Source organism: Wyeomyia smithii, chromosome 2 (genome assembly GCF_029784165.1).
Source record: "Wyeomyia smithii strain HCP4-BCI-WySm-NY-G18 chromosome 2, ASM2978416v1, whole genome shotgun sequence".
Lineage (NCBI taxonomy): Eukaryota > Metazoa > Arthropoda > Insecta > Diptera > Culicidae > Wyeomyia > Wyeomyia smithii.
This window is the reverse complement of record NC_073695.1, coordinates 157,224,550-157,296,638: the sequence shown is the minus strand read 5'-3', so window position 1 is coordinate 157,296,638 and position 72,089 is coordinate 157,224,550. Positions and strand designations below refer to the sequence as shown.

Here is a 72,089-nt window from a genome sequence, read left to right as displayed (position 1 = left end):
ATAATAATAATAATAATAATAATAATAATAATAATAATAATAATAATAATAATAATAATAATAATAATAATAATAATAATAATAATAATAATAATAATAATAATAATAATAATAATAATAATAATAATAATAATAATAATAATAATAATAATAATAATAATAATAATAATAATAATAATAATAATAATAATAATAATAATAATAATAATAATAATAATAATAATAATAATAATAATAATAATAATAATAATAATAATAATAATAATAATAATAATAATAATAATAATAATAATAATAATAATAATAATAATAATAATAATAATAATAATAATAATAATAATAATAATAATAATAATAATAATAATAATAATAATAATAATAATAATAATAATAATAATAATAATAATAATAATAATAATAATAATAATAATAATAATAATAATAATAATAATAATAATAATAATAATAATAATAATAATAATAATAATAATAATAATAATAATAATAATAATAATAATAATAATAATAATAATAATAATAATAATAATAATAATAATAATAATAATAATAATAATAATAATAATAATAATAATAATAATAATAATAATAATAATAATAATAATAATAATAATAATAATAATAATAATAATAATAATAATAATAATAATAATAATAATAATAATAATAATAATAATAATAATAATAATAATAATAATAATAATAATAATAATAATAATAATAATAATAATAATAATAATAATAATAATAATAATAATAATAATAATAATAATAATAATAATAATAATAATAATAATAATAATAATAATAATAATAATAATAATAATAATAATAATAATAATAATAATAATAATAATAATAATAATAATAATAATAATAATAATAATAATAATAATAATAATAATAATAATAATAATAATAATAATAATAATAATAATAATAATAATAATAATAATAATAATAATAATAATAATAATAATAATAATAATAATAATAATAATAATAATAATAATAATAATAATAATAATAATAATAATAATAATAATAATAATAATAATAATAATAATAATAATAATAATAATAATAATAATAATAATAATAATAATAATAATAATAATAATAATAATAATAATAATAATAATAATAATAATAATAATAATAATAATAATAATAATAATAATAATAATAATAATAATAATAATAATAATAATAATAATAATAATAATAATAATAATAATAATAATAATAATAATAATAATAATAATAATAATAATAATAATAATAATAATAATAATAATAATAATAATAATAATAATAATAATAATAATAATAATAATAATAATAATAATAATAATAATAATAATAATAATAATAATAATAATAATAATAATAATAATAATAATAATAATAATAATAATAATAATAATAATAATAATAATAATAATAATAATAATAATAATAATAATAATAATAATAATAATAATAATAATAATAATAATAATAATAATAATAATAATAATAATAATAATAATAATAATAATAATAATAATAATAATAATAATAATAATAATAATAATAATAATAATAATAATAATAATAATAATAATAATAATAATAATAATAATAATAATAATAATAATAATAATAATAATAATAATAATAATAATAATAATAATAATAATAATAATAATAATAATAATAATAATAATAATAATAATAATAATAATAATAATAATAATAATAATAATAATAATAATAATAATAATAATAATAATAATAATAATAATAATAATAATAATAATAATAATAATAATAATAATAATAATAATAATAATAATAATAATAATAATAATAATAATAATAATAATAATAATAATAATAATAATAATAATAATAATAATAATAATAATAATAATAATAATAATAATAATAATAATAATAATAATAATAATAATAATAATAATAATAATAATAATAATAATAATAATAATAATAATAATAATAATAATAATAATAATAATAATAATAATAATAATAATAATAATAATAATAATAATAATAATAATAATAATAATAATAATAATAATAATAATAATAATAATAATAATAATAATAATAATAATAATAATAATAATAATAATAATAATAATAATAATAATAATAATAATAATAATAATAATAATAATAATAATAATAATAATAATAATAATAATAATAATAATAATAATAATAATAATAATAATAATAATAATAATAATAATAATAATAATAATAATAATAATAATAATAATAATAATAATAATAATAATAATAATAATAATAATAATAATAATAATAATAATAATAATAATAATAATAATAATAATAATAATAATAATAATAATAATAATAATAATAATAATAATAATAATAATAATAATAATAATAATAATAATAATAATAATAATAATAATAATAATAATAATAATAATAATAATAATAATAATAATAATAATAATAATAATAATAATAATAATAATAATAATAATAATAATAATAATAATAATAATAATAATAATAATAATAATAATAATAATAATAATAATAATAATAATAATAATAATAATAATAATAATAATAATAATAATAATAATAATAATAATAATAATAATAATAATAATAATAATAATAATAATAATAATAATAATAATAATAATAATAATAATAATAATAATAATAATAATAATAATAATAATAATAATAATAATAATAATAATAATAATAATAATAATAATAATAATAATAATAATAATAATAATAATAATAATAATAATAATAATAATAATAATAATAATAATAATAATAATAATAATAATAATAATAATAATAATAATAATAATAATAATAATAATAATAATAATAATAATAATAATAATAATAATAATAATAATAATAATAATAATAATAATAATAATAATAATAATAATAATAATAATAATAATTATAGTAATAATAATAATAATAATAATAACAATAATAATAATACTATTAATAATAATGATAAAAATTCTAAAGTGAATACTTCACCGAACGTCTAAGTCACGACGTCACGGCTTATAGTAGGATTAATCGAGCGTCTCCGCAGAACAAACAATGACGATCCAGCTTCGTGTTGTGACACAGTGGCCGTATCCTACACGCGACCTTGTAGATGCCACTTGTAGTTGACTTCCACTCGCTCGATCGTATGGTGGTCCGTGCTGCTAGCGGGGTAACAGCGGTGCGGGAGAATTATTTTTGCTGATATATCAGCTGCGTATCGGATCACTGGCGGGGTAGCCTGCCCCTACCAGTGTGCAGAAGATGTTTCTGCCGATGAACTACCGGCTATTGTTATCGCGAAGCACAAGAACTAATCGACAAAAAAACACCCGTACGATAACTCGTGTATTGTTATTTTGCAAACTCAAACGGAGATGAACAATTTGCGTCTAATCGAGACGAAAGCAAAACAACGAATGGGGAAGTTATTTGTTTCATTTTCGTTTTGCTTTTCGCTATCGTTGTTATTACAATTTTGTTGTGCTTGGTTATTGCTGTCGGGGTCATATTTCTGTACCGATATGCTATTGGAGGTCCGCTGTTGCGCAACGTTAAAATCGAGTGGTATGGTGAAAGTTTGTTTATCGTGTGTTTATCTTTGCCATGTCAATGATTGCACCAAGTGTGTTTAATATTCTTGAGCCGATAATGCCCTCGAAAAACGTGTGGAACTTGTGCACAATGAATTGGTCGACGTAGTCTTTTATTGGTTGGAAAAAGTTTATGTCTATAGCCATGGAAGCGTTAAAGTTTCCGTTGGCACTTGAGATATTTTTAGCTGCAAATTTATATGATCTAGAATGTTTGAAACTAAAACCGAGTTTTGGACTAATTAGGTTAATGTTGGCACCAGTATCGATCAGAAATGGAAAATCGCCAATGGTAGTCTTCAAATTTATGTACGGCATTCCCACTCTGGGATCCATTCAAAAAAATGTGCGGAATCTTTCACTTCATCATCGTTATTAGTTTGTTCGTTTTTTTGTCTTTCTGGTGGTGTGTCGTGTCCTTCGATATCTTCCAATGTTTGATCATAATAAAATTCATAGCCATAATAATTGTCGTGGGTGTAATAGTCATTGCAATATTCCTGAGGATTGTAATCGTTGATAGCATGCGCTTGCCTTTTGTACTGATGTTGTTGTGAGAATGATGGATGCGGCCGTTTGGCTGTGGCCATCGGTTGTGGATTTATATGTTGATTCTGAGCGAAATTATTGAAGCGAGGAGGAAGATTCGGTCGATTAGCGTAATTGATATGTCGAGACCTAAAACTTGGGTCAACATCCATAGGCTCAGGTCTAGAAGAACCTGGGTTTTGGTGAAAATTTCTTGACCCAAAGTGAGCCGGTTGTTGCCGAAATGGTTCGGGATTTCGGTAAAAATACCTTGGTGCCGCTTGAGGAGGAAGGCTTAACACTCGAGGTGCGACCGGTGGGGGATTCACGTGTCGTCTGGGTGAGTTTTTTAACAGATCAAGTTCTCGTGGTTTCGGTAGATCCGGCAACACAGCCAAATGGTGAAAACGCGTTTTTATCCGCTCCGATTATTTTGCTTCGTATTGTGTCATTTAACCAGATGTGTCCATGAAAGATGGAAAAAATATTCCTTTTCGGTCTACAGCGTGTGCCAGTAGTGAAATATATCCGGAAAAAGATGAAAATGGTGTGAAAATTCACTCAGAAGATTTGTGAGAAAGTAGTGGCGGAATCGAGTGAAAGTGAGACCTTCTATGATGTGTATTAATTTCGTATTCGTGCGAGGGAGATGGAGGAGATTATTGTGGATCAACTTGACCGCCAAAGCATAGCAGTGAAAGATAAGTAGAAGTGTTAACAACAGAATAAATGTATGGTGGCTTGTGTTTATAGTTTAGACACATCTAAAAAATTTATTTCTCATAACATTTCATCCGTCCATTGCATTGAATCACGAGTGTGACAGGAGGGAGCAGTACGACAGTTTTCCAATTGGAAACGGTTACCAACCGCACTGTTATATTCTTTAAAACTAAATTGTTTTCATCTCTCTCACACATTGCATTTGATTTGTTCATATTTGTTCCAGTCAGAGTCTATGTTTATAATATAGAGTCGCGCAGGGATGAGGACGGAGGAACCAAATCAGTGTCAGACGAGGGTACCAATCGAGCAATGTATGTGAGCAAGGTGATAATGTTAGGAGTGGATGAAGGGTGTTGTAGTTGAGCGTGATAAAGAATGTGTGTTTTTCCGAAGTTTTAACTACACATTTTAATCCAACATTAAACCTGTACACTGGTTTAGTTAAATTTAACAAAGCATCACCGGTGTAATCTTTCAAAACTGTGTGCCTTGTGAGGAGTTTCAAAAAGTGATACTGGCTTATGCATGATGAGAAACAAAACTGTATAGTTCTTGGCGGCGAACGGAATAAAAACTGTGTTACCGAAACGATAGATTTTCTCTTTGCGCGACTCTATATACACATAAACTCTGGTTCCAGTATTCGTATAGTGAGTGTTGGAGGCAGTGATGCAACATATACAGATTTGTCGGATTTGTACAGTTTTTGCGTGTTGTTTATACAGATGTCTGTGTGTACAGGTGGCAGATTTTCTGGAAATAATACAGAGATATACAGTTTTTTTTTTGATTTTCATGGGGTCGCGAATTGAACTTCTTGATGTGGTTGAGGGGCGGAAATGGGCTAAAATGCTGTTGAGCGTGCTGGAGATTTTGTTGTATTTGTAGGTTACGCGTAAGCGTGTGCATAAATGAGTCACCGGATACATGTCGGGCAGGCTATATTGCGTTTTTTCTGTAGAGGGATTTTGCGTTTTGCGTTTGTGTTCTTCGGCGATAACGCAAATGTGAGTGGCTGGTGGTCTGTAAATATTTTAAATTTTGATCCGTAAAGATAATTCCTAAATGTTTTTAATGCCCAATATATTCCCAACATTTCCTTTTCAGGAACAGAGTACTTCTCCTCCGCACTTGTCAGTGATCGTGAGGCAAAATGGATTGGTCTATCCTTTCCAATTTCACCCTGCGAGAGAACTGCTCCTATGCCGAAGTCTGAAGCATCAGTTGTTAGTGTGTACGGTTTTGTATGATCTGGATGTATAAGTACATCGGATGACGACAATAATGTTTTCATTTTCTCAAAGCAGCAAGCTTCGATTTCGTTCAGCATGATTTTCTTTGCCGAACTATCACCTCTCTCCCCCCTGAGAAGGTTTGTGAGGGGTTTGGCAATTTTTGCGAAATCTTTCACAAATCTTCTGTAATAACTTGTTATCCCACGAAAAGATCTTAATTCTTTAATCGTTCTAGGCTGAGGGTAATTTTGAATAACCTCGACTTTTTTAAATTTGGTGTTATGCCTTCTGTGCTGATGACATAGCCCAAAAACTCAAGTTCGCTATGCAAAAATTCTGATTTGTCCAGCTGGATCTTCAAATTGGCTTCATTCAACGTTCTGAGTACAGTATCAAGATTTTCCAAAACCATAATCATAAGTTCTGCCAAATACGGTTACATCGTCAACGTAAACGTAACAATTTTTTCCAATGAATTTTCGTAAGACGTCATCGATAGCTCGCTGAAAAATTGCCGGAGCATTTTTCAGACCTAATGACATTCTAGTGAACTCATATTTGCCATTGTTGATCGAAAATGCAGTCTTTTCGATGTCACGTTCTTTCATCTTTATCTGATGAAAACCAGATGCTAGGTCAAGTGTCGTGAAATATTTTTGATTTTCAAGTTGATCTAATATATAATTGATTTCTGGCATAAGGTAACGGTCGGAGATCGTTTTTTCATTGACTTTGCGGTGGTCAATTACCATTCGAAATTTTTTTAGTCCGGAAGCGTCGGTCTTTTTCGGGACCACCCACAATGGCGATGTCCAAGCTGACCGAGATGGTTGATTTATGCCGTCTCTCAAGAGTTTTTCTATCTGCTCGGTTACCAAATCGGTGTACGCAGCAGGATATGGGTAAACTTTTTGATGCACTGGAACATCATCTGTAGTGTCGATAGAACACTGTACCACGGCACTGCATGTCAGCTGTAAATTTGGTTTGTGAAAAACTGTGTCATTTGCCTCAAGTACCCTTTTTAGTTTATTGCTTTCCTGCTGTGAAAGATGTGAGGTCCTGCACAAGCAGTTATTTGTTTCATTTTCGTTTTGCTTTTCGCTATCGTTGTTATTACAATTTTGTTGTGCTTGGTTATTGCTGTCGGGGTCATATTTCTGTACCGATATGCTATTGGAGGTCCGCTGTTGCGCAACGTTAAACTCGAGTGGTATGGTGAAAGTTTGTTTATCGTGTGTTTATCTTTGCCATGTCAATGATTGCGCCAAGTGTGTTTAATATTCTTGAGCCGATAATGCCCTCGAAAAACGTGTGGAACTTGTGCACAATGAATTGGTCGACGTAGTCTTTTTTTGGTTGGGAAAAGTTTATGTCTATAGCCATGGAAGCGTTAAAGTTTCCGTTGGCACTTGAGATATTTTTAGCTGCAAATTTATATGATCTAGAATGTTTGAAACTAAAACCGAGTTTTGGACTAATTAGGTTAATGTTTGCACCAGTATCGATCAGAAATGGAAAATCGCCAATGGTAGTCTTCAAATTTATGTACGGCATTCCCACTATGGGATCCATTCAAAAAAATGTGCGGAATCTTTCACTTCATCATCGTTATTAGTTTGTTCGTTTTTTTGTCTTTCTGGTGGTGTGTCGTGTCCTTCGATATCTTCCAATGTTTGATCATAATAAAATTCATAGCCATAATAATTGTCGTGGGTGTAATAGTCATTGCAATATTCCTGAGGATCGTAATCGTTGATAGCATGCGCTTGCCTTTTGTACTGATGTTGTTGTGAGAATGATGGATGCGGCCGTTTGGCTGTGGCCATCGGTTGTGGATTTATATGTTGATTCTGAGCGAAATTATTGAAGCGAGGAGGAAGATTTGGTCGATTAGCGTAATTGATATGTCGAGACCTAAAACTTGGGTCAACATCCATAGGCTCAGGTCTAGAAGGACCTGGGTTTTGGTAAAAATTTCTTGACCCAAAGTGAGCCGGTTGTTGCCGAAATGGTTCGGGATTTCGGTAAAAATACCTTGGTGCCGCTTGAGGAGGAAGGCTTAACACTCGAGGTGCGACCGGTGGGGGATTCACGTGTCGTCTGGGTGAGTTTTTTAACAGATCAAGTTCTCGTGGTTTCGGTAGATCCGGCAACACAGCCAAATGGTGAAAACGCGTTTTTATCCGCTCCGATTATTTTGCTTCGTATTGTGTCATTTAACCAGATGTGTCCATGAAAGATGGAAAAAATATTCCTTTTCGGTCTACAGCGTGTGCCAGTAGTGAAATATATCCGGAAAAAGATGAAAATGGTGTGAAAATTCACTCAGAAGATTTGTGAGAAAGTAGTGGCGGAATCGAGTGAAAGTGAGACCTTCTATGATGTGTATTAATTTCGTATTCGTGCGAGGGAGATGGAGATTATTGTGGGTCAACTTGACCGCCAAAGCATAGCAGTGAAAGATAAGTAGAAGTGTTAATAACAGAATAAATGTATGGTGGCTTGTGTTTATAGTTTAGACACATCTTAAAAAATTTATTTCTCATAACATTTCATCCGTCCATTGCATTGAATCACGAGTGTGACAGGAGGGAGCAGTACGACAGTTTTCCAATTGGAAACGGTTACCAACCGCACTGTTATATTCTTTAAAACTAAATTGTTTTCATCTCTCTCAAACATTGCATTTGATTTGTTCATATTTGTTCCAGTCAGAGTCTGTGTTTATAATATAGAGTCGCGCAGGGATGAAGACGGAGGAACCAAATCAGTGTCAGACGAGGGTACCAATCGAGCAATGTATGTGAGCAAGGTGATAATGTTAGGAGTGGATGAAGGGTGCTGTAGTTGAGCGTGATAAAGAATGTGTGTTTTTCCGAAGTTTTAACTACACATTTTAATCCAACATTAAACCTGTACACTGGTTCAGTTAAATTTAACAAAGCATCACCAGTGTAATCTTTCAAAACTGTGTGCCTTGTGAGGAGTTTCAAAAAGTGATACTGGCTTATGCACGGTGAGAAACAAAACTGTATAGTTCTTGGCGGCGAACGGAATAAAAACTGTGTTACCGAAACGATAGATTTTCTCTTTGCGCGACTCTATATACACATAAACTCTGGTTCCAGTATTCGTATAGTGAGTGTTGGAGGCAGTGATGCAACATATACAGATTTGTCGGATTTGTACAGTTTTTTGCGTGTTGTTTATACAGATGTCTGTGTGTACAGGTGGCAGATTTTCTGGAAATAATACAGAGATATACAGTTTTTTTTTGATTTTTTGTTTTTCATGGGGTCGCGAATTGAACTTCTTGATGTGGTTGAGGGGCGGAAATGGGCTAAAATGCTGTTGAGCGTGCTGGAGATTTTGTTGTATTTGTAGGTTACGCGTAAGCGTGTGCATAAATGAGTCACCGGATACATGTCGGGCAGGCTATATTGCGTTTTTTCTGTAGAGGGATATGTCCACTGTATTTTCGATGCTTTGCGCGATGTAAGAACTGACGAGCACATTGCGCGGCGCGGCGCGGGACCGGATGGGCAGCGCTTGTTGTTCTTACATTATGGTTTAAGAACAATGAGTGTTGTTTCTCTGGTCTCGCGTCACGTCGCGTAATGGGATATGTCCAGTTGCAGATTTTTTGCAAATATTTTGAAGTTGACAGGATTTTCTGAGCTTCGGAATGCAGATGGAGGTGTGACATCACTGGTTGGAGGGTCGGCGGGGCGCTCGCCGTTGGGGCGGCTGTCACACCAAAACGATTAACGGCAATGCAAAAAAAATATACAGCTCGCCCGTTGTGATGTTGACGGTTGCTTTGATGGTAATTGTTTTGTCGATTCTTTAGCGTACAGGTTCACTGTATTATAGAAAGTGGCTCGATTGCATTGACAGTGGGTTGCCTTCATGCAGTGCGCATCGCTTTGGTAGATGCATATTCAGTAGTTGGTTGTCTAGAGATTTGTATCACCACCGTGTTCTTTAGACTAACTATACTGAATAGACAGAATTGGCAGTTTTACAATATAGTTTAAAAATAATTTCGAAATTTAATGTTCGCGCACGACAAGTATTTGATCGTATCGCCGACCATACCCTAACTGGTCGGTTGCGGACATTTCACCCAGTTCTATGCTTTTATTTATAATTTTTCTAGCTTTTGGACAATTGTAATACACATAAACAATTTTTATTTAATTATATTGTAACCGTTTTGGTCGAACTGACGATAGTCCACGACAACTAAATTTTGATTGGGATTGTTTTGGCATTTTTTTAATAAACTTAGCACTTTGCTTTGTTTGATATGCATACTCGCATTTTTCCTAGTTTTTAGGCTTTGAAGACATGAAACTTTGTCAGTTCTTATCTAGGTATCTTAGATTATTTATTATAACAGAGAACCGGTCCGAAACACCGTGTCCCTGCGCGTCTGCGTCGGTAAAAGGGGCTGCCGTGCATAACGCTCCGGTGTAAACGCGTCTTCGGCTCGGGTTAGTTAAGCACATACTAAGGGTTTTCAGAGTGTAGTGACTTCCCGATGTGTCTCAAGATATTTATTCATGTCTCGCGGTGACCGTTTAGTCGGAGACTGCCCGTTCGTTGGTTTTACTTACCCACGATGCAAACCGGAATAGGTTTCGTCCGGTCGATAAATATCGAGATTAACTTTACAACTATGCGATCCGCGTCTACCGAAGTGCGCTTGCTTTTTTGAAGCTATTCAGCTAGCTATTGATATTAGACACTTGTATAAATACTTAGATGCTTCGGGTGGTATATGATTTTCGCGCGCGTCATTCGCATAGGATAGCTGTGTTTGACAAGAAAGATATTCTCGCAATGAGCGAGATTCGCGCGCAGCGTCGTTCGATTCCGTTAAATGTCATGGAGACATGATAACACAAACCTTTCTTTCCGCCGCGGTAGTGGAGATTTAGAAGTAAACTCGGTCTTGGGCCGGCCGTTTAGCTGGAAATTGTTCACCAATTGCTTTGATATGAGCGTGCCGCAAATCGGAGTAGGTTTCGTTCTGTCTATAAATATCTTGAATAATCCAATGGCTACGCAAAGTATACCTTTGAAAGAACCACGTTTATCGAACTGCTTTGCTGCGTTTCTGGTACTCGGGATTGGTCTTCTTATGATTTATCGGTTTAAATCAGATTCACATCGTGTAGTCTAATATGCGTGGCTCCAATAACATTATATTGTGAAAATCGGTCTTAAATCAGTGATTTTGAACATTTTGGTGCTCTATTGAAATAAACCATGCACACCAGTGCGCGGCCCCAAGGGCATTGGTAATGTCTCTTGGTCTAAACCGGTACCAGATATAAATAAGCTGTGTTTCTCTAGTCAGCCGGGTGACTATAGAATAAACCGAAAATAGCTAAGTAGAGACGGATAGTAGTTATATGTATGATCGCATCACTTTTATATATATATATATATATATATATATATATATATATATATATATATATATATATATATATATATATATATATATATATATATATATATATATATATATATATATATATATATATATATATATATATATATATATATATATATATATATATATATATATATATATATATATATTTTTTTTTTTTTTTTTTTTTTTTTTTTTTTTTTTCAGGTGGAGGGGAAATTTGCATCCAAACCCCTGAGGTGACCAACCTCAGGGAGTGTGGGGTTGGTTTGAATCAGTGACCGGACCCACTAAAACCCCTCCAGTCTCCAGCCCATAATACTCCCCGGGACCACCGCTAGGTATTGCTTCGGGGAGCGGCTTTTGTGCTCTGTGCACCCTCTTGGTTCTATAGATCTCTTTGCTAACTTAGCTAACTAACCTGGAGACTGGCCGTTAGCTAACACTGGCGTGTCGGTGGTCAACCTGTCGCCTGTTTTGCAATTCTAAAACTATTTGAGAGGCGGCTGTACAAACCGCCCTCCAAATGTTTAGCCTTTACACATCCTCCGAACTAGGTTGTCCGGAGTGGTGTCTGGCCCGCTCACTACCATCATGTCGCTCCGCGCATGCACAAAACGAGGGCACACGAAGAAGACATGCTCAGCAGTTTCTTCCGCATCCGCGCACTCGGGACACATGGGGGACCCCGCATGCCCGAATCTGTGTAGATACTGCCTGAAGCAACCATGACCTGACAGAATCTGTGTCAAGTGGAAGTTAACTTCTCCATGGCGCCTCCCGACCCATCCGGATACGTCCGGAATAAGTCGATGCGTCCATCTACCCTTTGCGGAATTGGACCATTCCTGCTGCCATCTGATCATCGAGAATGACCTTCTGGTGCCTCGTATACCCCTTGTGTCACGTTGATCGAAGCATTCTACATCCTCCTTAATGGCTATGCTGATAGGCATCATGCCGGACAGGACGCAGATTGCGTCGTATGACACTGTACGGTACGCGCTCACAACCCTCAGGCACATGAGCCTGTAGGTACTTCCCAGTTTTCGACGATGACTGTTGGTACCTAACGCTTTGGACCACGCTGGCCCACCATACCTAAGTATGGACGAAACCACGCTGGCAAGAAGTTTACGCTTGCTGCCATATACCGCTGAGCTATTGGACATCATTCGAGATAGTCCTGCAGCGGCCGTTGAAGCCCTCTTACAGGCATAGTCGACGTGACTCTTAAATGTGAGCTTATCGTCAACCATAACCCCCAAGAGCTTCAAGGAACGCCTTGAGGTAATGGTGCAGTCACCGACTCTGACCACCGCCTGTTGCTCTAATTTGCGGTTGTTCACAACCGTAACCTCCGTTTTATGGTGCGCTAACTCCAGTTTCCTAGAGTGCATCCAGTCTTCGACCTTGCGTATGCAGTGCGCGGCCGTCAACTCGACCTCTTCGATCGACTCGCCGTAGACTTCTAGCGTGATGTCGTCTGCGAAACCGACGATCACAACCCCTACAGGGAACTTTAGTTTCAACACCCCGTCATACATGACATTCCACAACACCGGGCCCAGGATTGAACCTTGCGGTACCCCTGCGGTGATTGGGACGCACTTCTGACCCTCCTCCGTGTTGTAAACTAGTACCCGATTCTGGAAATAATTTTCCAAAATCTTGTACAACGACACCGGTACGTGGATGCTCCTAAGCGCGAGCGCTATGGAGTCCCAACTGGCGCTATTGAATGCATTCTTCACGTCAAGCGTGACGATTGCGCAATAGCGAATGCCCCAACTCTTACGCTGGAGTGCTACCTCTGCCGTCTTGGTGACAGAGAGAATAGCATCCAGCGTGGATCTACCTTTCCGGAAGCCGAACTGGTTACTTGCCAGACCGTTTACACCCTCTGTGTACTTCACCAGTCTGTTGAGGATAATCCTCTCAAGCACCTTGCCCGTAGTGTCCAGCAGACAGATAGGTCTGTATGCCGATGGGTCCCCTGGCGGTTTCCCAGCCTTCGGCAACAGCACCAATCTCTGTCGCTTCCACCTGTCCGGAAAGAGGCAGTCATCCAGGCACTTCTGCATGACTGCTCGAAATAGATCGGGGGCCACTTTCATGGCCGTCCTGATGGCCAAGTTCGGGATTCCATCCGGTCCCGGTGCCTTGCTCACCTTTAGGGAGTTGGCGATCACGATGAGTTCCTCATTCGTAACCCTTACCTCCTCCACAACCTCTGCACGGCTGCCGTCTCTCACGGATTGGATATATATATATACGTTAAGTTGAAGGCGCTGCAACTCAAATATGCAGAATGTGCTTTTCACACACCGGCGGCAACAACAACCACAACAACAACTACAACAACAACAACTACAACAACAACACCATTAGCAGACGCATCGCATTCCGGAGCACCATAAGTACCTGGAAACACGCGCTTGGACAGACAGCTTAGATCAGCAGTTCATTCAGGAGCTAGGGTCCAGTGTAGGTGAATTACTTTTGAATAAATCAGTCTTAGACTGGAGTCGAAGTTGGATAGTCCATTTTTCTTGATTAATTTTTAAAACCCTAAAATTCAATGCTTAATACTTGACTGGCGCAGTCGGTAGGATTGTGATTCGATTTAGAAACCGCAGTTAGTGCATCCACGAGGGAATATCGTGCGATTCGCGTTTTTAATCACAATCAAAATCCGCGGACCTAAATAAGTTCCCCGCGAACGAACATCGTGGACCAAACATAGAAAACCGTAAGTACTTTAGTCTATATTAACACTAATAGGACGAATAATAGCTTTCTGGAAAAAAATAAAAGCATTATTTCGATCCGACACAAAATAAACCATACTAATTCAGAGGGATAGCCCGGACCATCCGTAAGCGATTCCCTAAAATATCACAAAAAGCAAGCAAACTAACATAAAAAATACAAGCAAATAAATAAAAATGTAGTGAACCAATAATTTTAAATAACCTAGTGAAGTCTAGTAAAGTTTAGTTTATTAAAAGGTGAATTTTTTTTTGTTTCTCTGTATGCCTGAAGGGCACTGGGTACTGAAATGCCACTGCGACATTCTTGCTGATTGTCTTTTGTGGCGGGCCCCGATTGCTGTGCACAGGTTACGGATTGTTCGTACTCATTAATGGAGTAGAACTGTTTTGTTGTAAACCTGTACCCCAATTAGGTACAACATAGTTGATGAAACTAATGACCTGCTTGGGATTGGAGCTCCATGCTTGGTATGGAGTTAAAAGGTAACTTCCAAAGAAGTTGTACCTAGAGGAAGCAAGAGCTTCGCAAGAGCAAAGCAAATGCTCTGAACTCTCTGGTTCAGATTTGCAGAATCGGCAGGTGTCGTTCAACACTACGCCGATTTTCTTTAAATGATAAAAAGGGGGACAGTGTCCGGTGAGGAGTCCCGTGATTATCCGTAGGTCACTACGATTTAGACTAAGTAGCTTTCTGGCGGTTCCAGGGTTCGGATAGATAAACTGTTTGCCTTGTCTACAACCCTGTGCCTGTTGCCATTGGGATACTATTTCCAGCCTTTCCCAAGTTAATAGTTCGCTTTTGATAGCGGAAATGGACGTACCCAGAAACGGCTCGGGACCAATAAACCGCTGAGCTGATCCCTGTCTTGCTAGGTAGTCAGCGTGTTCATTACCCTCGACTCCGCAGTGTCCGGGCACCCAAAACAGAAAAACTGAATTCTGTCGGGAAAGTTCCCGTAGAGTTTCAATGCATTCCCAAACAAGTTTGGAAGCGCATTTGACGGACTTAAGTGCTAGTAGTGCTGCTTGACTGTCCGAGAATATACCGATTTTCGCATGTCTGTAGTTGCGTTGCAGACATATTTTTGCGCAGATATATATGGCATATACCTCTGCTTGAAAAACGGTGGGCCATTTTCCCAGGGAAAACGTTTCCCTGATACCGGGTTCATATATACCAGATCCCGTTAGGGATCCCATTTTCGAGCCGTCCGTATAAAAATTGACGATGCCAGGTGGAAGATTAGGCCCTCCATTGTTCCACATAGAGCGGTTTGTTTCAATCACTCTATATGGAATATCCATGTTGGACCTAACGTCCATCCAGTCGGAGACTGTGGTTAATAGCGGAGTTAGTTTGAACTCCCTAAGTATGCGAAGGTGGCCGATTTGGTCCCCTTCAAGTATGGTTTTCCTCCTTTGCAACCTTAGAGCGCCAAGCTCTGCTTCCTTTTTCACATGAAGATGTAGAGGTAGTAGGCAAAGCATAGCTTCCATGGCTGCAGTTGGAGTTGTTCGCATAGCGCTGGTAACCGAAAGACATGCAAGTCTTTGAACTTTTTTGAGTTTGGCTTGCGCAGTCACTTCGTTCACCTTAGGCCACCACACTAGGGCAGCATAGGTGATTCTTGGTCGGGCAATGGTCTTGTAAGACCAGAGTGCCAAGTCTGGTTTCAGTCCCCAGGTCTTACCGAAGAGAGTTCTGCAGGCCCATCGCTTTCTTAGCGGCATGATCCAGTTGTGCAGACTAGTTCAGTTTCTTGTCCAGAATAATTCCGAGATATTTGACTTCATTGCTGAAGCCCAGTCTAACTCCACTCAGTATTGGAGGAGTGATGGAGATCGTCCTTCGTCTGCCGAATGGAATTAGGACTGTTTTTAAGGGGTTTATGTTTAGACCCTCCTGTAAATACCATGACATGGTGGTATTCAGAGCCGTTTGCATTCGGCTCGACAGAGTTGCGTCATCTTTACCTCTGACGATGAGGACGATGTCATCGGCGTATCCAATGACCTCGTAACCAAGCTGTGAAAGCTTGTTGAGAAGTGCGTCGACAACTAGTGACCATAACAAGGGCGAGAGAACTCCTCCTTGCGGACACCCCTTGATCACTGACATTGTTACAGACGAATCTCCCAAGGTTGCTGTGATCACTCTGCTAGAGAGCATTGCGTATATCCAGTTCCTTGAAGTTTGGTCGATTCCCTTATGAGAAAGAGTCGTATCGATTGATGCAAAGGACGTGTTATCGAAGGCCCCTTCAATATCAAGAAAGGCACATAGCGCCGTCTCCTGATAACTTAGGGACTTTTCAATCAACGTCACTAAGCTGTGAAGAGCAGTTTCTGTTGACTTGCCGCTTTGATAGGCATGTTGGTTCCTGTTCAGCGGGGAGTCTTTAAGAAACTCATCACGGATATATTTATCCATTATTTTCTCCATCAACTTGAGAAGCGATGAAGTCAGACTTATGGGTCTGAAAGTTTTAGGTAGGGTTTTGTCCTTTCTTCCAACTTTGGGGATAAACACTACCTTCACCTTCAGCCAGTTATCCGGAATATGGCCCAGGATAAAGCTGGCTCTGAAGAGGTTGATGAGTTCGGACATGATAACTGCGGCCGATTTTTGTAGAAAGATGGGTAGTATGCCGTCTGGACCAGGAGACTTCATAGGGTCGAATGAGCTTAGAGCCCAACCTATTGAAGCTTCCGTGAACAGTCGACGGGCCAGCAGGATGGACTCCCGAGACGCCATATGTCTCGAATTGTCCTGCCGCGACCCATCACTATTCAGTTCTTCGGTCTCTGTCGATCCAGGAAAGTGGGTGTTTATAAGAACCTCCAGCGTTTCCTTGGTAGTGACAGTGAGGCATCCATCCTCTTTCCTCACCTGTCCTAAACCGTTAGTATGGTCTTTGGACATCGCCTTTTGGAGCCGCGTAGCTTCCGGCAGAGTTTGGATTCTTTCACAGAAACTAACTCTGGATTTCCGTTTAGCCTTGCGTAGCTCGGCGTTGTATTTGGTGAGGGACGCCCTGTAGTCGTCCCAGTTAGACGTGACTTTTGCCCTGTTGGTGAATACTAGTGATTAAGAAATTAATAATTTTACTAAAAGACAAAGTGAATAAAAATTCAATATTAACCAAAATTCTCAATAATTGCAATGGAAACCAGAAGCACAGCGGAGCTTCAGCGTCAATTAGATGCGTTGATTGCCGTCGTAGAGAGGCAAACTCAACAAATTGAGGCCGCTAACAGCGAACTTGCTGCCGTACAAGCAGTAGTCGCTTTGCAAAATTCACCCGCTCTCGATGACGTGGCAGTAGCTGCTAGAGGCGATAGTATTAGAATTCCAGATTTAATTAGACTTATCCCAGAATATGATGGGAATCCAAAAACCTTGCCACGATGGATTACATCTGTCGAGCAAAAATTAGAATCAGCAAAAAGCTGTCTTTCATTAGACGATCGGTTCCGAATGTTACCGGTTTGGTTAGGAATTATTCGTGATAAAATAACGGATAAAGCAGATGATGCACTTAGTGCAAGTCACACTCCTTTCGAATGGGATAAAATGAAAAAAACTTAATCGAATACTTTGGAGATAAACGGGATTTGTCAACCCTATTTTCTACCATCCCGACTTTGAATCAGGGATCACAAAATGTAACAATGTTATATCATCAGTGTCAGTCCCTGTTGGCTGACATAAACGCTAAGATAACTTTAGACGAAGAGACAAAAGATCACGCAAAGCAAATCATGGGAACGTACGAAACCCTTATGACTAACGCATTTGTTGATGGATTAGACGATTCCTTATCAGCACTCACTAGAACTAGCAAAGCCAAAAACTTAATATCCGCCTACCAAAGTGCGCTAGAGCAGGAAGCTGCTATTAACAGACGTAAAGAGCGAACGAAACCCGTAGTAGCAACTACGTCTGCAAAAACTCAAAATTATTCATTCCCAATAGCCCAACCAAGACCATTTCAAAGATATCCACCTGCAAGATTCCCACCATTCAATAGTCAACCGCCTAACAATTTCATGAGATATAATTATCCACGGTCAAATATCCAAAACCCACCACCTGCAATCAAACAAGAGCCGAAATCAAACTCGGGAATTAGGATAACTCCGCAAAATGCGAGCAGATACAGACCCAACGTACACGAACAATCTACATCAGGCAACCTTTTAACACAATTTCCGCAAATGCTACTGTGTAGGTATACCTATATCCTGGGTATAACCTACCAGGACTTTCTCCAGAAAACCCTGTACGTGCCGTCGGCACGGAATTACAACTCGAGACTTGAGCGGTAGATTAAACTTACTTTATTTACACAAAAGCTTAAATAGTACCTTACAGGTAACTCAGAGCGAAAGGCTTTTCCCCTTCGATCCGGTCACCACATACCTAGCTGTTCTATACTGGCCTATGGCATGTCTTGGCCTGTCTCTTTCTCGTGCTTAACTTTAAGTACATACAATTAACTACTTGAGAGCGCTATAACATGTGCTCCAAAACACGTGCGCTAGCGTGAGCGCTAAGAACCCGCGCGTGAGCATGGGCGACGCTGAGCGACGCTACCGTTTGTCGAGTTCTTTATTTTTGTTTATTCAATGCCTCGGTGGCTTAGTGACTATTCATCGCGGAAGGCAAAGTGTTTTCGCCAACGCTTGCATAGCAGGACCGTTGGCGGTCTTTCTTCAAGATTTTTCCTGTTTTCTTCACAAATGGTCTTGTATTTGGTGGACAACGGCAGACGGCCTTGTCCCGCTTTTACACTCTACCTGTTTTCATTTCATTCAACAGAAGGCTTACTGTCTTTCGGACTAAGCTAAAAATGTACCGTATGACAAAACTCTGCGTGACGGAACATAAGGTATTTTCTGCGCGAGTGTTACGTCACATCTGCCACCCCGCCTAGTTGACCATTATCTAGAAGAGATAATGGTCACATGGTCCGTTCTGACGGCCGATAGGTGTATTTTTCATAACAATTATTTTTCGCGTTTTTATGCTACTATATACATATTCGTTTTCATGATATTCCTTCTTTCCTTTGCACGTAAAATTCAATTAATTACAATGGTGCTACATATCATTTCTACATAAATTAACGTTTCCAGACATGGATTTTCTTCATAACAAATTGACAAATGTTCGCTCGCCTGGTGCGCTGCGCCTTGTAGATATCCGCTGCTTGGCTGTCGTATTCAAGCGACGGGTTACAGGGGGTTTGAAACGGGAGGGTGTGTCTGGCAGTAGAGGTTCTCATCGGTTGGTTGTGGTGTCATCCTCGCGAACTCCTCCTTAAGGCTTCATCGGGTTATTTACAATAGTTCAATGGTTGCCATTGCACTTCAATTAAGGCTGCAGTTCAGCTGGTTGTTTTACGGTTGTTCAGTTTGTTATTGAACTTCAATGTTGGGTTAGCCGTGTCCCTTTGACATAGATCGGCTGTATTTTTGTTTGGCTTATAGTATTGTTACGCGCCGTGTGGCGAAAAGATTTGCGATTGCCACTGGCTCAGTTTCATAATGCAGTCACTTGGTTTATCATCTTTAACTGTCTGCGCAAGGTGTCCAATTACCCGCTAACATAAGTGCGCACACTATCAAATCGTAGTGCGGAAAGAACATAGTTGATTAAACACGAGCAAAATTTTATAGCGTCATTTTACTTGTTTGGCTTTAACCTCGAATCCTTATTTGTAGAAGTCGATAACTCTCTATGAGTAATATATATTTGGAGCAAATTATTACTCCCTTCTTTGCATAGTTTGATGTATTCGTCTTTGCGCTGAAGTCTCGATTCAGGCTCGACCATGAGCCGCTTTGATTGAGTTCTGTTGCACATCTGGCCTCTTCAGGGGTCAAAAACTGGATACTGCTCGTCTCCTCTTGGTAATATCGTTTGGCTTTACCTCCATCTCGACCATAGACACCCGCCGTTCAACTCCCCTCGCAACCGTCTGCTTTCCTTTTCGCGCTGTACTGGGCATCATGGTATGCCCCATCTCGGCATCCGTTGTAATCACCTCGGTCGTCTTCGATGATCGGGAACTCGTCTCGTTGTCAATTCTTAGATGCTAGCTGCCCTACTTGGCAAGTGGTGCATTTATTTTTATGCCATTATTTCATCAATTCTTTTTTTTTTGTTTTGATACTTTTTCCACTTGCTGTTTAAAGTTACTGTTCACTCGCGTACGGGCTTCTTACATCATATTATCTACCCTAGGCTTCTACTTACAATCTAGGCCCGTGTTTTTCTTATTTTCGGATGACATAATTCGGTTCCTCTTCCCCTACTAAGATGTACATCATTTTCAGTATTCAATTTATCCGATTTTACAAACATAACATTTCAAATGTGCATTGTTTACTAACTTTTTTTTCATCACACATTGTCGAAGTTTGGTATTCGATGGTTATTTTTGTTTTACATTAAGAATCATTACGACACATATCAATTCATTTATCTGTATTAGGCTTTTCTTTCCGCGTTAAAATATCAGTTCAACTTGTCTTGTGGCCCATTATTACCTTTTTTTATCAAAAACTTCTTCAAATAACTTTCTTCAAATTTATTAAGTAGTTTAAATGCTTTGCTTTAATTGCATTTTTTTTCATCTCATTGCTTTTTCTCGTTAAAAATCTTCTTTCATTTTCTTAAAACTTTTTCGATTTACATAAAATGAGTCTATTTCGACACAATAGATTATTCTTTCATCTCTTTATCTTTGTTTCATCATGTTTTCTTCGAACAAACCGCATCGGTTCAATCTTTTTTTTTTCCTTTGTCAGGTATTTTCTGTCCGTTTCATAAATAAATCTTCTAATTGTACAAACCGCGTTGATTAAATATTTATCGTTTTCTTCTGTCTTCATTTACAATGTTCGTCTAATAACTGGCGTGTTCTTAACACCTCATATCATCTTCTATTTGCACTTAAAATGTCCCGTCACTTTCTCATCTGCTTTATTCTTTAATCTTTTGCATCTCTTTTTGAATCTGTTATTATTTAATTTTCGATTTGTCTCTTGCTACTGTCATACTGTCATACTTACACTACTTACACTTCACCTTAGTATGCAGTTGCCTGCATAATACCTCTCCCCCTTCCGTCCGAAGGTGCGACCGCCCGCTTTAGAGATTCCTGAAAGATAAGAAGGTTAGGAAAGAAAAAGAGAAGTCTCGCACACTCACTCATTCTGGGTTAATTACTCCCTTGTTTGTCAGCATTCACCTCAGCCATTCCAGGTTAATTACTCCCGATGTATACACCCACCCAACCTTAACTAATGAAAGAATAGTTGGAATCCCTCAAAGTCAGTAGTCTTTTCGTCTGGAAAGTTCAGCCCTCTTTTCAAATGTCTTTCCTAGTTCTATTGTTGTCCGTCATTTAAGTCATCTCCATCGCAAAAAAAATCCCAATACAGCATCCATCGATTTTCTTCTTCGTTTTCTTTTAAAGCCAATAGCTATCAAACCTCGTTTCCATGAGGTCTTTTGTTTACTATAATTTCTTTCCCCTGTTACCATTTGCATTTTACAAAAGAAAACAAATGCTGTTCTAAATTCTTTTAATTTTTTTTTCCATTACAACCATCCAGATCATTCTAGTAATTTGAATTCCCCAATTTTTTTGTTTATTTAACTTTTATCGGCGGGGTTCCTCGTCCCTCACGCCTTCATTCGTATTTGAAATTTCCAACTGTGTCATGCCATTTGACTAATATCCTCAAAGGCTGTATATCTTTTTCCATTTCTTCACGCCTTTACTTCAGTATACTCTTTTCCGTTTGGTTCTGCCTATTGATTCCCGTCAATAAAATCATTCATCTTTTTCGGCGACTTTTCGTATTTCTTCACGCCTACATTTTACTTCCACTTTACTTTCTCATACAGCTTTAGGTGCTAGCTATTATAACTTATGCCATCCAATATCGTATCCCATTAAATATATTCTGTCCGTTAACCTTGAAAGCATAGTTTAAGTTCAAATAATCAGTCATAATAACGCTTAAGCCGGTTATTATGAACTTTTTCTAAACGATTGCCATTTCTAATTACTGTGGTCATTTCGCTTGGAATGTCCACTACTTTATATGGTCCCTTCCATATGTTCTGAAGCTTTTGACCTGCACCAATCGCTACGGCCTTCACTAATACTTGTTCACCCCACATGGGTTTGTAATCATTAGATGATCTGTCGTAAATTTGTTTGCGGTTCTCTTTACTCCTTTTCAGGTTGGCTTGTGCGTTTGCATGTAAATCGTAAAATATTTTCTTCATTTCATGTGTGTATGCGTCATATGTCATCTTTTCCACTCCGTTCCGCTTATAGATTAAAGTCGGGATTCGAGCTATCCGCCCGTACAACAATTCGAACGGCGTATACCCTGTGGACGAGTTTACTAATGTATTATATTCAAACGTGAAAAACAGTAACAACCCGTCCCATGTGTGCGGCTTTCCGCCAATAAATTGTCTCAAATACGTTTTTAACTCGCGGTTCGATCTCTCTACCAAGTTAGCTTGTGGATGATACGGGCTAGAAGTAATTTTCTTGATCTTTAAAGTTTTGCACACCTCTTTCATCAGTGAGCTCACAAAATTTGCGCCGTTGTCTGTGACTAGTTCCAACGGGGCACCGAATTTACAAATATAATTTTCTACGAAGGTCTTGGCTACCGTCTGGCTTTCTTGATTCTCCATTGGAGCGACAATTAGGTATCTCGTCAAGTCATCCTGCATGACTAGACCATAACGGTTTCCCATATCGGACTCGGGTAACACCACGATATCCATGTATAATTTCTCGAATGGCTCCGATGCGGTTGTGGTGATCTGCAACGGTATCTTGTTTGATCTTCCAATTTTGTTCTTTTGGCAGGAATCACACTGCCGAACGTAGTTCTCGATATCCCGTTTCATCGTAGCCCACGTAAAAAGTGTGCCAATTCTCTGGCGCATTCGTCGCGCTCCTACGTGCCCTCCTAAGGGTGCATCGTGAAATTCCTTTAAAATTGTTTCCACTTGATCTGGCGCAATTACTGTACGCTCGCTATTAGCATTATATAGTATTAATTGTTTTTCTAGCTTACCCGCTAGGAACTGAATCATTTGCAGAACCTCCTGCTGCTTGATTTTTCTGAAGGATATTAGGTGAACGACCCCGGCTGCCTTTACTGCCGCGGGGCTCTTATTGAAGCTATCCAAAAATTGTGAAAAAAATTTCCGGCAATCGATTAACGAATTTTCGCTGCCGTCTACTATGAAACCGCCTACTTTCTTGTCTTTTAATTTGAGTACACCATCCTCGACGTAATCTTTTAGTCCTTGTGACAGCTGATACAGTGTCTGAAGTTCTCTGTACGCCGTCCGACTGTTCAAAATGACAAGACGAGCTTCGATATTCCTCTCGTCCAATATTCTTTTCGAGACTTTCACCGTCTCACTTGGTATCAGGTCATTTGATAATGCCTGTGAAAAGTCATCATATGAAATGTTGACGAGTTGTTGCTCATCCTCGTCCTCAGCGATGTCCGCAATGTCTATGGCACTCTTGTATTGTGCCGTTCAAATCATCCGAAGCGTTCTTCTGCTGCTCTAGCAGGCGTTTCTGCTGGCGCGTAATCATGGCTATCTGCCTGTGGGGTGAACTTTCTTGCCCCTGACACGTCCCATCTGACAAACGTGACAAAAAATCGGCGACTATATTTTCGCTACCCTGTTTATACCTGATGCTGCATTCCAAACCCTGCAACTTTAGTCTCAATCTTGTCAGCGTTGGAGATGTCTCTTTGAGCCTCCAAATCGCTATAAGTGGTCTGTGGTCTGTGTAAACGATAAACCTTTGACCAAAAATGTAATGTTTGAAATATTCTATGGCCCATACAATCGCCAATAGTTCCTTTTCTATGATATGATATCTGGTCTCTGCACCTACAAGTGCACGACTCGCGAATGCGATCGGCCGGTGCATGGATTTTTCATTCGACAGGACGGCTCCAATAGCATAATTGCTAGCGTCTGTCGTAATAACAAAAGTGTCTTGATAATCTGGCCGGACTAAAACTGGTTCTGTAATCAGCGCGTTTCTAAGGAATTCGAATGCTTCCTGACATTCTTTTCCCCACACAAATTTAGCGTCTTTCTTTAACAAATCATTCAGCGGCTTGCGCCTCTCCGCGATGTTGGGGATAAACTTCCCGTAAAAATTTACTGTTCCCAAAAATGACCTTATACCTTTTACGTTTGTGGGTGGCTTAAGGCTTTGAATGGCCTTAATATTTGCATTGGTGGGTTTTATGCCTTCTTCATTAACGACATGACCCAAATACTCCAGTTCCTTTTTCAAAAACTGACACTTTGATGGTTCTATTTTTAAGTTATGTTTGCGCAAAGCTTGTAATACTTTTCGCAAGTTATCATTATGGTCGGTGATAGTGTCACCGAAAACTATAATATCATCGAGGTAGACAAATGCTTTCACGTCCCCTATCTCAAAAAGAACAGTATTCATAAGTTTTTGGAATGTTGAGGGGCTGTTCTTTAACCCCATCGGCATCCGTGTAAATTCGAAGTGGCCTTTGGGAGTGGAAAACGCCGTCTTAGCCGCATCTCGGCGGTCTATCGGGACTTGATAGAACCCCGATTTTAAATCAATTGAGGAGAAATATTTTGCTCCTCCCACATTATCCAATATCTCATTTATAAGAGGTATTGGGTATACAAACGGCTTGGTAACTTCGTTCAATGATCTAAAGTCTACCACAATTCTGTATCTTTATTACCGTCAGCATCCGGTTTTTTTGGTACACATAACACCGGTGCATTCCAGGGACTAGTGCTGGGCCTAATAATTCCCTGCACCCTCATTTCCTCGATTTCTTTATTAATGTGTCGTTTCGTGGCCTCCGGAAATCTATATTGCCGTTTATTAATAGGCACCTCCGATGAAGTTTCTATCGTGTGTACGGCGGCGTCAGTAGTAGTTAACCTGTCGCCTGCGAAAAAGAAAATATCTGCATAGCTTTCAACTATATTCTTTACTGTCTTGAATTCCCGCTCAGGCAAGTGCGCCAAATTTAACACTTGCCGTAGTTTTTCAATTCTTGCAATACCTTTTGACTCTGGTGTCAGCTTGTGCTCCAATAGGTCGTAGTCAAGTCTCGAGTCTAGGTCTAACTCGGGCATTATAGTATTCTTCGAGTCAAGAAAATTGTTCTTCAGCTCTCCATCCCGATCTGTTTGGTGCTCTCTATTTATTTCGTTTTTGTCTACGTCAGCCTCATTGCGGGCTGTGTTGCTAGTATCTCGCAACTCGTTCTGCACCATAACTCTATTTCTGGCTGCCACATAAACATGTCGACTAAGGACTTCGTCTTTGGGCATACTCCACGGACTCAAGTCGTCCGGACTTCTGTTTCCGTGTTTTTTGAACACTATGTAATCAAAATTATTTCCTATTTGAAGCGTATGCTTCTTTAAGAATTCTGCTCCGATTAATCCGTCGCTTGGCAAATTTGCTAATATATGATTTGCGTCGGGATCAAAAAGTCTCCGACTATTAAATCTAACGTAATCGTACCTGAGGTTCGCACAATGTCTTTGCCGATACCTTCAAAAATGCTTACATCCTGTGTATTTACCGGTACATTCAAAAGATTCACAATGCGTGCATCAATTATATTCGCACATGCACCTGTATCTAAGATCAGGTTCAACGTAAATTTGACATTCTGCTTAGCCAGTAGGGTTAACATTAAGTGCCCTCTGATATCGTAATATACTCGCTTAGCCACACAAGCACTGTTGTCTCTTATGTGATTGCATGCGGTCCTCCAATCGGCTATTTCTATATTGCTGGGCTCATCGGTATATCTCCGCCAGTCAACATCTTCGCAAATTTCTGCTAAATCCTCGTTAAAATATTCCTGTGCAACAGGATCCAAAATACCTTCTTTTTGCAAATTACTACTTCTTTCATTAATGTTGGCTACCATAAGCATTTTCTGAGGCATCCGGGTATACGAATTCCTGTACCTCCTATCAGTTGGTCCATTTTGACCATAATAATTATATTTCCAACCATGGGCGTAGTTCCCTTGGCTCCGTCGGTATGATCGCGCTGTGCGATAATTGTATTTGGATCGATTACCGTCGCTAGATCCACATATATTGTTATAATTGTTTTGCTTGTAAATTATTCTATCTCTATTTTTGTAATTATAATCTTCATTTCTTCCAAGACAGCTGTTGCTATAATCAGCGTCTTTGTGATTGATTGTAAAAATATTTCTACTACTATTAAATTGTCTAAGTGCATCGCGCTGTCTTTCGACCAATTCTAGGCCCTGAATTCTATTTTCTATTTCCGAGATATGATTACGCTCATGGTAGTAATCCTCTAAGTCGTCTAGCAGCTCTTCTAACTTAAATGCTCGTTTACCTTGAGCAGCTTCTTTCAATGCGGTGTCACACAAACCCGCCATAAAATGTAATCGAAGACTAACTATCATGCATGACTTCGTACAATTAGTTTCGTAGGAGTCGATTTGCTCCTTAATTTTCAATATCCTCTTTTTATAATCAGGAAAGGTCTCATTCGCTACCTGTTTCAATGTTTCTACTTGATTTATAACTGCCTCGATGCGTATAATATCCCCAAATTCCTTTAATAAATTCTGCTTAACCTGTGGCCAAGCATTTGCGTTAATTCTATGTATTGCGGCAGCAGCTCTGCCTTTTAGTTTTAATAGAATGATATAAACCAGTGGAGCGTGTGATACTCCTTCTGGTATCTCCCGAGCAAAATGCTCGATATGATAAACGAACGCTTCTAGTCCGTCTAGCGATCCATCAAATTCTGGGATGCACTGCATGGCATCTGCTTTTGGAAACGTGTACTCCATTATTAATATAAAATTTTATATATATTTCTTAAAAAACAATAAAAGGTACTGCGGAATAAATACTATAAGACTATAAAAGGCTTATATAGCCTTCTTCCTCTTTTTCCTAGGTATCACTAACGATTCTGTTGACCAGATGTGATAACGTAGCGTGACCGACTCTAATTTCTTCGTCGCGCCATCAAAAAATCTGAACACCAAGTTTCGAACCATTTAGTGTCAACGGTTCAACGTTTATCTTTATTAATTAAACAAATAACTTTAGGTCATAATAATTAAATGATTATTTAAAAAAAAATCATTTCTATTTAGTGTAATTAAATTAATCAAAGATTGTAAATGTTTTCATTAGATGGCGTAAGGTGCCATTCCTTATTCATGAAATAATATTTTAACGTAAACTTCCAACATTATATATCTCTGCTGTCGGTTACTATTTACTCTACCGGTGGATATGTCACCATCGCTGCGCGCGTTGCGCTTATAGATGTATCCATTTTTTTACCCTCTTAGCAATTCACCGCTACTGGTAAGCCATGTATGGTAGCAAAACGTTCTTACCATTGGCCATTAAAATTGATGCTTACAAAATACGACCTTGGCCGTGGCTGGCACAGCTGATCGCAATAACACTGCAAAATTCATAAACAGAGACTGCGTACCCGACAATTAGTACAACTGACTAACTTATGTATGCAACGTGTGAGCGCGCAATTCGTAGTTGCCGCTCTCACGCTCTTTATTGGACATTAATGAAATGCGACTTTGCCCCTTTATATTTGCTAACGATGACGTAGCCACCCGTGTGCTAAAACTCTCTCTTAGAATAATTAAGGTGAGTCCCATGTGCGCAACTTCTGCGAGTATCTGTTTGCGTTCTTAAATTCGATTTGCTAGCGCCCGTTTGCTTCCCGCTCTGCCACTTTAATTATTTTGTTGGGCAAATGAACGAAAATCGCTTGCGTGCACTTGTCGTGCTGAGAGTTTTATTGCTAGCCGTTTAAGAAATAAAATCACCCGCGCAGCAGCGGCGCGAATTGATTGTTTATACAAATTGGCCTCTCGACCCAAGTAGATGTGATAACCTGTAAATCGTTATAATTACGAACCACTGAAGAATTGTTACGATTGTAGTTCGCCTAATGTAGTCTCCAAGGTCATTTATGTCTCCTAATGTGTATCTCTCCGTCGTTCTCTTCTATCGTCAATAGCTCCTAAATGGCTTTATATTTGGTAGTTTTTTGTTCTATCAGTTTTTAAAAAAAATCAATAGATGTTAATTCACAAATTTTACTGCGTCGAACAATACAAAAAAAACTCTTCCGTTAAAATTTCAGCTGCAATATTTAAACATAAATTTTTCTTACTATGTGCTTCTCACCCGAATATCCTTGGCATAGGGCCGGCCATTGTCGTGGACATCTCTACTTCAATTTCCACTACGTAACTTCGGCACCTTCTTAATACGATAATTCACAGTTGTCTGGCTATTCCAATATGTCTGGCTGTTCCAATATGAAGAGGCCGTAAAGGTGTTTTTTTTTTCTTTGATATGACCTGTCAGGTCGACTGAGGCCGCTCACGGCCCATCTCGCCATCGTAGAGGTGTTAATAAGTCACTTACTGCATGTGTTTCTTTTTTTTTTCCCCGGCCGTTATCATTAACTGGCTAATTGCGAGATTTTGTCTCTTTTTTTTTGGTCTTCTTCACTTAAGACATAAAAAAACACAATAGGACACTTTTAGTTTTTTCCGTTCTTTTAACACTTATTGAAAGATGGAGTTAGAATTAATTACTTGCAAAAACACTGTAATTGTTCACCGTTTTATCAAACCGACAGAACCGATAACCGTATGCGCATTCAACAAACCGTTCAAAACACAGAAAATGCTCACTTGATACTTATCAAAATCAGTTTTCGGCGTGGGGCGACCGCTTGTCACCAAATGCGTTAACCACGAATGCCCTTGCAGGGTTCTTTTCCTGAACCGCTCGTCACCAAATGTGTGTACTCCTATCCTCACGATTTTCTAGTTCAGTTCTGGATGATGAAAATACAAAACGCGCAATGCGCAGCACTTCAGCGACAAAATAGTTGCGCTTTCACTTAATTTACTGCTACCCTCATGATTTTCTAATTGAATTTTAAGTCCACTCGGTCTTTATATCCACTCAGTCAGAACTGGCGTTTGTTTTTCTTTAGCTGTCACCACATGTGTAGGTATACCTATATCCTGGGTATAACCTACCAGGACTTTCTCCAGAAAACCCTGTACGTGCCGTCGGCACGGAATAACAACTCGAGACTTGAGCGGTAGATTAAACTTACTTTATTTACACAAAAGCTTAAATAGTACCCTACAGGTAACTCAGAGCGAAAGGCTTTTCCCCTTCGATCCGGTCACCACATACCTAGCTGTTCTATACTGGCCTATGGCATGTCTTGGCCTGTCTCTTTCTCGTGCTTAACTTTAAGTACATACAATTAACTACTTGAGAGCGCTATAACATGTGCTCCAAAACACGTGCGCTAGCGTGAGCGCTAAGAACCCGCGCGTGAGCATGGGCGACGCTGAGCGACGCTACCGTTTGTCGAGTTCTTTATTTTTGTTTATTCAATGCCTCGGTGGCTTAGTGACTATTCATCGCGGAAGGCAAAGTGTTTTCGCCAACGCTTGCATAGCAGGACCGTTGGCGGTCTTTCTTCAAGATTTTTCCTGTTTTCTTCACAAATGGTCTTGTATTTGGTGGACAACGGCAGACGGCCTTGTCCCGCTTTTACACTCTACCTGTTTTCATTTCATTCAACAGAAGGCTTACTGTCTTTCGGACTAAGCTAAAAATGTACCGTATGACAAAACTCTGCGTGACGGAACATAAGGTATTTTCTGCGCGAGTGTGACGTCACACTACCACCAGATGCATACTAAAACGAATTTTTTAATAATTTTTACTACCACAATGAAACGGCTGCAAATGACAATTGCGAAACGGACAATAGTGAAAAATCCAATACTGAAGAACCGGAAACAGAATGTGAAAATATAAATTTTTCACTAGCTTCCAGGTACATCACCTTGGTGCTCACCGATTTGGATTGTACCAAAAAAGGCAAATGCCTCGGGTGAATAAAAGTGGAGATTGGTAGTAGACTATAGGAAGCTGAATGAAAAAACCACAGCTGACAAATACCCTCTCCCAAATATAACAGAAATTCTTGACAAGCTTGGCAGGTGCCAATATTTCACGACATTGGATCTCCCTTCTGGATTTCACCAGATCGAGGTACATCCAAATGACGTCCAGAAAACCGCATTTTCAGTTGAACATGGACTATATGAGTATTTGCGAATGCCATTTGGTCTCAAGAATGCACCCGCAACTTTCCAGCGAGTGATGGATAACGTACTTAGAAATTTAATTGGTAAATGTTGTCTAGTTTACATGGACGACATAATCGTGTTTTCGACCTCATTGCAAGAGCATATTGATAACCTCAATAAAATCTTTGAAGCTCTCACAATGGTCAATTTAAAAATCCAACTTGATGAAGGTGAATTTTTGAAAAATGATGTTGCGTTTTTAGGACATGTTGTAACTGACAAGAGAGTTAAACCAAACCCAGACAAGATCATCGCGATTCGAAACTGGCCAATACCGAAAAACCAAAAACAACTTAAAGGTTTTCTGGGCATACTGGGATATTACAGACGGTTTGTGCGTGATTTTGCGAAAATCACAAAACCACTTACATCAAAATTACGTAAAGGAGAGACAGTGGAACATACACCGACCTTTTTGAAAACATTCGAAATCTGCAAAAATATACTCACTCAAAGTGATATCTTGCAATACCCAGATTTCGAAAAACCTTTTGTTTTGACTACCGACGCAAGTAAATTTGCACTCGGTGCCGTGCTCTCACAGGGTCCTGTCGGAAAAGACAGACCTGTTGGCTACGCCTCGAGGACATTAACAAAGTCCGAGGAAAACTATTCAGCGATCGAAAAGGAACTGTTGGCCATTGTTTGGGCCACACAATATTTTCGACCGTATCTATTTGGTAGACGCTTTACGCTCTACACCGATCACCAGCCCCTAACGTACGCGCTTAACTTGAAAACACCAAACTCAAAGCTGGTGAAATGGCGCCTACAATTAGCCGAATATGATTTTGATATAAGACACCGTCCCGGCAAACAAAATGTCGTTGCCGACGCCTTATCAAGAATAAATGAAATCAATATTAATGAGGACAGCTCTGACGCAGACTCGGTTCATTCAGCAGACACCGATGATTCGGAGTTCGTGGCATGCACCGAGTTACCTCTAAATAATTTCCACAATAAGATAATTTTGAAAATTGGCAGTCCTGATTCGGAGGAATATGAGGAAGTTTTTCCTGGAGTTCACAGAAGAACAATAACCAAATCAATATTTGGTGTACCAACTTTGATTAGAATCTTTAGAGAACACATGAGTCCGAATAAGACAAATTGCATACTTTGTCCCGAACAATTGATCCCTTCTCTGCAAGTGGTTTATAAGAATTACTTCAGCAGATGCAAAACGTTTAAAATAAAAATAACCCAAAAACTATTAACAGACTTAAAAACAGCTGAAGAGCAAAATGACATCGTTGAGGAAACTCACGATCTAGCACACAGGGGAATTCGCGAAAATAAAGCCGAAATTTCAAGACAATACTTCTTTCCTAAAATGAAACAGAAAATAAGAAAATTTGTTATAATGTGTCAAGTGTGCAATAAATCAAAATACGAAAGGAAGCCGTATAAAATTCCGCTAGGAGAAACACCAACTCTCAAACAACCGCTAGACATTGTTCACATAGACATCTACATAGCACAGCCAAATTTATTTCTGTCAGTAATAGACAAATTATCCAGGTTCGCTTCTCTTATTCAAATCAAATCGAGATCTATTCCAGATCTACGAAAAGCTTAGAAATAAGCTGTACGATGAAGTAGTATTACAAATCAGTAAGACATAGACTCAACAGCATCAATACCACAACAAAGATAAAGAAACTCCCCCAATATTAGAACCTGGTGAAACCGTTTTTAACCGAATACAAGGTATCAGAGCCAAGACCAAGGATCAATTTTCACCTGTGCAAGTCACCCAAAACAAAAATCAGACCAACATCGACCACAACAATCGGACATTACATAAAACAAAATTACGCCGCATTCGAAAATAATTTATCAAAAAAAAAATCTAACATGGTTCTTCTCTCCTTTTCAGATGAGGACACGAACAGCAATTGTATTGGCTTTCATCGCTTTCTTCTCCATTGCTTGCATTACTCCTCAGATTATACAATTAACCAATCTAAATCTCAATCCAGGTCTTTTCATCCACCAAGATGGTAGTGGCTTTTTAGAAATAGGCGAGCATAAAATATTTCATATCATTGATCTCGATCGGTACGAGCCTATTTTTGAAAAGTTACTTTTGAATATCAAAAGAACTGAGGTGATCGGAAATCTCACTGAAATCACAGAACTATTAAAAACGAAGCTTCGCCGTTCTCGCAATTTAGTTCAAGAAATGTTGCCCATGAAAAGGTCAAAGCGAGGACTGCTAAACTTCGTCGGAAGTGGAATCAAAAGAATCACCGGAAATCTTGATAATAATGACCTCGTTCTCATATCGCATCATATTCACAACCTTCAAATTAATAACAAAATGTTAATTACCCAGAATGATGAGCAAATCAAAACTAATGATCTATTCCAAGACAGAATCAATTTGATTATCAACCAACTAAAGCAACAGCAAGAACAAATTTCCGATAGGTTATTGGCAGCAAAGAACGAGATCGACTCAAGAAGAAGTTTTTCTTTGATAAGCGAGGTTTTTAGAATTAATCTCAGTCTTGATCATTTAACATCCCATATACAAGAAATTTTCGAATCCGCAAAACTAGCGAAGCTCAAGTTAATTTCAAAACATATCTTATCATCCGACGAGTTAGGGTTTGCTATCAAAAAACTAGAAGAACGAGGTTTAGTGTTAGACAGTGCGGATGAAGTTTACGATTTTTTACAGTGAACAGCATTTCATAACAAAACAAAAAGAATTTTTATTGTATCAATCCCTTCAATTGAAAACACAGTTTATAATCATGTTTTTGTAGAACCACTGTTAGTAGGGAACAAAAGCTTGAAGTTACCCGCACCAACAGCCATTTTCAACACGGAAGCCACCTATTTCATAAACACGGAATGCCAGCGAGTACAGCAAACTTACCTCTGTACTCACAGCAATCTGATGAATTACACCGGAGATGATTGTTTTTCAAAGTTGTTGCAAGGTTTATCGGGGAATTGTACCTTTGAAGAACAAACCAGTTTAACTAAAATTGTCCAACTTACCGGTAATAATATTTTGATCAAACAAGCCGATTCTCTCAAAATATCGTCAACCTGCGGGCTCAACAATAGAAATATCTCCGGAACATTTCTGATTGAATATCATAACTGCTCTGTCAATATAAACGGTTCATTATACAAATATCGAACTTGTCAGAACAGAGCCAATGATTGTTTTGCCTTTAGATGGACTCGTTATAAACGAGCAGCATTTTGAACCAATCAATAAGCTAGATGAAATCCACATCATCAATCGTCAAACGATAGAAGATTTCACCAACCGAAACAATATTGTGACATATACGTCGATCACAACGTCAAGCATAAGTATTGGCATTGGAATACTTGTTATTCTGGCCATCATTCTCAAGAAAAAAACACGAAATATTCAGCAAACAATCAGGATTCAAACTGACAAGACACCAAATAATCAATTTAAGGACGAAAAATTAAAATCGAGCCAACATATAAATCGGGACGATTCATTTCATAAGGAAGGGCAAGTTAAGTTGAAGGCGCTGCAACTCAAATATGCAGAATGTGCTTTTCCCACACCGGCGGCAACAACAACTACAACAACAACACCATTAGCAGACGCATCGCATTCCGGAGCACCATAATTACCTGGAAACACGCGCTTGGACAGACAGCTTAGATCAGCAGTTCATTCAGGAGCTAGGGTCCAGTGTAGGTGAATTACTTTTGAATAAATCAGTCTTAGCCTGGAGTCGAAGTTGGATAGTCCATTTTTCTTAATTAATTTTTAAAAACCTAAAATTCAATGCTTAATACCTAACTCTTATATATACACAAAATGATGAAACACAACACAAAAAAAAACAGCAAAAACTACACAATCTTCTATGAGCATCAAGAAGCCGTTGACGGAACGTATTCATTGGTAAGTCGAAGTCAAAAAACTCGAAAACATTATTAAAACGGTGGCAAATAACACGAATTGGATCATGGCAACCATATAGTCGATTCCGTGGTTCCAGATATAAGAAACTCCTTTGGCGCAGCGGTCTTTCAGGGGTGTATATGTTTAGTTGAGCCAATATAGCTGGACAGTCGATGTAGCCATTCAGTAGTTTAGCAGCGAACACAGCTTGGTCTATTTGACGGCGAACCTCAAGTGGTTGAATACCAAGCAGACGACAACGGTCTTAGTATGATGGCAGGTTCAGCGGATCTTGCCATGGGAGATAACGAAGAGCATAGCGTACGAATTTTTTCTGAACCATTTCCATTCTGTAGGACCAGTTTGCATGATATGGGCTCCAGATTACAGAATTAGACTCGAGAATCGATCGCAATAGGGCACAGTGAAGTGCTTTGAAACATAACGGGTCACGTAATTCATCGGCAATCTTGAAAATGAACCCCAATCGACGGTTTGCTTTGGCGATAATGTTGTTATAATGGTTCTTTAATATCAGCTCGCTATCTAAGTATACTCCAAGATCTTTTACGCACTGTACACGGATGTTGTGATGTTGTGACGATATGGTATAATCGTATTCGATAGGGACACGCTTTCTATTGAATGAAATTATGTTGCATTTTTCAACACTCAATGTTAAGCAGTTTGCTGCACACCAGTTCACGAACGTATTTAGATGCTTCTGTAGCGCAACACAATCTCGTAGGCTATGTATAATTTTGAATATTTTTGTATCATCCGCATAAAACAATCGACATCCGGGTGGTAACAAGAGAGAAGCGTCGTTTATAAAAATAGCGAAGAGTAGCGGGCCCAAGTTACTACCTTGAGGAACTCCTGAAACGTTTGAAAAACACCTCGAAACAGCTGAACCTATTTTCAAGCATACACTTCGACTAGTCAAGTAAGATTTGAACCAGCGTACGGATTCTGATTGGACACCGAGTCGTTCAAGTTTACTAAGCAGTATCTCGTGGTCTACCCGATCAAACGCTGCTTTCAGATCCAGGTAAATTGCATCGGTTTGTAAGCTAGAATCCATGCTTTGCAAACAGCGAGAAACAAACTGCATAAGATTAGTGGCTACAGATCGTCGAGGGAAAAACCCGTGCTGGTCGGCGTCAATATAGTGTTTAGAGCTGGCAAACAAAGCGTCTTTTATAATAATCTCAAACAACTTTGAGCAAGCACACAGAGATGTGATCCCTCGGTAATTGGAAATGTCACGTTTGTTTCCTTTTTTGTAGTCGGGAAAAAGATACGGAAATTTCCATCGGTCAGGGAATGTACACTGCTGCACGGACAAATTGAAGAGCATCGCGATCGGAGTACTAAGGACTTCTCCACATCGCTTCAAAACCGCCGAAGGGATACCATCTGGACCAACAGCGTATGAACTTTTTAGCTTATTCAAGGCAGCGACTACATCATCTGGACTGATGTGAGGTAATCTGAATGATAATACATCGCGTGGTACTATATTACTGGCTTCACAAAGTAGTTCGGGGGACGCCACCGATTCGTTAAAAATTTGCTGAAATTGCTCGGCAAACAGGTTGCATTTTTCATTTTCATTGTTAGCTACATTGTTGCCCAGGAACATAGAAGTAGGCAAACCCCTTTCTTTGCGTTTTGTATTCACAAATGACCAGAATTGTTTCGGGTGTACGCGAAGATTGCTTTGTATGCGCCTTACATACCTATTATACAAATAGCGGTTGTAGTTTCGATATTGGCAGCTGGCAGTGGTGAACTGATTTCTGTTATAAGCAGAGCGGTAACAACAATATTTCCGCAGCGCAGCTGATCGCAATCGCTTAAGCGTGCGTAGTCGTGGATTCGACCATGGTGGCTTTCGTGGCGGTTCAAAGAATGGCACTGTTTGGGCGAACACACTTTCCAGCGTACTTCTGAAAGAATTAACTGCATTGTCGATACTAATGGATGGTTCCAATACAGCATTCCAGTTTATCTCCGCAAGACCCGCAGCAAGTGTGGCGTAGTCAGCACGTCGAATATTCAAAGCCCTAAGTTCCGAAGGCTCGTCGTACACTATTGTCGAGGAGAGGTTTAACGAAAGAACGATAGCAGGATGAACAGCTTCAAGCTGGACCAGCGGCTCGTGTGCAGCAGATACAGAACAAATTGGCAAAGTTTCATCTTTTACCCATACAAGATCCAGCAAACGTTCGTTATCAATCAAAATATTGTTGACTTGTGTCAGACCATGCCAGCAGAGTCCATCGAGAAGAGAACAGCAATAAGCGGGCATATTAGAATGCAGCGTGTCCACTGAAGGGTGACCATTGTCCGAGATAAATCAACGCAAACCAGATTGGTTGTAGTCTCCAAAAAGTAAAGCAGGAGTTTTAAGTTTCAAGCGGGATAGTACCATGCCTATCGAGTCAATGTGCTGTTGAATCACCTGAGAATCGGACTTTCGATCAGGGGGTATGTATACGACACCAATACTAATGACGCTATTTGCCGTTTCCACTATCACCCACAACTGCTCGACAGTGTTGAAAACAGGTGCAGGATCGATGCGACAACTCAACTCCACTGAAACAGCTATTAAGACACCTCCGCCCCGCGTCTTTTGGCTGTTCAGACGAGATCGGTCGTTCCGGAAAACTGTGTAGCGGTTCCCAAAAAGTTGCGCTGAGAAGATACGGTCATCGAGCCATGTTTCGGTAAGCACAATTAAATCATAATCTCCTTCAGAAACTGCTAGGAAAAATGAGTCGATTTTAGTGCGCAGCCCACGCACATTGTGGTAATAGATCCGCATATCAGCTACACGAGGAACAGATTCATTGACCAACGCACTGGAACGTGAAAAAGCATGAGGAACCGGAAGCTCAGATGTACAGTTATACTTGCCTGGCGATGCAGGCTGGAAGACCCCGTCTCCGTCACCGAACACAGGATCGGGACAATGTCGAGAATGAAAATCAGTAGGCAGCGCGACTGTGTCGGTCGGATAAGGGGCTTCCATAATGCCTGTTAAAGGATGTCCCGGGTCCAACAAGTTGATAGTAGCATTTGAAGAGGATGTCAGCAGATTAGAAACGCAAAGGTTTCCATTGTACGAGTCGCTGGGCGGTTTACTCAAGAATGAACTGCAGGGCTGAGTGCGTGTATATTGCCGGTCACTTTCAGTCCGCGATTCGAGTTTTTTTCAATTAATTCACGAAGTAGTATGCCTTCTGGCCATGAGGAAGGCAATAAAGCTTGCTGTTTCAGGGCAGGGGGGAGACCGATTTTGTATGATACAAATGTCATTGTTCCGATATCCTTTCCTTTTGGAACTAATCTGACAACATCAGATGGTTTTTCGTTGTCCAGGCAGCGAGCAACAATTTGACATACATCGTCATCAGTTATTAGTGGTTGAAATCCCAAAAGGTACAACCGGAATTTAGGTGGCGGTGCTTCAGGAACGATAAATGGCACTGATAGTCCGCTCAAATCTACTGAATTCGTCCCGCGATCAGCAACTGCAACACGTACCGGCGTTCCGTTATTTCCTCGACGTCGCTTTACACCTAAGCTAGGCCATTTCGCTGTATTAAGTGGCCTCGGAGTAATATTCGGTTCCGGTTGAGCACGGTCTAATGACAAACAATCCACTTTCTGGCTCAAACGTTCAACGAATTTGTGCAGCTGATAAATTTGTGTTGATATGTCGTTTGTATTAGACGGGGGAGCACTGTTTTGTTCGGTTTTATCAGCCAAATATGAACGAATGCTTCTGCCTTGCAATTCGTCTCTGCACAACAAGCACAAAAACATTGCTTGCCCAGTAGCAAACAATTCCTTGTGAGCGCGATTATTGAATCCACAGCATTTTTGGCTGATGTGGAAATATGTATCACAAAATCCGCAGCGAACTGGTTCCAGATCATTAACAATCAGCTGGCAAGCTCCACACAGTTTCGTATCCATTGCCGCTATTGTCTATTGTGTTAGCGAAATGAACAGTATACAGCCGGTGGCAGCACGGAAAGCGAAATAAAAATTGCAGCAAAATCACTATCACACGTCTCAAAATGTATTAACTTCACTGTCTCTTAGAACGCGGCAGTCTAATGAATGCGTACTACCAAAATTTTGGTTGAAACGGTTAAATTTACACTATAAAACAATTATTTAAACGGAGATAAAAACAAACTTCTTCTAGCGTCGATAACACATACACACATCCTTCGAGGAATGACGGTTTTGAATGACCTGAAGTTCGCGCAGATTCGATTTGCAGGCTGAACCCCAAATAGCAACCAAATATTGCAGCCGGGAGTGGATAAACGATATATATAGCTTCAACAGCCATTTTTGCGGAATAAACGAGGTCACTTTACGCAAAACACCACACAGGGAGCTCAGCTTCATCTTTAATCGATGGATGTGGGCGGACCAACTTAGAGTAGAGTCAAGTGTAAGCCCCAGGAAAACATATTCTCGAACTTCTTCGACTTCTTGTCCTTGAATTTCAAGCGGTAAATGAGGTGTGATCCGTCTCCATGGCGAGTGCATAAACATATATTTTGTTTTCCGCAAGTTTAGGGACAGCATATTGGATATGAAGTAATCGTGCAAAAGAACTAGGTCTTGTTCCATCTGCCGCTGAACAGCTGGCCTTTGGGTACCTTTGTAAAAGATCGATGTATCGTCAGCAAACAAACAGAGACTACCTTCCAAATTCAGTTTGCAGATATCTTTGATGAACAAAATAAAAAGAATCGGGCCAAGGTTGCTACCCTGCGGTACACCGGTTCTAATGAACCGTTCATCACTGCAACTATTGCCCAATGCAACAAACTGCAGGCGATCAGTGAGATAACTTCCAATTAGAGATTTTGAAACTCCTCTAACACCAAAAAACTCAAGCTTCCTAATAAGAAGTGCATGATTTTTTGTATCGAACGCCTTTTCAGGTCGATGAAAACCGCTCCCGCCAGCTTTTTGTTATCAAGATAGTCATATATATCTTCCAGTAAGTCGCATGTAGCGCTTAACGTGCTTGATCCTATCCGCGTAACTAATAATTTTTCCAGGATCTTGTCGAGAACAGATAAACAAGATATGGGTCTGTAGTTATTCAGTTCTTTTGGGTCACCGCCTTTGAAAACAGGTATCACACGGGCAGTTTTCAAACAATCAGGAAAAATACCAGTGTTTATTATTTCATTGAAGACTTTAGTTAGCAGTTCAGCAAATAGTGGGTGATGATCTTTTACAAACATTGGTGGTATTTTATCGGGTCCTGCAAACTTTTTCGTGCTAAGACCATTTATCAGAATTGTTGTTTCGTTAACCGTAGTTGGAGTGAGAAAAAATGAGGTTGGGTGCGGGGTTAGAGTTGAAAACCGTTCAATATTCCTATCGCTTTTAATTGTGGCTGCCAGGTTAGCTCCAATATCACAGAAAAACTCGTTAAACGCCGAGCAAACAGAACGCTCATCGGTGATGGTAGTAGTAGCATCCACTCGGATATGAATGGGTTCCTTTCGGTTGTGCTTTTTCCCGATGACGTCGTTAACAACTTTCCAAGCGTCTTTTTGACTAGCCCTTTCGATTAAGTTATAGTAGTAGTTACGCTTCGCGACTGTTTTCTTTTGATGCAACAATTTCGAAACGTGATCGAGCAGTTCGGATGTGTGCTGATCAGTAGGATATCTCCTGTGCCTTTTCAGCAAACGCTCTTTCATACCAATTAGTTTCCAAATCTCTAGCGACATCCAAGGACAATGCCCCTTCACTTTCGCTTGCACAGTAACAGTTTTAGTGCATTGCGTAAGACAAATGTTGTAACATTCAACTACGCGAGATAACTTTCCACTAGCCGTCAAAGTCTCAGGTAGCGTCCCGTAAAACTGAATAAACATTTGACTTAGACGAGAGTGGGCTACAATTTATTTTTGCAGAGTTTTTGTGATCAGCTTCTGAAAGAACGCAAACGAGGACACGATCAAACTGTGGTCACTTAGATCGTTGTCAATAGTTTCATTAACGACGGTATTGGCAAGTGGGATTGATGACGTGATCGAGAATACTCCCGCGAACAGGTCTTGTTGTGAATGAATTAGTAACAGCGACATTGTATGACGTCAGCAATCTCAGATACTCGCGCACGACGTTGTTCGAAAGTAAATTTGTTGAAACGTTCATATCTCCGACTATGATGCAATCTTCTTTTCCGCTGAGTTTGGATAGAAAACTTTCAAAATATTCAAAAAGGCTTCTAACGGCATAGGATGGGGGTCTATATATCACATGAAAGTCTATTTGTTTTCCCGAAGAGCGTAACTTGTAATGTATGTGATGTAAACCATCCTCAAATCTGTTTAGACAAACATCAATCGACAAATCATTACGCACAAACACAAATAAACCACCGTTTGACACTTATCAAATCCAACATTTGATACTTATCACTTATCCTGATCCAACGAGCCCTCCCCTACTAACAAAAACCTCCTTCCTGTGACCTTTGTGGAGATGCAGAGGTAAACACGGTCTCCAAATAGTAAGGGTCACACTAACATCCCTTTCCTTTTCCCACCTGATTGCAAGGACGTGGCCGGCGTCGTTATTGATCCTTTAAAGTATTGAGTCACTAAAACTTGTACAATGAGAATGGTCGGTCACTCCCAACCCCATTCAGTTGATTCACGGTACAGTTTTACTGATTCGGATCAATCACGGAGTGCAACCATTGATATGTGCAGTCAGTCAAGCTAAGCTAAGCTAAGCTAAGATCAAGTTCTCGTGGTTTCGGTAGAGGGTGATTAAATTGTTCATTTCTGAATGAAGCATCACGAGCGTTCATATTACAATAGTCCAAACAATATTGATACGCTTGACTCAAAGTTCTTTATTTGTAGATTTTAAATGTACGCTTAGTGGTCTTTCTAACCCACGAGTAAAACTGTCTAGCGCTTTTTTCTGAAATAATTAATATGAGATTCGGCCGCTTCGTACATGTTTTCATCGGTTTGCACTTGAACAACAATAGTCGAAAGCAGTTCATTAACTCTACTGAAATATGTGGCAAGGCTTTCGTTGGGTCCTTTCTTAATGTTGGTTAATTCTGTGTCTAGCGTCTGGATGTCCCGTTTGTCACGGTAATATAGCAGTAATGTGTTTTTTATGTTTGGCCAGTTATAAAGTATACTGTTGGAGTTCAAGACGTCACTTGCCTCTCCGACTACTTTTCGGCGTATACTTCGTTGAAGCAAACCGTATTCTACACTATTTTGTGGGAGATCCTTATGAAGGTCAAAAATAACTTCTACATCGGTTACCCAACTAATAAGGTCCGTCGGTTTACCGTCAAATTTTGGCAAGTCCCGAACGAAGTCGCTCAGTTTGCCAACGTTCGTAAAGTTGTTGATAGCAGATATTTCAGCCGCGGTCAGTAGTTCAGCCATGGTTTTAGTAATACTTTTTTTATTATTTAAAGTAGTTAGCACTTTCGCACTTTTTGTTTGAACTGATATAAGAATAGAAGATTCAAATTTTCAAAATTTTCTAAATTGGTTTACACTTTTACATTTTTGAAAAGATACAAAAAATGAAAGATTTATTTTTTTTTTCAAAATTATCTAAAATAATAAACACTTTTGCACTTGTTGAAATGATATAAAATAAAATTAACTCACCCATCGGTTCCATTCGTAGTTGACCGCTCTTCTTGGGGTAACGGTGGGCAGGTGGGTCGAAGTTCTCCTGTTTGCTTCTGCTACTAAGGCCTCTATCACCGATCGGAAATATCCAGTGTCCCGCCGTCAGCGTCAGCGGTTGATTAGTGCTTTTGTACTTTTAGAAGGGGCACTATCACTTTGATCAACTTATTCTATTCCACAAGTGGCGGTCCCTATTCGGGCGCCAGTTAACTTTTCGGTACGGTGAGTAGAAAAAATAAAAGTGCTAACAGTTCGGTGGTCCGACAACAAGTGTTTATTCTGTTCTTTTACACACAAGAATGTACCGATCGCCCATCGCGTCACTGCTGCTCCGCTCCATGTCGTCGTCACACTCCTGTGTGGTGCAAAGCACTTAACTCGTGCAACGGCCCAATGGTAAACAAAGAGCTGTCAAAACTTGGTTAAAATGTGTTCGCTTTACACAAAGACAAACATATTTTGGCCATGCCTCAAATTACTATTTTAACTTTTTTCCACTTGTTAGAGTATAAAAGTATATTTTATTATTATTACTAGGGTAACGGGGGTATTTTGACCAGCTTTAAGAAGTGATCGCACAATGTATTAAAAACAAACACAATTTTTCAACGTAAATACTTACTCTATTGTACCATTTTTAAGAGCTAAGTGTCTTTTTTAACATACATCGTTCAACAATGCAATATATTGAAAAATATCCTAGAAGTATCAAAATTTCTACGAACACGAAGTATTAAAAACATATTTTTTGTGCCGTGTCAAATGAATGTTGTGAAAAAAAACATAATTGGTCCACCACATTTTTATTTTGGCCCACCTCTATATTTGGAGCCGTGTATGGAAATATTTCGGACTAATTATATTTAAGATCATCATCGGTATTTTTAGAGTAGAAATAGTAGGTAAGAGGAGGACATCCTTCTACTGTGAATTTTTTTAGATTTCAGGCATCTAAAAATGAAAAGATTGGGTTTGAATGCGGTTTGACAGACATTCTCAGCAAACTGCATATCGTTGAATGTGATAAATTAAATTGTCACAAGCTGCTTCTTGTTTAGCGCGCAATGGCCGAATGGCTGTTAAAACTTGGCATGGCCAAAATATGATCGCTTTAGAAAAAGACAAACATATTTCGGCCATGCCTTAAACTACTATTTTAACTTTTTCCAACTTGTTAGTGTATACAAACTGTTTCTATGATAATTTATTGATGTTACTACAACAACGAATTGTTTCAAAAACATATGTATTTGTTACAATTGCTTTCGGACGTTAACTTGTATATTACCACTTCCTCTTGACTTGAGGTTGACTCAGCCATGACCTAGAATATGTATGAACTAATTCCAAAATAATGCTAACTAGAGTCAGTTTTTTGCCGAAAATTATAGTGTAGTATGATTCTAAAATGTGTTTTTTCAATGATGCATGCATAGTTACCTTATATTCATTGTTTTTTCAGATAAAATGTGTAAAATGTTAACGGGTGGGCCAAAATATGCATGTAGGCCAAAATACCCTCGTTACCCTACATACATATTTGTTATAATAGCTTTCGGAAATAATGCTACTTAGAGTCAATATTTGCCGAAAACTACAATGCAGCATGCATCAAAAGTATGTTATGTCAATGATGTATACATTATTTTCTAATATTTATTAAATTTATCAGATACAATGCGTAAAATGTTCATGGATGGGCCAAACTACCCCCGTTACCCAATACCGGTCTAGGGCCGAACGAATTAGAGATGTCCAGCTTCTTATGTCTTGGACAACCGTTCTCTAGTCTCCTCGTACACCAGCAGATCGTTCATCTTCTTCCACCGCGCACATCCATCGCGATCGAGGTCTACCACGAAGTCGACGCCCAAGTAACAATTCCATAGCTGCTTGGTTTTCTAACGGTTTTATCACAGCAATGAATATTATCAACGATTTTATGGCGGTTAAACCCGTTGCCAAAAATAGCAAGTCGTAATGAACACTGATAGCTGTCAATAAAACTCTAATAAAACTTCCAATAAAACCGGCAAGAGTCAATGCGATTTTGCTTTATTATTGGTTTTATTATTACTATCTATTGCCCCATAAAACCACTCCAGCTTGCTGTCATATAACATAGAAACCAGTTTTATTGCGGTCATTCAAATGCCCAGTTTTAACCTGTCAAACTTGTAAACAAATATATGCAGGCAATGATATACATAAAGGTGAGACAAAAGCGGCTGAGTTGGTTTAGTGTGATGCAGAATTCTATCGCAGTCTCCGTAAGATGTGTGTAAAATGCTTTAGAGCATCTTGCAGCGCATTTGTAAACATTGATGACGTAGAACTCCAAAAATCTAATAAGGTAACACAGCAAACTTAGTACTTTTCGGTAGTTTTTTTTTTTAATTTTATCGCCAGTTTGTCTTGTTTTGGTTAAAAATAATTTCCTATGTCGTTAAATTATGCGTCCTTAAAAATAAGGTAGGGGCAAGACACTATTGATATATTTCGAAAGATATTCAATATTCAATTAAACTAAGTATGTATCGTTGCATTTTTCGTGCACCTCTCTATTTATATCAAAGTTTGTTGATTCCTCATTATCGTCGGTGTGATGTCAGATTTTTCATAAAAATAAAGTTGTCTAGGCCCCAGGGATTTACCATATTTTTCTCTAATAATACAGGCATCCAACCTTTGCCGCACCTTACAACCTATATATCATTGAACTAGGCTTATTGCGGCTACGAAAAATGCCAACTAATTACCAACCGCGCCATATTGATATTTTTGAAACTTTTTATAATCTTGAAACGAAAATCGAATCGTCGTCTGACTAACAAATAAATTTAATATCCTAAGTTGATTTTGATCTATCTCTGTATTGAAGAACACGGCTAGATTTTTTTGAGCATGAGCATGAGCATGATTGACCGCCCGCGGTTGCTACTCCGTTATTGCCAGATCAGCTGTTATTACACAGAGAACCAACGGATGATACTTGGGACTATCATTCATCCTCGATGTGTAAAAACTGGTGACCTTAATCTTTATATTAGGCAATACCAGTGCCGGCCGCATCCGAATGCAGGTCAAAGAAGGAATGTGTATAGGAATATGTTGACGTGATACTCGCTTTATTGGAAGCCGAGAACGCCTCTGCACTTCCACGATAAATCACTGGGATGTTGGAGAAAAGGGTAGGGTTTGCAGCAGGTTTCGTTTTGGTAAACGATGCGCTGAGTTCGAGTACCGGGTTCATAATAACAAATATCGCGCCTATAAGTTCAAAATAACCTCCGCGAAAATTATTACGCGATCCGAACTCATTCTGTTTGATATACCACGGTAAAAAAAAGCATGCGAGGAATCCGTACCTGCGACTAAATTGAGACAGACTAAAATATTCGAATTTTTCCTTAGCAAATCATTTAGTAAGTACCGAAAAGAATATCCCATTGATTTATCTCAGCCGACTACACAATGTTACGAATGCTACAAAAGTTCTATCCACGTTAACGTCTCGCCACTTTCGATGTCTCGGTGAGATTATACCGACAACTATATCGCGTTGATAATCTATCTGTATAAAACACGAACTCATGGAAGGTATCGACGCGTAGTCTCTAGATACTCGGTCACCCGGACATCTGGCTTTCTGCTTAACAGATCGACTAACGACGTTCGTTTGTTATTAAAAAGCGATTTCCTGATTTGAGACCAATTCATGCACGACCGCTCTATTCCTTCCTACCAATGTGGACGCGTAGGGACGCGGCGTTTTAGGTCGATTAATTTTATTTGTCTACGCAAAAGTCGCCTATTAAATACAAAAATTGGCAAAGTTCTGTGCATCCAGAGCCCCAAAAATTAAAAAAAAATGCAGGTACACATATTTGCCAAAACGTAGTCTCAAATTTGCGGAAAAAAGCCAAACTAGTCATAATTAAGAAATAGTATTTAAAACGATTATTCAAAAGCTAGAAAAATCGAATAATAAAGCATAAGATTCTGGTTAGGTGAAATCCACCACCAGAATCATTCCAATATTTACCTGATTAAAATCCCCCTTCCTCTCAAAACAGAAGACGTCTTTCGACATACGCGGACTTTGAAAAGAATACATCACGTAATAATTAGATCAATTGCGATATTTATCGACCGAGTTAAACTTATTCATGTGGGTTGGTATTTCGTAAAAGTGAAATAAAAAAAATCAGCAGATCTGGAATCGCTGCTGGTATTCCTGAATAACTGATCTAGGCCACACTAATGTTAAAAGAAGCAAACTAAGTTGCTATGTTGTCCATGCGTGGGAAAAGGAGAGACTGCACTAGGATCTCTTTCACCGTCGTCACCTAAATAATACAGTCCTCTCATTCTTGAATAGCCATCGCGTGAGAGTGAGATAATGAATATGATCTTATTGGAAAATTCACAGCGGTGGATCTTATTGGAAAACGCTAGCATCCGTCACGTTGGAAAGAATTGGGCTCACCTTAGCATTTATGGGTTTCGCGAGGTCGATAAAATTATGATAATACATATAAAATACTATATAATATATAAGTAAACGATGGATTATAAAATCTCCTTTGGTAGGGAATAAAACTAGCACCTCTCTGTACTGTGTAAGATACAGTTTTACTTATCTGTCGTTACCGCCGCCATTGCGTCTTGCTGCCTTGCACCTGGATAAAATAGTATTTTCTACACTTTATTGCAAAGCTTTGGCAAGTACTTCAACTTGCTGAGTAAACTACATCACTAATCTTCACTTTTAACACAATTATTCTCGTTAACCCGCTCTGCAACTCATCAAAAATAAGTTTTTAATATTTTAAACACGCACAATTAAAAAAAAACACCGTTTCGCTCAGCAGTGCACCCAGTCCTCTTCTGCACTGCTCCACGAGACGCATGAAACGCAAAAACTAAACATAACACTTACTGCTTGTAGATTTATTTAACTTTTAAAATTAAAATAATTTTTTTTTCTGTGTATATATAGAAGAAATATCGTTTAACACGTAACAACTTGCACATCCCTACAGACAGACAATGCGTTACAGCAAAATTTTCCAATTAGAATTATCTTTCTAGCGCTTTCTTATTGAAACAATTAATTCTAACTGGCGCTAGTTATATGAAACAATAATTGAACGAATAAAAGCAGAATACTTAGCTTTATATAGGTTCTTCGACCCTTTTCCTCTCGCCTTCGTTCAACATTTACTATAGCACTTGCCACTGTATGACGTAACACTTTGACCTGAAGAACACGGCTAGATTTTTTTTCTGAAAAACTGAGCTGAAACAATTCAATTCATTTTTGCTAACAATGAGATCATTTTTGTAAGCCCGTACTATTTTGATGGCGCATAAATTTTAAACGCCTATGATCTCAAAATGCACGACAAAATTTCATGCGCATATGCTTGAGAGCTACAAAACCTACCAAAAACCCCTCCTTATTCCTTATCTTTCTACAATAACACCATCAAATAAAATCGATTGCACGATGATAACCAACACAGGTAAAACATTTCTCCCGCGACGAGAGATTTCCTTATTAAAAAAAGTGGCGTGATGTTCTGGTGTGTGTGCAGGAACGGCACAACAAATCAACTTATCACGGTTGCTGTCAAGCAATGAAAAGTTGATTTGGACTTATTGTGGCAAGTAGCAGAGCGCAATAATGCAACCAAACTTATTGCGCTCTTAAAGAGGTAATGCCAGCTGCTTATAGTATGCGGTACTCTTTCCATGTGGTTTCAAAGTAGTTTTATTGCCATTTTTATAATTGATTCAATAAGCTTGGCAAGGGTGGGCCACCTGGCTGTAAAGCAAACTTATAGCGGTTATCAGGAGGTTCTGATACTATTTTTAGTTTTAACAGCAATTTTGCGAGATTGGTCATGAAAACCGCTAAAAGAATGCAATACGACTTAAATTGTTACTTGGGCGGCCTCTTCTTGGTTGTCTACTAAAGATAGTTTTGGCGGTTCTTTCGTCAGGCATTCTGGCCACATTTCCAGCCCACTGAAGCCTGCCCCGCTGTGTAACCTTCACTTTATCAGCATGTTTGTATACCTGGTACAACTCGTGGTTCATGCGTCTTCTAGTTTACTGCCAAGTATCGATCGCAGAACTCTATGCTCAAAAACTCCGAGCACTCGTTGATCAGCTTCCTTCAGCGTCCATGCTTCATGTCCGTAAAGGGCCAGCAGGAGTATTAGCGTCCTATACAGCGCTAGTTTTGTGCGAGTTTACAAACTACGGGACCTTAGCTGGTTACGTAGTCTGTAGAAGGCCTTGTTCGCAGCTGCAACTCGTCGTTTCACTTCACGGCTCATATCGTTGTTACATGTTCCTAGCGTACCAAGATAAACGAATTCGTCAACCACTTCAAATCGTTCCCCGTCTATCTCCAACTCAGCACCAATGCCACGGGGACTCCCACGCTCTCTGCCAGTTACCATGTACTTCGTTTTGGAAGAGTTAATGACAAGTCTCAATCTCGCTGCTTCCCTCTTAAAAGGTACAAAGGCCTCCTCCACGGTCTTACGGTTGATACCGATGATATCGATGTCGTCCGCAAAACAAAAAGCATGTGAGATTTCGTGCTGATCGTACCGTTTCTTTCCACGTTTGTTCTTCGTACTGCACCTTCAAGAGCGATGTTGAACAGTAAGTTGGAGAGCGTGTTACAATTCGAGATTATGCCGACAAAATAACGCAACAATTTTAGAATGCACACCACACAACTTTAGGTCGTCGGCTGCATGATCTAGAGCCAAAAGGCTCGTTCTCTCGCACGAGATCAATCATAGCAGCAAACTGTTTCCGCTCTCGCACCATAACTACACTCATCGGCTCCAAAGCGGATCATTAGCTCAGTATAGAGGATAAAAAGTAGTCGCGTGGTTGACCGATCCTAAGTGAGTAGAAAAAACTCACTAAAACCACTGGCATCTCACTGGAAGCTTGAGCTCGCCCCAGCAAGAATTATCGTAAATATAAAAAATACAAAAAATCACACCGCGACACGTCAACCACTTGCTCAACTCAAGCGATTCCTATCACTACGGTCCAAGTATAGCATCATCCAACGCGATTTGGTCTGCTAGTCAGGATTCGCGAGCACATTGAAAACTATCAGCGCAGGCACATCGATCGAGTACCATTAGGCAAGCATAGGAGGCCTTCAACAGGTACAGTTGCTCCACAACGAGGATCTTCCGAATGCGAAAATAACGATCAATGCCTCAACAGAGGGCTTTTTATTTGCAGGCCAAAACGTGATCAAGCGTAGACTAGCAATCCCAGGGGAATTTTGGGCCATCAGATCGAGCTCGAGGGACGTTCCTAGCGGGTCGGTTGACCGGAGAACGGGCGCGAGGCCTCGCGCTTTCAACGACTTGCAGACGGCACTCTAGGGCAGTACGGTACCGGGTGCTGAAGCAGCAGTGAAGCGGTGCGAGACGGTGGTGGTGCCTTCAGCGCCAGAGTAACCGGCACGGGCGTGTATGGCGCGACAATAGATCGACAGCGGCGGTCGGAGTGCGGTTAACGTCGTGTCACGGGGCCCCGATACGATACTACTATTTAAGACCCGATCGATACTACTATTTAAGCCCCGATCGATACTACTATTTAAGACCATTGTAGATGTGAGAATGGAGAGATAAACTGTATGTATATCTAACAATAGATATAAGTCCACATGATCATTGTTCACAGTGTTTATTTTTAAGTCGCCTACTTCATTCAATCTTGTATTAGCAAGTAATCCTAAGTGCTTAGTGCGTGTTGTGCATTGACTTGCCTTGAGCGACCTCTCACGGGTAGAGGAGAACCCGAAGAACCCAGTCAACAGGCGCAGGAACAACTGGAGGACGAAAAGCAAGACTTAAACCAAGAGCAACAAAAAATGCTGCAGCAGCAGCAACGGGAACGTCAATACTGGGAACAATGTAGGCAACAACAACAAGAGAAGCTACAACACCTCTTACAGCAGGAAAGGACAGAGAGACAGCAAATGGAAAACCAAATGGGACTACTGCAACAACGTCAGCAGGACCAATCTCAACAGCATCCTATCGTTAGCCGAATAAGATAACACGATGAATCTTCCCCCTAGCGTAAATTGGCCGCTGGATCATCCAGGACAGATCCCACTGCATTCGATACAAGGAGTAGATCAGTTACCACACGACCTCAGGAACGATTTTATGCGCTTCTTGCGATCTCAAAATAGACCATATACCCCGAGGTCAGGTGGACAAATGCGAAATTCAGCAAGGTTCACGCAGCCGGTTCACAAGTGGTCCTTTGAATACTCTGGTCAACCTAACATTATACAGTTGGGTGAATTTCTTAACCAAGTCAACACTTTTGCCGACACGTAAGGAATTGATAAGCAAATTCTACTCCGGTTAATCAAACATCTCTTGAAGAACGCGCTCTTCAATGGTACACACGTTCCTATCTTTATCTTACCAGCTGGAAGTCATTCAGATTAGAAATCTAGCAAGAATTTCTCCCGCCCAACTATTTAGAGATCATTAAGCAAGACTTGTACTTACGGTTCCAAGGTCCTAACGAATCTTTCACATCGTTTAATAGAGACCTGATAGCAGCTTTTGAAATAGTGGAACCAGCCATATCAGAATCCGAGAAACTGTTCATCGTAAAATTTCACCTGAACCCGGGTTATTCACCGATTGCCGCTGCTTCCCGAGCCAAGTCAATTAAAGAGTTAGTAGTGGTATGCAAAGACTTCGAAGTATCTCGATCGTATCGTAATCAGAGGAAGATCGTCTTTGACACCACGCACTTATTGGCCAAAACAGGAAACATCTTCATTTCAGCGAGCGGCAACAAACAGAACAGAAAATCCTAGCCGTCAATCTTTGAACCGACAACATTTCACACAGCTCAACTCAACATGATGGAACTAAACCGAGAAGGGGAAGACGATTGGAATGCACAGGAGAGTCGAGAGCATGAAGCCTTGCAACAGGATATCGCTCTTCGGAACGAGACAGCTGCAAATGTCACGGAGGAAGTGAACGCGGTGCGCTTGCAGAACAATTTTCGAGATAGGCAAACAACAAACTCACAGAACATAGGTAATGGAGAGCAACGCTCAAGAGAGTTGGCGTCAACCATTATATGTTGGCAATGCGAAAATCCAGGCCATACCTATCCTAACTGTCTCAACCAGAAACTATACCTCTTCTGTTACAGTTGTGGGAAAAAAGGATGTACCACTCGCAACTGCGAAGCTTGCATCTCAAGATGGAAGCAGCTGGATTCCAGTAATGTTTCACAGCAGTCGGGAAACCGCAGATGGGAGGACCCTCAATAAAGGCTGTGAGCTCTCCCAAAACTAAAACTGATGTTCCCTCACTCCTCAATATCCTCGCTTTCTGTAGAGCAGAATCGATTATAATCAATCCCCACGATAGTGACAATCGGCCATATGTGCACATCAACATGTTACGTCGGCAGATATGGGGTCTGCTGGATAGTGGCGCAACCTGTAGTTTAATCGGCAGTTCACTATGCACACTGGCGGATGAGTTGGGACTGCAAAAATTTATAGTGAACGGAGAAGTTAAACCAGCAGACAACTCTGCGCACTCAGTATCATTTTTCGCCTACGTGTCTATATCATACAGCAATAAAAACCACGCAATACCGATGCTTTTTGTTGAAACCATGCCATCAATTCTAATTCTGGGCATGGACTTTTGGTCCAAATTCGGTATCCAACCCACCGTATGCCCATTCCCCAGATTGCTTCCATTATGAATAATTTGAGTGGATCTAGGTTCTTGTCATCGATTGATTTGGAATAGGCATTCTGGCAAATACCGCTAGAAAACGAGTCGAAACAGAAAACGGCATTCAGTATCCCACAGAGAGGGCACTTCCAATGCAGAGTAGTCCCGTTTGGCCTATTAACGGCCAGTCAGGCGCGCTCCTGGGTGATGAACCACATCTTCATTGATCTCGAGCCGTAAGTATTCGTATATTTGGAGGAGGTCGCACGTGGACTAAAGAGCGCACAGCTCAACGCTGAAAAATTCGTCTTCTACAGGAAGAGCCTCAAGTACTTAGGTTACGTACTGGACGAGACAGGCTAGCACGTTGACGAAGAAAAGGTAGAAGCAATTAGGGGTTCGCCACAGAAGGCAGAATCACGAAAGGCAGAAGCACGAAAGGCAGAATCATTAAAGGCAGAACTCTATGACCGTACACACAGGGCAGAATATTTCAAAAGGCAGAATTTCGAAGGGCACGAAAGGCAGAATCACTGGTAGCAAAACCTAACTCACGATAGCCAAGTGCGTGATGACAAATTGGTGCGAATCCTGGTCACGGTATCAAAGCTGCTACTCTACCTTTATTATTTAATATTATTTGGTAACCAGACATAATAACTGGTCACAAGCAATGAAGGGAAGGGCAAATCAAGCCTAATTATTAGATCAGAAACGCGCAAACTGGTTTGGATCAGGTCTTAAAGAGTCTCACGGCATCGCGGAGAGTAATTTTTCGATGGTAGGTATAACTTACACTAGTCTCAACGGCTAGTTGATTATAATTAACATAAAACAATTCATGCAGCGAAGACGCATAATCGAGGGCAAGAAATCGAGGCGGCACAAAGCCGCCGTGGTTTCCGCGGTCCGAGCCGGCCGCCGACCCGCCGTCGGAAGCGGCGGCCTCTCGCATACAAACAACTTATCTACTGGTTTTCTAGGATTATTCAAACAGGTTTTCTTTCCCTTAGTTAAGTCCGAACGAGCGGTAGCGAGTAAGGACAGCGTACACGTGGACAATAGAGTCGGCCAAAGGCCAAAGCCATTTTTTGATTCTGCCATTCATGCTTTTTTTGATTCTGCCATTCGTTATTCTGTCTTATGAAATATTCTGCCTTTCGTAATTCTGCTTTTCGTGATTCTGCCTTTTGATTTTCTGCCTTTCGTAGGAGACCCGCAATTAGCAAGTTTCCTGCTCCTACTGCTAAGAAAGAGGTTCAGCGATTTATTGGGATGTGTGGTTGGTATCGGCGATTCATAAAAAACTTTTCGCAAATCGCATCCCCTTCAACAGAGCTCACCAAGGCCAGAATCAAGTTCCACTAGCCAGAAGAATGCGAGACAGCCTTTCAGACCATGAAGAATCATCTCATATCTGCTCCGATTCTAGCAACTATGGATTATTCAAAACCGTTCACTGTTGATCGTTGGAGAGCACCTCTACAAAAACTGTACGGCAAAGAATGAAGCAGGAGGAAAATATTGTCAATGGAAAATGGTAGTCCCAACGCATCTACGACGTGATATAATGCATCGTAGCCACGACAATTCGACGGCAGCTCACCTAGGGGAAGAACGCACATTAAATCGGATACAGCGAGACTACTATTGGCCACGAATGGCGATGGACGTGGGTAAATACGTACAGGCCTGCAATGTTTGCAAAGTCAGCAAGACATCCAATACAACACTGACACCAACTTTAGGAAACACGAAACCAGCCCATTTACCATGGGAATTGATCTCAGATGACTACATTGGACCACTCACACGCTCGAAAAAGGGAAACACCGTCCTTCTTGTAATTATCGATTGGGTTAAAATATTTGTTATTACTGAACCCTTTGAATGCTCAACAGATGTCCGATTTTTTGGAGCACTACGTCTTTCAACGTTTTTCGACACCAAGGATCATAGTTTCTGACTCCAGTTCACAATTTCTATCTCAGGTATTCCAGTCACTGCTAAAACGGTACAAAATAATCCACATGTGGACAACATTCTACACGCCAATGTGCAATGCCGCTGAGAGAACAAATCGCACACTAATCACTTGCGTAAGATCTCTTCTTGACGAAGACCATAGAGACTGGGACTTAAACATTCAACAGATCGTTTGCGCAATCAACACGGCTAAGCATGAAACCCTGGGTTACAGTCCTTACTACTGCAACTTCGATCGAGATCACATCTTGTTCACAGATCAATATCCGCTAGCCAAACTAAATTCCCCACAGGATTCAACTGAAGCACAAAAGCAGTCCAGCAGTTTGTCATTCGCAAAAAAAGGCCGCACACGACAGCAGCAAAAAAAGATACGACCTCAGAGCACGTGTTAGAGGCTTCAACGTAGGAGAGGTAATATGGAGGCGCTCATTCGAGCTATCTCAAGCAGCGGAACACCGCACAAAAAAGCTAGGAGCGAAATTTATTCCATGCATTGTACAACAAACTCAGGGATGCAACAATTACTTGCTAGAAGACATCAAGACCTCGAAAACTGGAGTGTATCACTTGAAGGACATTGAAAGAGATTGATTCTCCTATGAGCCTGCTATGTACGCAGTTGAACTGTCGACCAAGAGCGTTTACGCTATCGAAACTGATGCTATTTACCGATAAAGGCCTCAAACAATCACAATTGAAATCTTATCGGTAACAGTAACACCTGCCGTTTATTGAACAACTATCTTTCGAGCCTACAAGAAACCACGAACACATAGAGGCATAGAGCGTGAACCGTTCACGAAGCGAGATGAATCGCACCCCTTTTAATAATTAATCGTAAGAAGAGCCTTTTGAATAAAAAAACCGTAGCACTTTTTCCGAAAAGGTCACTCATGCCACTCTATCCAAGCAAATGCACCCGCAACGCAAACACGAAATACACTAAGAACTGATTACAAACAATGCAACGTTACATGACGCTACAATATAGTAATGCTGCGTAGCTCATAAGAAACTCAATGAAGTTGACATCCGTAATATGCATTTTCTCGGTGCAATTTCTGGCGCCCAACTTATAATTGTACACAGATATTGAAGATGCGATCAACCCTAGATTTAAATAGATAGTAGGTTAGACTTAGAAATATTCCGCTTTGTCACATCAGTGGTCACAAACCCTCTTGTATATCTGGCACCAAAAGGTGTAGCAAGAAAAGCCATTACCGTTAGCTAATAAGATTTGTATTGAGATACCATGAAGCACAGAAGCTGCAATCATCGATGTCCAGTCTGGAGAACATTTGGTCGAGATTGCGTATAGTAAATACCGATCAGCCTCTTCAACATCTTACATCAGAACGCAAACGAAATTTTTGCGGATGCAAGCCTCCGCAAAAATTTCGTCACCACACGTATGATTTTGTGTTACAATTCGAGGTTATGCCGACAAAATAACGCAACAATTTTTGAGTGCACACCACACAACTTTAGGTCGTTAAGCATGCAGCCGATCTAGAGCCAAAAGGCTCATTCTCTCGCACAAGACACATAACGGAAGGTCATCTGTGATTCGACACTTCGATACTCGCGTGTGAAGAGACCAGAGCAAGCGATAGCATTGGCCTGTGCCAGATCACTGACCACGACACGGAGCTTGTTAGGTCGGACCTTGGAAATTTCGGTCACGGCCTTGTACCCTTTCGTCAGGTCTTTAGAAATTTGCAGTATGTTTAACCGCTTTGAATTTACTCCTGCCTTTGGGCGAAAATAAACAATATAGCTGCCCTGATGAGATCCGTCCGCGTAAAGCCTGGGGCGAGAGGGGACTGGAGAATTAACAGGGGAGGGGGTAACAAGAGGGTCAGAGTCAGAGGGTTCGGGGATGGTGGCGCGGGAGGCGAGGGATCTATATCCATCGCGCTAAATCTTGCGTACTAGCGCCGACAAGAACACGTACCTCTTTACTTCTTCCTTCCAGCAGTGGTTGTCCGATCGTTCGAAGCTGCATCCGTTACAGCCAGCAGCACCAATACAGCCACCAGCAACAAGCCGGGTGTGAGATCACTCTACACAGCGACACAACTCAACTGTCAACTGTTGGCCTTGAACACGAAATATCTATTCACTGTGCACAGATCAAAACTGCAGCTGGTATTTTTGCACCAAAGTAGCGAGCCGGATACAGAACGTAGCGTTACAACTCACTATCTAGTTTGGCCTTGAGCGCGAATTATATACTCTTTTGTTTGGCTATTCGTACACACGAACCGGATTGTAATGGAACCAGAGGCGTCTCGTCCACCTGTTCAACCTGTTCATAGGACAGGTAGACAATCTCAGAAAAAAGTGATTTTTTCACATTTGTAGAGTGGATGAAAAATCATCGGAGTAATTTATTTGTAATTTCAATTTTTTAAGTGTAGTACGACTGGAAATTTTTAATTTCTGGGTTGGGTTTCGGCTACGCAGTCTGTCACGGATTCAAAACGGGTGTTTTGTAATTTCAATGTTATCCCGAACATCCTTATTTTTTTTCTACATAGTGGAAATGTATGCACCGTGAAGAATGTAACCTGATGGGCTACATTTCAGACTACGCCATACAACTCACAAGCAAAGCAACCCACACGCAATAATGACTACCGTTTGTTCAGACCTTTCACCTGAACTAACCGTCGTTCAACACTTCTCTGCACCTTCAAGTGCGGCAGGGTAGACGCAGTCATTTATGCTCACCACTACCAATGCGACGCCTCGTGTAAAAATGACATTTTTGATTCAAAACCGATGTCAGCGAGAGAAAACATTCATTACACACCACCTCTCTTTAGTGTCTGGTAATCTGTTCCGTTATGCCTTTCTGTTTCTTCTCTCGACGTCATTAAAATTTGAGAGAGACCACGTGGCCGCGAGAGTTCGCAGATCCATCTTCAGAGCTTTCGTAGTGCAAATGAAAAACGAGCAAATTCATTCATTATTTCTGTCAATGTGGTGGAATTCTTCCGTCGATGTATAGTTTCATTCAAACCTCTACACCCATTTTGTTCATTCGAAAACTTGAACCTCGCATAGTCCGCATAGTATACGTTTGTCTTCTTACGCGCTGCTTTCTTTTTAGTTTAAAATTTTAACATCGTCAAAGAAAACGCTTTAGCACTGAACAAAGATAGGTTTTTTACTCATGGCAAATAGATCATAAACATAATTTTAATTATCGTTGGACAAAACCTGAATGATACTGACATTGCATATCACAACGCCATCCGTCGATCGAACTTTTCTAGTTCTTCGACGGATCCAGAGTTATTTACGACTAAAACCGATCATTGAGAATCATGATGTGATAAATGTGGATAAAGATTTCCTCTATGAAATGATGCATATATCATATTCTACGAGAAAATTATCGGAAAACTCGCGGTCATAATAGACCGTAGAATTTGTTTGCCATATAGATAAATGTAGAGAGATAAAAGTTTTCTAAACTGTTATCACGATACTGTTGTTTCAGTGTTGCAAATGTTGATTGAACAGGTAGCCCACTTGGTCACGCGTCGCCTCTGAATGGAACGACCACTTTGCACGTCCGTTTCTGTCGAGTGTTCGACGCGGAATGACAACTGACTTGGTAGGCTAGCATCGTACCTCGAGACCAGCTGGGACGGTTCGAGATCGCTGATTTTATAAGCATTCGAGTCCTAGTCACTTTTCGTGACGGATGCAATTTAGATATCCCTTTCATCGCCGTACCTTTCAGTAGTAAAAATTTGCAAATTTCCAGATCGACAATATTATTCGTATTCATACGTCAAAAGTGTAATATAAACCATCTTACCAATGTTTGTGATAACCATTATTGCTGGGAAACTTGAGCGAATTATATAAATATAGAATAAACACATAACTGCATTAAAAGAGTGCACCTGTAGTGTTTTCGCATGACAGATTTCGAAAGAGGAAGTATAAATTCTGTTTATTTTCCGTGTAAAATGCGTTCTTTCCACCACAAGGGAGCGCCGCAAAATTCACTGAGCACTAAGCAGTTAGCACGAGACAAGCAATTGCGGTCTGTATCTCTCGTCGGCGGCACAAAAGTGTACACTCCGTCAGACTCGTTTCGCGTTACGTTTGCCGGATCTGCACTTCCTAGCCACGTCTCGATCGACGGGGTTCATCTGCCTGTGCGATTGTATGTACCCCGTGTAATGAATTGCATCAATTGCAAGCAGTTAGGCCACACAGCCGCAAGTGTGAAGAAACTCATGCGGACGATTCTTGCAGTGTAAATGCTGAAAAATGTATTCATTGCGGGGAGAATCAGCATGAGCTCTCCACATGCCCGGTGTACATGCAGCGCAGAGATAAAATCAAGCGGTCACTTAAGGAGCGTTCAAAGCGATCTTACGCTGAGATGCTGAAGAAGACCGTGACCACCTCTACCATAACATCGAACCCCTTTGATCTGTTGCCCTCTGATGAAACCGATTCTGACGATTCACCAGCGGGAACATCTTATGCCAATCCTGGGGCGTCTAGAAAGAGGAAAAATATTTCCTCTCCTAAACTTCCCAGAAAAGGTCCTAAGATTTCCCAAAGTGAAATGAAAGTTACAAACAAACCAAACAGTGCTGCGGAAAAACCGAAGCAAACTCCACCTGGGCTTGCAAATTTAAAGTCCCAGAAGGAGTTCCCAGCACTGCCAGGAACATCTGAAACCCCAGTTGTTCCTTTTGCCCACCCGGTTGATGAAACAAACTCTGGATTTGTGAAATTCTCTGACATTGTGGACTAGATTTTTGAAACTTTCAATATACCCGATCCAATTAAAGTTTTTCTTACAGCATTCCTCCCAACAGTTAAATCATTTTTGAAGCAGTTGACTGCCCAATGGTCTCTCCTTGCAGCGATTGTATCCTGCGATGCCTTATTCATCTGCGTATATGAAGGATTCTATCTCTGTCTTACAGTGGAATTGTAGAAGTATTTTACCAAAAATGGATTCATTTAAAGTTTTAATAAATAAAAACAAATGCGATGCATTTTCCCTTTGTGAAACTTGGCTCACTTCAAATATTGATCTTAACTTCCATGATTTTAATAATATTCGCCTTGATCGAAACACCCCATATGGAGGAGTACTTTTAGGGATTAAAAAGTGCTATTCTTTCTATCGTATTAACCTCCCCTCGATTCCAGGCATCGAAGTTGTCGCATGTCAAATGACAATACAAGGTAAAAAGCTTTGTATTGCCTCAATATATATTCCTTCCAGAGCACAGGTTGGGCAACGGCTGCTCTTTAATTTAATAGAACTTCTTCCCTCGCCACGTTTGATTTTGGGAGACTTCAACTCTCATGGTGTGGCTTGGGGTTCCCCTTACAATGATAACCGCTCCTCTTTAATCTATAACCTTCGAGATGACTTCGATATCACTATTTTGAACAACGGTGAAATGACACGTATCCCGAAACCTCCAGCGCGCCCAAGCGCTTTGGATCTATCCTTATGTTCGACGTCGCTACGGTTGGGTTGCACATGGAAGGTAATCCTCGATCCTCACGGTAGCGACCATTTGCCTATTCTTATTTCAATTACTAACGGGTCAACCCGCATGCGACCAATTGACATTGACCTCACACGGAAAGTCGATTGGAAGTTATACGAGGAAATGATTTCAAAAGCGGTCGAGTCGATTCAACATCATCCACCACTTGAAGAATACAACTTCCTCGCGGGCTTGATTCTCGACGCCGCAATGCAAGCCCAAACGGAGAGATATCCCGGCGTAACGATCAAAGAACGGCCTCCCACTCCGTGGTGGGACAAAGAGTGCTCCGATGTCTACACGCAAAGATCCGACGCGTTTTTGGTCTTCCAGAATGGAGGTATACCTGGCGACTATATACGGTATTCGGAGCTTGATACCAAGCTCAAAAGCTTGGCTAAAGCAAAAAAAAAGCGGATATTGGCGTCGGTTCGTGAACGAGACGTCGAGGGAGACATCGATGAGCACTCTTTGGAACACAGCCCGAAGAATGCGGAATCGCGTAACGGTCAACGAAAGCGAAGAGTCTTCAAGTAGGTGGATATTTGATTTTGCCAGGAAAGTATGTCCGGACTTTGTTCCTGAGCAAAACATTGTTCGCGATGCGTCTCCGGGCCACGACGCGATAGAATCACCTTTTACGATGGCAGAATTTTCAGTTGCCCTCCTATCCTGTAACAATAACGCGCCTGGGTTAGATAGAATCAAATTCAACTTGTTGAAGAATCTACCCGGCAATGCCAAGAGGCGCTTGTTGAACTTGTTCAATAAGTTCCTGGAGCAAAACATTGTACCGCAGGATTGGAGACAAGTGAAGGTGATCGCCATCCGAAAACCAGGTAAACCAGCTTCTTCTCTTATAGGCCGATTGCAATGCTATTCTGTATCCGGAAATTGATGGAAAAAATGATACTACGTCACTTAAACCACTGGGTCGAATCAAATGGTCTACTATCAGATACTCAGTTTGGCTTCCGTCGTGCCAAAGGGACGAATGATTGTCTTGCGTTGCTTTCAACAGATATTCAGCTGACGTATGCTCGCAAAGAACAAATGGCGTCTGCGTTCTTGGACATTAAGGCGGCTTTTGATTCCGTTTCTATTGACATTCTTTCGGGCAAACTTCATCGACAAGGATTTTCTCCAATTTTGAACAATTTTTTGAACAATTTTTTGCACAATTTGTTGTCCGAAAAGCATATGCATTTTACGCATGGCGATTTGGCAACTTTTCGAATTAGCTGCATGGGTCTTCCTCAGGGCTCATGCTTGAGCCTCCTTCTTTACCATTTTTATGTAAATGACATCGACGAATGCCTGGCAAATTCATGCACGATAAGACAACTTGCAGACGACAGCGTGGTTTCTGTTACAGGAGCCAAAACTGCCGATTTGCAAGGATCATTGCAAGATACCTTGGACAATTTGTCTGCTTGGGCTCTACAGCTAGGTATCGAATTCTCTCCGGAGAAGACTGAGATAGTAGTTTTTTCTAGGAAGCATGAACCTGCTCAGCTCCAGCCACAATTAATGGGTAAAACGATTTCTCAGGTTTTGGTACACAAGTATCTTGGTGTCTGGTTCGACACTAAAGGCACCTGGGGTTGTCACATCAGGTATCTGATGAAAAAAAGCCAACAAAGAGTGAATTTTCTTCGTACAATAACTGAATCATGGTGGGAAGCCCACCCAGGAGACCTTCTAAAGCTTTACCAAACAACGATATTTCTGTAATTGAATACGGGTGTTTCTGCTTCCGCTCCGCAGCAAACACACATTTGATCAAACTTGAGCGAATACAGTATCGTTGTTTGCGTATCGCCTGCATGCAGTCGACCCATACGATGAGTTTGGAGGTCTTAGCTGGAGTACTACCATTGAAAAACCGCTTCTGGAGCCTGTCTTCTCGTATTCTTATCAAATGTGAGGTCTTGAACCGTCCTGTGATTGAAAATTTTGAAAGGTTAATCGAACTTAATTCTCAAACCCGTTTTATGACATAGTATTTCAATCACATGTCCCAAAATATTAACCCTTCTTCGATTATTCCAAATCGTGTCAACTTATCAAATACTTCTGATTATACTGTGTTTTTCGATACACATGATAAAAGAAACTCGTGGAATCCCGGATCATTTACGCGTGCAGCAGATCCCCAAAATTTTTTCCAATAAATATCAAAACATCAACTGCGACAAAATGTTCTACACTGACGGATCACTTCTTCCACTGGCTTCGGTATTTTCAATAACAATTCAACCGTCTCCGATAAGCTCGATAATCCTGCTTCTGTTTACGTCGCAGAATTAGCTGCAATTAAGTACACCCTAGGGATTATCGAAAAAATGCCTACGGACCATTATTTCATCTTTACGGACAGTCTCAGTTTCATTGAGGCTCTCCGATCGATGAAGGATGTTAAGCACTCTCCGTATTTCCTGGGGGAAATACGGGAACATCTGAGTGCTTTATCAGAAAAATCGTTCCGGATTACCTTAGCGTGGGTCCCTTCTCACTGCTCGATACCGGGCAATGAGAAAGCGGACTCTTTGGCTAAGGTGGGCGCAACAAATGGTGACATTTATGAAAGACCAATTGCTTTTAATGAATTCTTCACACTTGTACGTCAGAATACGATCATCAGTTGGCAAAATTCATGGACTAAAGGGGAGCTGGGAAGGTGGTTACATTCCATAATCCCGGTTTATGTCCAATCACTATGGATTTGACGCGCATCTCCGTCGTGTTGGGCTCGGGGAAAGTGGTATCTGTGCCTGTGGTGAAGGTTATCACGACATAGAGCGCGTTGTTTGGTCATGCCCTGTACACCGTGACGCCAGGTCTGAATTAATAGCTTCCATGCAGGCCGAATGTAGGCAGCCGGCTGTTCCTGGTCGTGATGTCTTGGCGAGCCGTGACCTACCCTACATGTCCCTTATATACGTTTTCCTGAAATCCATCCACGCCCCAGTCTAGTCCTATTCCCTTCCGCCTACATCCAACCAAACGACAATAACACTTCAAGACCCTGGATCCGGAAACAGCAACCAGACCTGCACGATACTCTCAGGGCCCGAGAGAGACAACCCAATAAGCCAGTCCGTAATATCTTGGCCCAGTAGCGGAACATATTACATATGCAGCTTACCTATGGCAATGGAAAACCATCAAACAACAAACCAGTGCTTTTAACGCAAAATATTCTAACTTTAATTTACTTTTCCTTTTTTATTGGCTTTTTTAGGTGAGAAAATTAAAAAACAGCTATCATTTGCGTAACGCGTTTCGGTCTACTTTGCTTCGACCATCATCAGACGCCTAAAACATTTATTATTTAGTCAAATTATAATTTTATACTCCAACATTCTACACTTACTAATTGCTGTGTGCAACCTGTCGGTCAAGTCTGAAAAACTATACTAACATATATTTTCTACCTAGCCCCCTACATCGCCCACTTCGTCATCGGCAGTGTTCGGCCGCATTCGGGGTTTCGACTTTCTGCAAAGCCGAGCCAATAGTCCGTTGTAGGTGGTGTTAAAGTTTCCACACTCACACTGCAGGTTCACCGTTCGACTTTCCCCTTGCATTTCGATGTGGAATACCTCCGCTATCATCCTGGTCGCCGGGTTATCTATGCTTTCCAGTATTGCGGTGTTTTCAAAATTGAAGACATGTCCTTCTTCCATTGCGTGTACTGCTTGCCTGATCTCGGGTTTCTATTTCTGCAATCGTTTTTATGTTCCGCTACCCTCACTTCCAGCATACGTTTCGTTTGGCCCACGTACGATTTTCCGTCGTTTGTTTCACACGGTATAGAATATATCACGTTCTTCTTCTTCCCTGGCGGCACTGGGTCCTTCATTTAACTGAATAATTTATGTTTAATCTTGTTTTGTGGTCGTGAGGCTAGAGTCATATTATTTCGTTGCAGTATTTTCTTAAGTTTTTCACTTAGGCCCGGTACGTAAGGGGCCGATATAAAATCATGGAGATGAACACCGAAGCTGAATGGATAGAAAACACGACAGATAATGAGATCCCGGATTATGTGGAACGTACGCTTATGTTGGGTCCGAATTTCAACATTGAGGATAGAAGAAAACTTCCGTACGTCGAACTAGTCGCAAGCATTGAAAAAGAAATCCAGAACAGGGAAAACGCAGATGAGATTAGGTCGGAAGTCTCCAATGCGATGATCAATCACATCAACTGGATAGAAAATCGTACGTGGGCCAAACGAAACGTATGCTGGAAGTGAGGGTAGCGGAACATAAAAACGATTGCAGAAGTAGAAACCCGAGATCAGGACTAGCAGTACACGCAATGGAAGAAGGACATGTCTTCAATTTTGAAAACACCGCAATACTGGAAAGCATAGATAACCCGGCGACCAGGATGATAGCGGAGGTATTCCACATCAAAATGCAAGGGGAAAGTCGAACGGTGAACCTGAAGCGTGAGTGTGGAAACTTTAACACCACCTACAACGGACTATTGGCTCGGCTCTGCAGAAAGTCGAAACCCCGAATGCGGCCGAACACTGCCGATGACGGAGTGGGCGATGTAGGGGGCTAGGTAGAAAATATATATTAGTATAGTTTTTCAGACTTGACCGACAGGTTGCACACAGCAATTAGTAAGTGTAGAATGTTGGAGTATAAAATTATAATTTGACTAAATAATAAATGTTTTAGGCGTCTGATGATGGTCGAAGCAAAGTAGACCGAAACGCGTTACGCAAATGATAGCTGTTTTTTAATTTTCTCACCGAAAAAAGCCAATAAAAAAGGAAAAGTAAATACTCACGGTGATCAACCCAACCAAAATAATAATTCTAACTTTAAGTAAGATTTAGTTTCAGCTCGTAGTCGACAGCGAGGATAAAAAATTTGCTTTTAGTTATTAAGATACTTTAGAAAGTAAGCTACCAGATATAATTGGCGTCGTTAAACATTAATTTGTATTTGTGCCGTATCAAATGAATTATAGATGAAGAAAAAAAAAGTCAGTTGTCGGAGGTTTGAGTCTCGGCTCGGAAGAGGCTGTTAGTGTCGGTAGGATCGAAGCGCTAGCCCCCCCCCCCCCCCCTTTGTACTACCTTGAAGAGAAGATATTGGTTACATCCACATAATGTGAAAGATCATTTTAAGACTTATCCCAATTTGATGTAAGAATGTTCAGAATTAGTTTCGCTTCGACGCATATTGATTTTGTGAAATAGAACTTCGTGTGAAAAAGACCGGCTTTTTCAAGTGCATTTTTCGAAATAAGATCAGTGAAACAGGAAGTGTAAAACGACCCGGTGACAAGCTATTTCATTCGCACTCCTGCTCAACATGTCGGCAACAAGCTCGACGGGCTTTGGCAAAATATAGAACTGTGTTGTTTAGGCTAAAGAGCAAGACATTCACAATTGGGTTGTTCAGCTGTATCAGTTTTATATATCATCTTTAAGAGCTGAATTTTCTAAGCAAATCATGATTTTAAAAAAATTTCTATCGTTATTCTTCGGTTTTAAAATTACGATTTACAACAGTTCTAAACCTGCTAGAAATCGCTACAATAACAGTTCGCCCAAGTACCAACTGTCATTGGGAGCATGCATAAATGACGTAGCTTTTTTTAAGGTTTTTTTGATTCCCTCCTACCACATCGTAGCATTTCGTCACAAAGACTCCCCTTCTAGATAATTATGTAGGTTTGTAACAATCCTCCTCCATGATTTTTTTCTACAAATTTTACTATCAAAAACATACATTGTATCATGAATGAACTAGAAAAGAGAAGAAAGTATTAAAAACGACCCTAAACAGACAAAACAGTGATAAAAGGATCAATTTGCAAAAATCCAATTTTTTTTAGTTTGCTGCGTAGCTTGGCTTGACCCCCCCTCCCTTCCCATTGTCACATTTCGTCACCAAGCTGCAAACCTCTCCCCTCCTCATCAAATGCTACGTCATTTATGGATGTTTCCATTCATGCGATTTAGATTTTTTATTTTGCATTCAAAAATTGAAGGACAATGATATAAAATTACTTTTGCTTAGAAAGTTACACTCTTTCAGCAGATATATAAAAACCAGAAATCCGTGAATAGCTAAACAACACAATTAAGACATGCTGTAAGAATTGCGACAGTTACTCAGAACTACTCACTTTTTTTGCGTTTTTTCACGCGGTACAGAATATCGGAGCGGAGAATACCGTTTGCAAAGTAGTACAACCATATTATCCGTTCGTACAACCACATTATCCGTTGCTCCAGAAGCTTATCCAAGTTTACCTAATGTCATCCTGCTAATTTTTATTCCATCGTATGTCGCATCAATGAGTCCAAAACCCATATACCTTCAGAGTTTGGATCTTGGTTAATCGATAAAACATGTGATGTAATGTAATAACGGGATGAAATTTATATTTGATTTATGACAACGGTAAAGTTTCAAACTAAATTTTATAAATAACTGTCGCTAACACATGATACAAACGTGAGAGGAAGATCTTCGCAATAATTGCATCATTAACAGTTTCGAACACCCGGTTTTAATAAGCATTGATTGTGGTTCGTGTTCCAAACCAACATGTACGGGACATCAGATAGCTTTTGTTGATAGTTTCACTTACCTTCGCTACTACGCTATATTATATTTTTTTCGAATATAGAATATTGCACAAATGTGAAACTTCGCTGTTTTGGCACAACGTTTTTGCATAACCGTCAATTTAAAACATCGCATAAATTGTGCAACTTCATACCACTGTCGCAAAGGCATAAACGTACACGACATATAAATATTGCTGAGAGCAAAAGAAAATTCATTTGAGATTTTTCAGTCCTCTTTGTGTACACTTTCTGTTTGATCATATACCTGAAGTGAGAGGATCAAAAGTGGTCGTGCGGTTGACCGATCCTAAGTGAGTAGAAAAAACCCTGAAACCACTGGCATCTCACTGGAAGCTTGAGCTCGCCCCAGCAAGAGTCATTGTAAATATAAAGGCAACCAACTTCTCGCAGGTAAAAATGACGAAATAAAGAAAACACAACGCAATTGAGGCTAGATTTGTCTTGCAGCAAAAGATCACACCGCGACACGTCAACCACGTGCTCAACTCAAGCGATCCCTATGACTACGGTCCAAGTATAGCATCATCCAACGCGATTTGGTCTGCTAGTCAGGATTCGCGGGCACATTGAAAACTATCAGCGCAGGCACATCGATCGAGTACCATTAGGCAAGCACAGGAGGCCTTCAACAGGTACAGTTTTTTTTATTCTCGCTTATTTTCCGTCGGTCTAGTTCCGCCACTGTAGTTGTGCCAATCACCGACGCCCGGGAAGGCGACTCCATCCAGGACCCTAACTCATGACCCGTTGATTAACGGACCGGCGCCAACGGCTTTACTTCCTCATGCGATGGAAGGCGTGATCCCAGGGATTTTCAACAGGTACAGTTGCACCACAACGAGGATCTTCCGAATGCGAAAATAACGATCAATGCCTCATCAGAGGGCCTTTTATTTGCAGGCCAAAACGTGATCAAGCGTAGACTAGCGATCCCAGGGGAATTTTGGGCCACCAGATCGAGCTCGAGAGACGTTCCAAGCGGGTCGGTGTTGTAATACTCACCTGTGATCCTCCTCAACGAGCGTACCTGTAAAAAAGCGCGTGAAAAACCCTTACCCCGGAACTTGTGGCCGTGTGAAACGGATAGTGACGCCGGTGAGAAATTTTCGTTTAGTGAAACATAGCTGGAGAACGGGCGCGAGGCCTCACGCTTTCAACGACTTGCAGGCGGCACTCTAGGGCAGTACGGTACCGGCTGCTGAAGCTGCAGTGAAGCGGTGCGAGACGATGGTGGTGCCTTCAGCGCCAGAGTAACCGGCACGGGCGTGTATGGCGCGACAAAAGATCGAGAGCGGCGGTCGGAGTGCGGTTAACGTCGTGTCACTTTGTCTGTCGTGTACTATTTAAGACCATTGTAGATGTGAGAATGGAGAGATAAACTGTATGTATAGCTAGCAATAGATATAAGTCCACAATGATCGCAATGTTTATTTTTAAGTCACCTATTCCCGTAAACGCTACCTTGCATGGATGACTTAAGGGTATTGTGATTGATTAGATTTCATTCAATCTTGTATTAGCAAGTAATCCTCAGTACTTAGTGTGTGTTGTGCATTGACTGCGAAGTCTACGTGCATTGACTTGAGCGACCTCTCACGGGTTGAGGAGAAAGTGGAACAGATTAGAACTATATGTTTTATAGGTTCTCGGAACAAGCGCATCCCCCTGCTTCAGTCCATCCAACGTTACGAACGCGGCTGATGCCTCGCCAGCTATCCGCACGCACGATTTCGATCCCTCCAGCGTCATACGACTCAGCTTAATTAGTTTCGTAGGGAAACCGTGTTCCTCGATTCCGTTAACGATCTCAATCTTAAGAACAGGATACTGGAGAGCACATTATATGCGGAGTTGAGCAACGTTATGCCTCGATAGTTGCCACAATCCAATCGATGACCCTTCTTATAGATAGGGCATATGAGGCCTTCCAACCAGTCGTTCGGCATTTGTTCATCCGCCCAGATCCTTAGTATTATCTGGTGGATCGCATAGTACAGCCGCTCGCTTCCCGCTTCTAGAAGTTCGGCCGGGATACCGTCCTTCACAGCGGTCTTGCCGTTTACCAGCTCACTGATCACCTTTTTCACATCTTCCTGTGTTGGTGGCTCCACAGCTTGTTCGTCACTCATAATCGTCATCCTGTTCGTGCTCTTGCTCGGCTCCTCACCATTCAATAGCGCCAGAAAATGCTCCTTCCACCTGTCTGCAACCGTCGGTTTATCAGTAAGCAGGTTGCCGTCCTTGTCATTACACATGACCGGCACAGGTAAATTCCTGCTTCTGACTCTGTTGACAGTTCTATAGAATCTCCGCACGTCGTTCTGAGCATAGCTGTTCTCTGCGCTGGCGAGCACCTGCTCCTCGTACTCGCGCTTCTTCCGACGGTGGATTCTATTTTCGGCAGCTCTTGCCCCCCTGTACCTCTCTGCGGCTCCTGGCACGGTTCTTCTCATCTGTCGCTCTCTGACACTCGGCATCGAACCAGCCATTAGGCTGCTCCACAGCCCATTTATGTCTTCCACTCCTTCCTCCTGCTGTTCTGCGATTCGTTGATCCAGCTTTCTGGCGTATTCTGCTGTCACGCCAATGTTGAAACGTGTCGTTTTCTCTGTGCGAGATTTCAGCACGTTCGAAAACCGTGCACGGATCTTACAAACGACGAGATAATGATCGGAGTCAATTTTTGGGCCCCGAAAAGACCTAACATTAGTAACATCCGAAAAGTGCCGACCGTCAATCAGTACGTGATCAATCTGGGAGCAAGTTTCCGAATATTCAAACATGGAAAATAGGAGCAACATATAGCCATTCCTTTGGCCGCGGCAAAGTTTATCAGCCTCAGGCCGTTTTTATTAGTTGACGAGTGGAAACTATGCCTTCCAATGACCGAACAGAAGAATCCCTCCCTCTCAACCTGTGCGTTTGCGTCTCCGATGACGACTTTTACGTCGTGTTTTGGGCACTCGTCATAGATTCGCTCATGCTTGTCATAGAATTCATCTTTGACTTCATCGGATTTGTCGTTTGTCGGTGCGTAGATGTTGATTAAACTCTTGTTGAAGAATTTGCTTATAATCCTCAACACGCATATATGGTCATCTACGGGCCTCCACCGGATGACTCTTGTTTTCTGATTTCCCATCACTACGAAACCGACGCCCCGTTCCGCTGCTTTGCCGCCACTGTAGTAGATGTGGTACTGCGGAAGTGCGTGCAATAGAGTCTACTGCACAGAATTCCCCTTCTCCGGAATTTGGCCACCAAATCTCCTGAATCACTGCAATTTGGCCTCCCTGCCGCTGTAGTTCTCGAGCAAGCAAACCAGCCCGCGCCGGTTCATTGCGAGATCGGACGTTCCCAGTACCCAATTTCCAACCGTTTGCCTTAATCTTTTTTCGTGTTCGTAGCCTAGGTCTTTGCCGATTGATCCGTTCCGTATTTCTAAATTCGTTGTTCGTGGTTGAAGAAAGGTTTCGGTATGCTACCTTACCATGGTCGCGATACCTTCATCCTGCTGATGGGGCTGCCATCTTAGGTGTAGCTGGCGGGATACAGCATTCCATAATTCAGTAGCCCGCTCCGGGTCAGACGCTGTTGTACGCCGTCCCTAATATGGGGATACAGCCGCGTACGACCCCCTTCCAAGTCAGCATACGACCATAGCTTCCACCGGGGGTTGGTTACCCGATCTCCGCTAAGGTTACTCGTATTCCGGTCAGCACCACGTGGAGGTTGGGATAGGAGTTGGTGGGCAGAGGTGAATGGCCACATTAGGGTCTCAAGTTACACGTGTCCAGCCGTTTTCCAACCCCGTTACCCAATAACAGCTTTCAATTTCCTTTCATATTCCTACACATTATTCATAAGCATAACTGCTACCAAGACACTGTATAACTAAAGTAGTATCTAAGCTCATTTCCATCGTATCAGAATTGTCAGAATAAAGCAAACTGCAACATAGCAATTTTTTTGTTAGGCTGGCTAAATATGAATATTCTACCAGTGCAGTTAAAATTGTTTTAACTTCAATTTGATTCTTTCAATGTTCGGGTAGCGAAACATTCTACTGACGATCGAGTACAGGGTTAAGTTAACCTTTGGTGATTAGTTTCCAGTCACCTGATTATAGCTTTTGAAAGGACAACAAAACATAACCATACCGGAAGTGTTCGTAGCTCTTTTCGCTATTCGACTGTATATCACTTGGCCTTTTTTTGGAATACAATGGATCCAGAGATCTGAAACAATTAAGAAATACAAAAACATTATTAAATACTAAAATAATTGAAAAATAAAGACGTATATATACATTTATTTATAACGATGTATATATATATACATTACATTACATACATTTACATACATTTTATATATATATATATATATATATATATATATATATATATATATATATATATATATATATATATATATATATATATATATATATATATATATATTAGGGTGGGTCGATTTAAAAATCGCTTAGGCACATATGATTTTCGGATTTTAGGGATCAAAATAAGATACTTTTCTCAAGAAACCATACCTCTAAAATGAATTCTGATGTCCCTTGTACTAACGTGTAGGTACCCAAAAGGTCAAATTTCAAAAAATCCTGTTTTGACCCATTTAGAGTGACCCAATCGAGTCCAAATGTATGACCGACCCCCACTAACTTTGGAGGGCTGACCCACCCATGCTAGTGTTACCCCCTGGGACCCCCCTAGGGGGTCTCTCATACAAAAATATAAAAAAATATCAAAAAATCACCATTTTTTGCACTTTATATGACAAAAATCAGTGAAATGGCTTTTATTTTTCCGCACAAATGAAGTTTCTAGGAAAAAAATGTTTTTTTTTGTTTTTGGATTTTTGTTTTCTCTTTAAAAATTTATTCGATCAGAACATAGGAAAGAAACTAAAAAATTATTGTTTGAAGTCTTTTTTGGTTTCAACATTGGGCAATTTCGCACGGCTCTCTAATGTCGCCTCCATAACAGCCTCTACATTTTCCGATATTACTCGTTTGGAAACGCTAGCTAGCAGTTGAACGTGTTGTTCCGTTCCTTGTATATGTAATGGAATATGCGGATCAGTAAATGGTGAATCATCTTCATTTCAACATGCTATCAATGTTTCATACGGAATGATTCGCGTGAATGGTGGTTCAAATACGTTATTTTTATCAGTCAAATCGATCATTTTCGTGTAATCGAAGCAATGGAAGTTTATATCTGTTTTTTTTTATTCTCTAAGTTCCGATGGGTCTTCAACATTGTCTCGATATCGTAAAATTTTCTTGATAGCAGAGTCGCGCACCACTTTCCTATCATCAAACAACATTGATAGCAAGATATTTTCCGAATGTGCAAAATATGGATTATTTTTAATTACATGATTGACAACAGTGCGTAAATTTGGCTCCAGAAATTGTGCCCAAGTAATGTACTTGAAAAATAATACACTACCGTACACGACAGAGCTGTAATACTTGATATTAAAATACATTGGCACATAAACCTTTAATTATAAATTCAACCAGAATTCTTAAATTTTTAGGTGGTTTTTTCATTGTCACATATAATCGTAATAATCTAGCGGCCTTGGTGAGCCAGCGAGAATGTACAATTTTCCCTGGTTTAATGTTTGCCAGATCCACAGAAACCGCGCCATTAGAAATTGCATGTGCCATGTCGTATAAGTACTGCGAATCGGTGGAATATTCGTGCTGTTCTGCAACAGGAGGCATATTTTCCAACGCAATTCTCTGAAAGTCGCTTACC

The 72,089-nt window shown here is 39.9% G+C and overlaps 1 protein-coding gene and 2 pseudogenes across 1 annotated transcript in view; 2 read left to right on the top strand and 1 right to left on the bottom strand.

The window, feature by feature from the left end:
* Positions 1-18,070: 18,070 nt before the first annotated feature.
* Positions 18,071-34,421, top strand: LOC129720138 (uncharacterized; annotated as a pseudogene).
* Positions 34,422-50,475: 16,054 nt separating this feature from the next.
* Positions 50,476-51,722, top strand: LOC129720137 (uncharacterized; annotated as a pseudogene).
* A 12,437-nt stretch (positions 51,723-64,159) lies between these two features.
* LOC129720136 (uncharacterized) overlaps positions 64,160-72,089 on the bottom strand; it is a 9,226-nt gene continuing 1,296 nt past the window's right edge. Inside the window, exons 2-3 of the mRNA XM_055671569.1 lie at positions 71,933-72,089; positions 64,160-64,249 (exon numbers count right to left, since the gene is read on the bottom strand). The exon at positions 71,933-72,089 is cut by the window's right edge and continues 2 nt beyond it. Coding sequence (XP_055527544.1) covers positions 64,160-64,249; positions 71,933-72,089 — 247 coding nt within the window. The remainder of the gene's footprint in view (positions 64,250-71,932) is intronic.